This window comes from Nomascus leucogenys, chromosome 19 (genome assembly GCF_006542625.1).
Source record: "Nomascus leucogenys isolate Asia chromosome 19, Asia_NLE_v1, whole genome shotgun sequence".
NCBI classification, from domain to species: Eukaryota; Metazoa; Chordata; class Mammalia; order Primates; family Hylobatidae; genus Nomascus; species Nomascus leucogenys.
Genome location: NC_044399.1, coordinates 32806250 through 32872314, shown reverse-complemented (window position 1 = coordinate 32872314; position 66065 = coordinate 32806250). Strand labels below are relative to the sequence as shown.

Here is a 66065-nt window from a genome sequence, read left to right as displayed (position 1 = left end):
TCCACTCCCTGCTCACAGAAAGCTCTGCCTCCTGGGAGTGGGCCAATGGGAGGAGTTTCTGGATTTCCTTCTGGCAGTGGCCAAAGTTCCTGAGGTCTTGCATTATGAGGGGGGTTACCAATATATCTTAACCCCAGGCCTTTAAAAAAAAATACTATTTGGGGTGGGGGCCAAGGAGACTAGGGAGAGACGTCCTAGGGAATGTTATAATTTAATACGAAATAATTGAGGCTTATAAAAAGGCACAAAAATCCTGGCTAACACAGTGAAACCCCATCTCTACTAAAAATGCAAAAAATTAGCCGGGCATGGTGGCACACACCTGTAATCCCAGCTACTCAGGAGGCTGAGGCAGAAGAATGGCGTGAACCCGGGAGGTGGAGCTTGTAGTGAGCTGAGATCGTGCCACTGCACTCCAGCCTGGGCGACAGAGCGAGACTCCGTCTAAAATAAAGAAATAAATAAAAATAAAGAAAAGAATAAAATAATTCTCTTTTCCCCCTCAGAAGAAACCACTTGAATTTTTTTAATTTCAGGGATGCCCCCTGGGAATTCTTCAGTGTCCTCTCTGTGTATAACACTATGCTGAGCTTTTGGAAGTGCATACCAAAGAAAACAAAACTAGGCCGGGTGCGGTGGTTCACACCTGCAGTCCCAGCACTTTGGGAGGCTGAGGTGGGAGGATCGCTTGAGTCCAGGAGTTTGAGACCAGCCTCGGCAAAATGGCAAGACCCCGTCTCTACAAAAAAAGAAAGAAGGAAAACAAAACAGTGGGTAATGACTGCAAAGAGACGAAGGAGTGGGTGGAGGAGGGGTCTCTGGTGCTCGTCCTGTAGGTGGATTGATGTGAACGCAGTCCACCGCAAGCTGAGCAGTGCACGTGGGTGTAGGGGCTTTCCGGACCAACAGGGGGAGCAGTGTGGGGCAAGAGGAAGAATATGGACTTTGGTGTCAGCATGCCTAGTTTTGAATCCTGGTCTCTGACATTATTTATTTATTTATTTATTTTTAATTAATTAATTAATTTATTTATTTTGAGACGGAGTTTCACTCTTGTTGCCCAGGCTGGAGTGCAATGGCACAATCTCAGCTCACTGCAACCTCCACCTCTCAGGTTCAAGCGATTCTCCTGCCTCAGCCTCCCGAGTAGCTGGGATTACAGGCATGTGCCACCATGCCCAGCTAATTTTGTATTTTTAGTAGAGCTGGAGTTTCTCCATGTTGGTCAGGCTGGTCTTGAACTCCCGACCTCAGGTGATTCACCCGCCTCAGCCTCCCAAAGTGTTGGGATTACAGGCGTGAGCCACCACACCCGTCCTTTTACTTTTTATTTTATTAATTTATTTATTTTTGAGACAGAGTCTCGCTCTGTCGCCCAGGCTGGAGTGCAATAGCACCATCTCAGCTCACTGCAACCTCCACCTCCCGGGTTCAAGCAATCCTTTAGCCTCAGCCTCGCCAGTAGCTGGGATAACAGGCACCTGCCACCACGCCCGGCTAATTTTTTTTTTTTCCCATTTTTTTTTAATTAATTTTTTTTGCACACAAAAACAATAAACATTTTCTAAAAATACATACAAACAAAAAGATGCGTATCAAACATATTAGGAAGGTTACACATGGGAAGTCGGGGGATAGAAATGGGGGGTGGGAGTTAAAATAAATGAGAGAGGGACTTTATATGGATCAGTGATAATAACTCAATCCTCTATTTGACAAAGAAGAGGGAGAAGGAAGAGGAAGAAAAAGAAAGTGGGATAAAGGATCAGAAAGGGAGGAAAATAGAAAAAATTAGAGTATGACTCCAGGGTAGACCTGTTTTGTTGTCACTGAGTTGGTTGGTTGGTTTGTCTGTTGTATTTTTCATGTTTCGCCAAGTTGGCCAGACTGGTCTCGAACTCCTAGCCCGAAGTGATCAACCCGCCTCGCCCCCCAGAGTGCCGGGACCACAGGCGTGAGCCACCACGTCCAGCCCCCACATTGCTTCTGGCCTCCGTGGTAGACCTCCCAGACGGAGCGGCCGGGCAGAGGCGCTCCTCACTTCTTCCCAGACACGGGGCGGCCGGGCAGAGGCGCTCCTCACTTCCCAGACGGGGCGGCCAGGCAGAGACGCTCCTCACTTCTTCCCAGACGACAGGTGGCCGGGCAGAGGCGCCCCTCACTTCCCAGACGATGGTGGCCGGGCAGAGGCTCTCCTCATTTCCCAGATGGGGCGGCCGGGCAGAGGTGCTCCTCACTTCTTCCCGGACGGGGCGGCCGGGCAGAGGCGCTCCTCACTTTCCAGACGGGGCGGCCGGGCAGAGGCGCTCCTCACTTCCCAGACGATGGGTGGCTGGGCAGAGGCTCTCCTCACTTCCCAGACGATGGGTGGCCGGGCAGAGGCGCTCCTCACTTCTTCCCGGACGGGGCGCCGGGCAGAGGCGCTCCTCACTTCTTCCCAGATGGGGCGGCCGGGCAGAGGCGCTCCTCACTTCCCAGACGGGGGTGGCCGGGCAGAGGCGCTCCTCACTTCCCAGACGGTGGGTGGCCGGGCAGAGGCGCTCCTCACTTCCCAGACGGGGCGGCCAGGCAGAGGCGCTCCTCACTTCCCAGACGGTGGGTGGCCGGGCAGAGGCGCTCCTCACTTCCAAGACAATGGGTGGCCGGGCAGAGGCTCTCCTCACTTCCCAGACAGGGCGGCCGGGCAGAGGCGCTCCTCACTTCCCAGACAGTGGGTGGCCGGGCAGAGGCGCTCCTCATTTCCCAGACGGGACGGCCGGGCAGAGGCGCTCCTCACTTCCCAGACGGGGCGGCCGGGCAGAGGCTCTCCTCACTTCCCAGACGATGGGTGGCCGGGCAGAGGCGCTCCTCACTTCCCAGACGGTGGGTGGTCCGGTAGAGGCGCTCCTCACTTCCCAGAGGGGTGGCCGGGCAGAGGTGCTCCTCAGGGGGGGGGGGGGCTTCCCAGAGGTGGGTGGCCGGGCAGAGGCGCTCCTCACTTCCCAGACGGGGGGGGCGGGGGGGGGGGGGGCGAGGCCTCCTCACTTCCCAGACGGGGCGGCCGGGCAGAGGCGCTCCTCACTTCCCAGACGGTGGGTGGCCGGGCAGAGGCGCTCCTCCAGACGGGGGGGGGGGGCTCCTCACTTCCCAGACGGTGGGTGGCCGGGCAGAGGCGCTCCTCACTTCCCAGACGGTGGGTGGCCGGGCAGAGGCGCTCCTCACTTCCCAGACGGGGCGGCCGGGCAGAGGCGCTCCTCACTTCCCAGACGATGGGTGGCCGGGCAGACGCGCCCCTCACCTCTTCCCAGACGGGGCGGCCGGGCAGAGGCCTCCTCCCTCCCGACGGGCCCCCACCCTCACTTCCCAGAGGGGGCCGGGCAGAGGCGCTCCTCCCTCCCACCCCAGGCGCCCTCACTTCCCAGACGTGGGCCGGGCCCCCCCCCCCGGCCGGGCAGAGGCGCTCCTCACTCCCAGCGCCCAACCTCCTCCTTCCCAGACGTGGGTGGCCGGCGGGCCCCCCCCCCCGGGGGCCGGGCAGAGGCGCTCCTCACTTCTCCCGACGGGGCCGGGCAGAGGCCCCTCACTCCCGGGGGGCCGGGCAGAGGCGCTCCTCACTTCCCAGACGGGGCGGCCGGGCAGAGGCGCTCCTCACTTCCCAGACGGGGTGGGGCAGGGCGCTCCTCACTTCCCAGACGGGGCGGCGGGCAGAGGCCTCCTCCCTTCCCAGACGGGGCGGGCCCCCCCCCCCCCCCCCCCCCCCCCCCCCCCCCCCCCCCGCAGAGGCGCTCCTCACTCCCAGACGGGCCCGGCCCCCCCCCCCGGGCCGCAGGCCTCCTCACTTCCCAGACGGTGGTGGCCGGGCAGAGGCCCCCTCCCCTTCCCGATGGGCGGCCGGGCAGAGGCGCTCCTCACTTCTCCCGGACGGGGGCGGGCGGCCCCCTCCCGGGGCGGCCGCAGGCGCTCCTCACTTCCCAGACGGGGCGGCCGGGCAGAGGCGCTCCCCTTCCCCAGACGGGGGTGGGGCAGAGCGCTCCTCACTTCCCAGACGGGGGGCTGGGCAGAGGCACTCCTCCTTCCCAGACGATGGGTGCCGGCAGGCCTCCTCACTTCCCAGACGGGGGCCGGCAGAGGCGCTCCTCACTTCCCAGACGGGGTGGCCGGCAGAGGCGCTCCTCACTTCCCAGACGATGGGGGGGGAGGCGCCCACTTCCAGACGGGGGCCGGGCAGAGGCGCTCCTCACTCCCAGACGGTGGGGTGGCCGGGCAGAGGCGCTCCTCACTTCCAGACGGGGGGGCGGGCAGAGGCGCTCCTCACTTCCAGACGGGGTGGCCGGGCAGAGGCGCTCCTCACTTCCCAGACGGGGGGCCGGGCAGAGGCGCTCCTCACTTCCAGACGGGGGGGCCGGGCAGAGGCGCTCTCACTTCCCAGAGGGGTGGGGGCAGAGGCGCTCCTCACTTCCAGAGGTGGGTGGCCGGGCAGAGGCGCTCCTCACTTCCCAGACGGGGCGGCCGGGCAGAGGGCTCCTCACTTCCCAGACGGGGGGGCCGGGAGGCGCTCCTCACTTCCCAGACGGTGGGTGGCCGGGCAGAGGCGTCCTCACTTCCCAGACGGGGGGCGGGGGGCGCGGGGGGGGGGAGGCGCTCCTCACTTCCAGACGGGGGGCCGGGCAGAGGGCCCTCACCCAGACGGGGGGCGGGCAGAGGCGCTCCTCACTTCCCAGACGATGGGTGGCCGGGCAGAGGCGCCCTTCCTCTTCCCAGACGGGGCGGCCGGGCGGAGGCGCTCCTCACTTCTTCCCGACGGGGCGCCGGGCAGAGGCGCTCTCACTTCCCAGATGGGGCGGCCGGGCAGAGGCGCTCCTCACTTCTTCCCGGACAGAGCGGCCGGGCAGAGGTGCTCGTCACTTCCCAGACAATGGGTGGCCGGGCAGAGGCGCTCCTCACTTCCCAGACGGGGCGGCTGGGCAGAGGCGCTCCTCACTTCCCAGACGGGGCGGCCGGGCAGAGGCGCTCCTCACTTCCCAGACGATGGGTGGCCGGGCAGAGGCGCCCCTCACCTCTTCCCAGACGGGGCGGCCGGGCAGAGGCGCTCCTCACTTCCCCAGACGGGGCGGCGGGGCAGAGGCGCTCCTCACTTCCCAGACGATGGGTGGCCGGGCAGAGGCGCTCCTCACTTCCCAGACGGGGCGGCTGGGCAGAGGCACTCCTCACTTCCCAGACGATGGGTGGCTGGGCAGAGGCGCTCCTCACTTCCCAGACGATGGGTGCCTGGGCAGAGGCGCTCCTCACTTCCCAGATGGGGCGGCCGGGCAGAGGCGCTCCTCTCTTCCCAGACGATGGGTGGCCGGGCAGAGGCGCTCCTCACTTCCCAGACGGGGCGGCCGGGCAGAGGGGCTCCTCACTTCTTCCCGGACGGGGCGGCAGAGCAGAGGCGCTCCTCACTTCTTCCCGGACGGGGCGGCCGGGCAGAGGCGCTCTTCACTTCCCAGGCGGGTCGTCCGGGCAGAGGCGCTCCTCACTTCTTCCCAGACGGGGCGGCCAGGCAGAAGCGCTCCTCACCTCCCAGACGATGGGTGGCGGGGCAGAGGCGCTCCTCACCTCCCAGACGATGGGTGGCCGGGCAGAGGCACTCCTCACTTCCAAGATGGGGAGGCCGGGCAGAGCGGCGGCCGGGCAGAGACACTCCCCACCTCCCAGACGGGGCGGCGGCCGGGCAGGGGCTGCAATCCCAGCACCCTGGTAGGCCAAGGCAGGCGGCTGGGAGGCGGAGGCTGCCGCGAGCCCAGACCACGCCACCGCACTCCAGCCCGGGCAACACCGAGCACCGGGTGAGCGAGACTCCGTCTGCAGTCCCAGTACCTCGGGAGGCTGAGGCGGGCAGAGCACTCGGCGTCAGGAGCTGGCGACCAGCGTCGCCAACATGGCGAACGCGCGCCTGCAGCCAAAGGAGAAAAAGCAGGCAGCGGTGGCGCGCGCCGGCAGTCCCAGGGAGTCCGCGGCGCGGGCAGCAGCGAGCCGAGTAGATTGCAGCCTGGGCCACAGAGGGGAAGAAAAAAAGAAGAAAGAAAAGAAAGAAAAGAAAAGAAAAGAAAAGAAAAGAAAAAGAAAGAAAGAAAGAAAGAAAGAAAGAAAGAAAGAAAGAAAGAAAGAAAGAGAAAGAAAGAAGAAAGAAAGAAAGAAAGAAAGAGGAGAAGGAAGGAAGGAAGGAAGGAAGGAAGGAAGGAAGGAAAAAGAAAAGCAAGAAAGCAAGGAAGGAAGGAAGGAAGGAATTTTTTTTTTTTTTTTTGAGACGGAGTCTTGCTCTGTAGCCCAGGCTGGAGTGCAGTGGTACGATCTCGGCTCTGCCTCCCGGGTTCAAGCAATTCTCTGCCTCAGCCTCCCAAGTAGCCGGGATTACAGGCATGCGCCACCAAGCCTGGCTAACTTTTATATTTTTAGTAGAGACGGGGTTTCACCATCTTGGTCAGGCTGGTCTTGAACTCCTGACCTTGTGATCCACCTGCCTCGGTCTCCCAAAGTGCTGGGATTATAGGCATGGGCCACTGTGCCCGGCTGGTCTCTGATACGTCTAAGCTATGAACCATTAGGTAAGTTTCTGTCCATCTCTGAGCCCCATCTATGAAAGACTCGTAGGGAGGTTGAAATTGCACCACATGTACAATATCTGGCCCAATGTAGGAAATGTATAAATGTTAGCTTCATCCCCCAGGGAAGCCCACTGAGATCCACATGAGACCTTTGTCTGTGTCTCCCCATAATGTGACCTTTAGAAGTTGCCAATGGCCCACCCAATACCCAACCATGATTTTTCTGAGATAATCTGCCCGAGATGTGTGAGAGGAAACGTGAAGAAGGCAGTCAGGAGGATTCACTCTTGGGGGAGCTGGGTGGGATCCTATCTCCTCCTACATCCAGAGCATGCAGGCTCTATTTAGATACAAAGGGGTGGGATTGGGTTCCTGGGGAGAAATTGAGCCCCTTTGATTTTGCGGTTCTCTGGGTCTAAATCTGGCAGCTTCTTGGCTATCCACCCCCAGGCTTTGTGATTGGTTGGCTGTGGTTGGTGGGGGGCGGGCAGGAAGCTGCTGGTGGAGCTGCAGCATCCTTCAGTCTCAGGCCCCCGGGAGGGGGAGGGGAAAGAACCAGGGCTGAGCTGTGGAGGGAAGAGGAGCCATTTCTCTCCACCTACTGCAACCTCCGTGCTCACAGCTCACGTTTCACCAGAATCCAGGGGCCTGGTCGGCTTAGGAATCTACAATGCTGGATATTTTCATCCTGATGTTCTTTGCCATCATAGGCCTGGTCATTCTGTCCTACATTATCTATCTGCTCTAGTGGCCTGGAGCTGCGGCCGGAGCCTGCTGGAGAACAGCTCAGAAGGAAGGATGGAGCTGAATGGCCGAGTGCCCTGCTTGCTGACGCACCGGTGGATTTTTGCTTCTGCTGTTATCTCGGGTATTGATTCAAAAAAAAAAGAAAAGAAAAAAAGAAAGAGTTTGCTTTCCTATTTTCTTTCTCAGACCACTCTGAAAAGAATAAGAAATGCCAGCTTCTTTCTTTGGGACCTAATTTAAAATAAGACTTTAAAAATTACAAATAAAATCCACAATGTAAAGGATTTTTAGGCAGAATGGGTTGGGAATGATGGATGTGGAGGGGAGGGACTATTATTTCCTAACTTCTTCTTCAAGTTAGCTGCTCAAACTCAAGTTGTCTATTTTCTTCCGGTAATTAAAGGTAAAACACATCTTTGCATGTCAGCATACTTGCAACATAGTTGTTTACAACTATGCTTGTATAATTGCATTACTTAATTATTGACTCATTCTTATTTGAGGGTGAGACAGCAAATAAATTTTACTTGGGGTGGGGTTTTCGGGGAGATGTCCAACTGTGGGATTTGGTGGAGAGGAGGGAGGAACTCCTGGTACTTTGCAGCTGTCCCCATCTGAGACTTTTTATTTCTGGGTTTCTTACAGCTCCTGGTCTCTCCAGTCCAACAAGAGGCCTCTCATCCACAGAAGCAGTCCTGCTGCCCAGCAGACCTCTTTCAGAGCCTTCCAGACATGGCTGACCCCTGGCATGCAAGGGGCTTTTTAAGCTGAGAGGCACTTGGCTGGGACATCAGGAATTCATGGACATGGCTGGCAGATACTGCATATGTTTGAGCTGTAGAGGAGATTGAGAACAGAAAGTTGAAATGGAGACTTATTAAAGTTACCGTGGAGAACTGCTCAAAAATTCATTTTGAATTAAGGAAACTTAAATTCATTTTAAGTTTCCTTAGATCTAAATGCAACTGCACGTTACACTCAAATATGTTCCTTCCTTCTCACACACAGGACTCCCTTGTGAAACTCAAGGGGAAGTTCAAGTTGTCCATCTTCATCTATGAAGTAGTCACTTTATCACTGTCTTTACAGATTGCACAATCTGGGGTTTTGTGGTTTCTCTTGTCTCACTCTCCAGCCAGGAAGAACTTGTCATTTGAGTTTTTAAAATGTATAATTTCTTCCCCACCTCAAACCACTTGTATCCCAGTTTCTCATTTAAAGGGAGAAATGGTTATATAGTCCTCATCTTTGCACCTGATTGAATTATAAATGATAGAAACAAGATGGCTATACTTATTTAGGAAAAATCTCTTACCCCAAAATGAGTGTGTGTGCGTGTGTGTGTGTGTGTGTGTGTGTGTATGTATGTATGTGTGTGTTTTAATCAAAGATCTTTTCTGGAAAAAAAAAAAAACTTTCCACATAGTTCTCTGACCCATTAGAGTTGAAGAAACTATATATTTTGGGATTCGGAGTAGAATTGGCCTGCAAATCTGGGGTGTTTATTCCTTTTACAAATCTATCGTAATTGTTCTACATTTAATTTTCCCTTCTTGCTTAAAAGTAAACAAGGAAAGTTAGGAGTGGTGGCTCATGCCTGTAATCCCAGCACTTTGGGAGGCGGAGGCGGGCGGATCACCTGAGGTCAGGAGTTGGGAGACCAGCCTGGCTAACATGGTGAAACTCCATCTCTACTAAAAATACAAAAATTAGTCAGGCGCGTTAGTGCGCGCCTGTAGTCCCAGCTACCCGGTAGGCTGAGGCCAAAGAATCGCTTGAACCCGGGAGGCAGAGGTTGCAGTGAGCCGAGATCATGTCACTGCACTCCAGCCTGGGAGACATAGCGAGACTCCATCTCAAATAGATCTAAAATAAATAAATAAACAAGGAGGAAGATTAGTTTTTAGTAATAACATTGTGTCCAATTTCCATGTTTTAAAACAAAAATTGAGGCATTATATGTCACAATTGAAATGGAAAAGTTGTGTTTAAAAATTATGGACAAGGCTGGGCACAGTGGCTCACGCCTGTAATCCCAGCACTTTCGGAGGCCAAGGCAGGAGGATCACTTGAGGTCAGGAGTTTGAGTCCAGTCTGACCAACGTGGTGAAACCCTGTCTCTACTAAAAATACAAAAATTAGCTGGTGTGGTGGCAGGTGCCTGTAATCCCAGCTACTCAGGAGGCTGAGGCAGGAGAATCGCTTGAACCTGGGAGGCAGAGGTTGCCGTGAGCCGAGATCACACCTCTGCACTCCAGCCTAGGTGACACAGCAAGACCCCATCTCAAAAAAAAAATAATAAAAACATAAAAATTATGGACAAGAAAAAACACTATTCTGGAAGCTTTGTTTTGGTAACAAATTATGTGACCTTTCATAAGTCATTTAAACTTTAGGGCTAGGCCAGGTGCTATGGTGCACGCCTACAGTCCCAGCATTTAGGGAAGTAGAAGCAGGAGGATAGCTTAAGGCCGGGAATTCCAGACCAGCCCAGGCAATATAGCGAGACCCCCATCTCCATAAAAATAAAAAATAAAATAAAAATAAGTAAATACATAAACTTTAAGTCTTCTGTTTATTCTATCAAATGAAAGTGTTAGGCCAAGGTCGCATTATCTCTTTGGAAACTACATCATTGAGAACAGAGTTCCCATGGAACGAACTCTTAATAGTTCGCTGGTAGTCCCCCTTTTCTGAATATTCTCCCCAACATGACATTTTATAACGAAAATTTAACTGCAAAACTTTTTTTTTTCACCAACAGCCAGATTTTGATGAGAAAATGGCCATATTTATTTACTCCAAATATATATTATGTCTGTGATAATTTGCCTAAACTGTTTAAGGAATATTAACAAGTATGATACTGCATCGTGGTATGTAGCAAAAAGATAGGTAATCTGACATACATGGATGCAAGAAGCATGGCTGTGAACCTGGATATATTTAGAAATGATCTTCAGTGGAGTCCTTGACGTGACATTTTCCACTAAAATATTCTTCTAACTCTGGTATATCTTAGTGTTTCAAACTATAATTTCCCTCTTCAAGCCAAGACAGCAGCTCTACATCCTCACCTAGGTAATTCAGGCAAGCACCAGTATTTTGGAGGGGTCCAAATTAGAGTTAGTTATGATGGTATAGATCTTTAAGGTATAGTCTAACCAAGCTTGCTCTGGTCTTTTGTGACATCAAGGCTTCTCAGTCTGTATTCATATAAAGTTGAAACAACTAATCAATTCAGTGAAAAAAAAAATCAGCAGATTTCACTCATACACTGGTGATATATACCACTGGTATTGGGTACAGTGTAAGGAGAGAAGATTACCCATCTCTTCAGTTGCTTGTAAAATATGATTTAAGAAAATAATACATTTTGGAAAAAATGTATGACTTTGTGCTTGTATTTATGCAACAATATGCTAGCTTATAACAGAGTTTTACTGTGTTATTTTGATAGTTGTTTAAATTTTACATTTAAGCTATCTGTATTTTGGCATCCCAAAACATAATAAAACACTGAAAAAAGTTACTTCTGTAATATAAGGTTTTGTATAAATTTTATAAATCTGTGTCATAGGGTAATTTTGTCCAATAAAATGTCAATGAGATAAAAACCACTCTGAATAATTATAAATTACTTAGAAAAAATCGTGACAATGCTAAGAATCATTACACTAATACCTGCTTTCTTGATGAAAACAGGGGGTTTGTAGGGAAGAATGATGTATTTTATTTATTTTTTGTTTTTTGAGACAGAGTTTCGCTCTTGTCACGCAGGCTGGAGTGCAATGGCATGATCTTGGCTCACTGCAACCTCCGCCTCCTGGATTCAAGCGATTCTCCTGCCTCAGCCTTCCGAGTGGCTGGGACCACAGGCGTGCACCCCCCATGCCTGGCTAATTTTTGTATTTTTTAAAGTAGGGACGGGTTTTCATTATGTTGGCCAGGTTGGTTTGGAACTCCTGACCTCAAGCTATCTGCTTGCCTCAGCCTCCCAAAGTGCTGGGATTACAGGTGTGAGCCACTGTGCCTGGCCAAAATATAATTTTGATTTTAAATTACTCAAAAATAATGGGACTTTTCCTTAGTAAGGCATCAAAGCACAACTGAAGTGGAAAATTGTCTTTGTAAATTACATGCTTTGCCTTTATCAAACTATAAATATTTTCAAAGCCTAGAGTGGCCTCTTCTAAGTCAGTTTCGTGCCCATCTATTTTAAACAAAAATAAAACCAAAGTCATATATTAAGAGGGGAACAGAAAAAGCCATTGACACAACTTCCATTATAAAATCAAACACACTAAGGCAGATACATTAGAAATGTTTAAGAACATCTTTGTACTTAAAATTTAAACTGTGAGACTGCCAGGTGTGGTGGTGGCTCACGTCTGTAATCCTAGCACTTTGGAAGGCCGAAGCAGGTAGGTCACTTGAGGTCAGGAGTTGGAGACCAGACTGGCCAACATGGTGAAACCCCATCTCTACTGAAAATACAAAATTAGCCGGGCAAGGTGGCACATGCCTGTAATCCCAGCTACTCAGGAGGCTGAGGCAGGATTATTACTTGAACCCAGAAGGTGGAGGTCGTAGTGGGCCAAGATCGTGCCACTGCACTCCAGCCTGGGTGACAGAGAGAGATTCGGTCTCAACAAAACAAAACAAAACAAAACAAAACAAAACAAAACAAAAAACAAAACAAAACAAAACAAAATACAGGCTGGGAGCGGTGGCTCATGCCTGTAATCCCAGCACTTTGGGAGGCTGAGGTGGGCGGATCACGAGGTCAGGAGTTCGAGACCAGCCTGGCCAACATGGTGAAACCCCGTCTTTACTAAAAATACAAAAAAAAAAAAAAAAAAAAAAAAAGCTGGGCATGGTGGCACGTGCCTGTAACTCCCAGCTGCTCAGGAGGCTGAGGCAGGAGAATTGCTCAAACCCAGGAGGCGGAGTTTGCAGTAAGCCGAGATTGCACCATTGCACTCCAGCCAGGTGGCAGAGCAAGACTATGTCTCGAAAAAACAAAAAACAAACAAACAAAACAAAAAGCAAACAAAAAAACACCATAAGAGGCCGGGCACTGTGCTTCACGCCTATAATCTCAGCACTTCGGGTGGCCGAGGTGGGGCAGATCACCTGAAGTCAGGGGTTTGAGACCGGCCTTTCCAACAAAGTGAAACCCCAGCTCTACTAAAAATATAAAAATTAGCCAGGCATGGTGGTGTGTACCTGTGGTCCCAGCTACTCAGGAGGCTGAGGCAGGAAAATCGCTTAAACCTGGGAGGCAGAGGTTTCAGTACAAGATCGCACCACTGAACTCCAGCCTGGGTGACAGACTCTGTCTCAAAAAAACACTGTAAGATCTTATAGTCATGGGAAATTGCAGTTAATCCACAATATTTAATTACATATTTTATTTTTTGAAACTGATACTAAGCGGCTGGGCGCAGTGGCTCACGCTTGTAATCCCAGCACTTTGGGAGGCCGAGGCGGGCAGATCACGAGGTCAGGAGATCGAGACCACGGTGAAACCCCGTCTCTACTAAAAATACAAAAAAAAAATTAGCCAGGCGTGGTGGCGGGCGCCTGTAGTCCCAGCTACTCGGAGAGGCTGAGGCAGGAGAATGGCGTGAACCTGGGAGGCGGAGCTTGCAGTGAGCCGAGATTGCGCCACTGCACTCCAGCCTGGGCGACAGAGCGAGACTCCATCTCAAAAAAAAAAAAAAAAAAAGAAACTGATATTAAGCTATGATAATTGTAGCATTTCTAGTTTAGCAGCAATTGGAATATTCATTGCTTACGGATTTAATCACTGAATTAAATAGCAGAACAGTGCAGAATACTGTTCTATAGATTGTTTATGAATTATTGCTAGTAAATGAAATTATTTAATTTTATATGTTAATATTAATTTTTTTTTTTTGAGATGGAGTCTTGCTCTGTCGCCCAGGCTGGAGCGCAGTGGCGCGATCTCGGCTCACTGCAAGCTCCGCCTCCCGGGTTCACACCATTCTCCTGCCTCAGCCTCCTGAGTAGCTGGGACTACAGATGCCCATCACCGCACCTGGCTAAATTTTTTTGTATTTTTAGTAGAGATGGGGTTTCACTGTGGTCTTGATCTCCTGACCTCGTGACCCACCCGCCTCGGCCTCCCAAAGTGCTGGGATTACAGGCGTGAGCCACCGCACCCAGCCAATATTAATATTAAGTGTAAGTATACACATACATAAATATACAGCTAATTACAATATTTATATTAAGACATTTCATTTTTTTGATCATGATAGAGCTGTAACTAACAGCTTAAATGAAGATAAGTTCCCTCACAAAAAGCTCAATGACTTGCATAATGACAAACTCTGAACAAGATGGAATGTTTTCAATTTTAACATAGTTTTATTAATATAGTAAATAAACAAAATTTAGCAAATATCAAATATTTAGTATCAAAGAAATTTTACCATAAAAATAATACTTCTGAAATAGCAATGCATATTTTCGTTATACATACCTTTAAGAAAGTGATCTCGGAATGTCTACAAGTATTACTATTTTAATTTAAGTCTTTCAAAGGCCAAATCGTTGCGGTTTGTGGGATTCTTTTTTCAGTCTCTAGTTATTAGAGGAATTTTCTGGAGTTATATTTTTCTTTTTTTTTTTTCAATCTTGCCCTTAAATGGAATATATTTGTTTTCTTGATGAAAAGAATGCAATCTTAGTCCTTTGGAATTTTTTTTCTTTTTTAACCTGGAGAAGACTGTTCAATGCAGCTATCTTTCAGGTCACCTTTCCTAGCTTAGTAATGCCTCAAAAACCAAGGAGCATATGTCCGTATCCTGATTTCTTACAGGTTTCACAGTTACCTGCTAGTGGAAGTGCTACAGAAGTCACATTGTTAGTAAGATATCCAATAACCAAAGAGGCTTTTGTAATAGCCTTATTTTTACCCTTCACAATATTTATTGACATAAAAATCTGAAATCATACAATTGAGTACTATGTGCATAAAGAGGTTAACCTTTTAGTAATAATCACAAAGAGGTTAGTGTTTTTTATTCATTGACATAAGATGGTATTTCCAGCTGCACCTTCTGTTGGGTATCTCATAATTGGCATGAGAAGGAATCCTCCAAAAAAGTGTTAAAGTTTCATAGTTTCACAAGATACAGAGAGTTTATCACAAGTTGTACATTTTCAATTAGTTTCTAAGGAAGATAGCATCATTAGTTTCTTAGTACTATTATGGTGCATGGTGTGTGTAGACATAATAATAAAGATAATGTGTTATTGAACTTGCCTTCTACAGGGAGTAAAAAATCATTCTACAAATCAAAGTCAAAGGAGGCTAAGGAAATCATTACAAAAAGGAAAAAGGAGCTGGGCACCCAGGTCTGCTAATTTAAGCCAATCTTTTTTTTTTTGAGTCGGAGTCTTGCTCTGTCGCCCAGGCTGGAGTGCAATGGCGTGATCTCGGCTCACTGCAACCTCCGCCTCCCGGGTTCAAGCAATTCTCCTGCCTCAGCATCCCAGCTAGCTATTACAGGCGCCCGCCACCATGTCGGGCTAATTTTTGTATTTTTAGTAGAGACAGGGTTTCACCACGTTGGCTAGGCTGGTCTCTTGGCCAGGCTTGTCTCGAACTCCTGACCTTGTGATCTGCCGCCTCGGCCTCCCAAAGTGCTGGGATTACAGGCGTGAGTCACCGCACCCAGCAGCCAATCTTCTACTTTAAAAAACAGTACAGGCTAAATTATCTGACTTGTTAGTACTTTACATAGTTATGTTGTTATGACTGTTCCAGAGTTAGTGAGAAATTGACAGTCTCCTAATGTTTTTAAACTATTCATTTTCCAAATGCTCTTTTTTTGTGACAATGTGACTGTCTATACCATCACTTAAACATTGTTAATAATGGTAATAACAACATATGCTTTTAAAAGTTAATTTCCCCTTTAAAATTTGACATTACACTTTATTCCTCATGACAAAGGTATTCGGCAAAAAAGAATGGACCACTGAATTGAAAAAACTCCAAATTTGGTCATAAATATTATTTATATGTTTTAACAATTTTTTTTTCTTTTTTCTTTTTTTTTTTTTTGAGACGGAGTCTCGCTCTGTCGCCCAGGCTGGAGTGCAGTGGCGCAATCTCGGCTCACTGCAAGCTCCGCCTCCTGGGTTCACGCCATTCTCCTGCCTCAGCCTCCCGAGTAGCTGGGACTACAGGTGCCTGCCAACACGCCCGGCTAATTTTTTGTATTTTTAGTAGAGACGGGGTTTCACCGTGTTAGCCAGGATGGTCTCGATCTCCTGACCTCGTGATCTGCCCGCCTCGGCCTCCCAAAGTGCTGGAATTATAGGCTTGAGCCACCGTGCCCGGCCTGTTTTAACAATTGAATGGACAATTTGTCAGCTTGCTTTTTATTGGTGGCAGAATGACACAGTTTATTTCCTGCACCCAAAGAATGAATCAAACTTTTTATGTTCCAATTTTTTGGTAAGGATGATATAATAATCTCACAATTATTGAGAATAATGAAATAAATAATGCTTTTTTTAATTACAGCAGCAGTCATGTCAGTTCAAGTGTATAAAGAAGATTCAAAACCCAGACCAAATACGTTTTACATGCTTCTTTTGTAAACTTGCTAAAACTAATTGCTGTGGAGACTGGGATAATTCAAGGAATTCAAGGAAACTTTACAATGCCAAATTCCTTTCTCTAAGGAAATGAAATCTAGAATCCGTTTAGTAAAATATTAAAAATATTCACTATTGCTGGGCATGGTGACTTACACCTGTAATCCTAGCACTTTGGGAGGCTGAGGCAGGTGGATAACCTGAGGTCAGGAGTTTGAGACCAGCCTGGCCAACATGGCAAAACCCTGTCTCTACTAATGATACAAAAAAATTAGCCGGGTATGGTGGCACACATCTGTAGTCCCAGCTACTGGGAAGGCTGAGGCAGAAGAATCGCATGAAGCAGAGAGGCAGAAGTTGCAGTGAGCCAAGATCACACCACTGCACTCCAGCCTGGGCAACAGAGTGAGACTCCATCTCAAAAAAAAAAAAAAAAAAAATTTCACTATTTATATTTAAATATTTTACTTTTTTTTCCTTATTTTTTCTTTCCCTCACAGATAGTTGAAGAGGTATATTCTTAACTTGGAATAATCAAATAATCAATGTTTTGATAGATCTATGCTTTTTGCAAGCATGTATAGGAAAAAAGAGAGGGGAAAATGAAAAAACTAAGGTATTTTATACTCTGATATCTGCCAACTTTTAATCTTTATAATTCAATTCCATGTATAATTCAACTGAGGGTGAATTATTAAATTGAGAAGAAGAAAATGAAACCAGGATAAAAGCAAGAACTTTGTTTTTGCATAAATATGCTAATAAAAAATTGGAGAAAAAAATTCCTGCCACCAATGGAATTACAGTTGGAAAATCCATCTAAGAAAGACAGTTAAACTTCTCACCCTCCAGAAATGAAGGTGAGTGCCTTTACTACTGAAATACAATAAAATCCTGTTTTCACAATTTGTATTTTCTCCACAATTTTCACTCTTCCTCAGTCCTATTCATCTCTCACTGAGTCCCTCTTACCAAACATTAGAGAATTTCCCACAATTTACACCCTACTTCTGCAGATACTTTCCATATCTTCTAGTGTTTCTTTCCTTCATCAGCTCCAAAGTTGAGTTAAATCAAGAGCTTGGGTAAAGAAGGCCAGCCTCTGACAAGTCCAGGTGGAAGCAATGTGTCTTCAGAAGTAAAGTGCTCAAACCCAAGGAGAAAAAAATGGGATGGGAGATCCAGGAGGACTCCAGCATTATTTCAGCCCTGTCAAGTACTATTATTATCTACTTTAATAGTAAAAGTAAAAGCAGTAGTGACAGATGCTAGTCAGGCTGAAACAGTCCTGCAGATTCTCGGAATCTATATACTTGAGTGAAGAGAACCGAACCCCACTCTCTCATGGGCTGCTGTAAACCACCCATACTTTTAGTTTCCTTTGTCAAATCTCATTTTTTTGTTTTGTTTTGTTTTGTTTAGAAACAGGGTCTCGGCCAGGCGCGGTGGCTCACGCTTGTAATCCCAGCACTTTGGGAGACCGAGGCGGGTGGATCACGAGGTCAGGAAATCGAGACCACGGTGAAACCCCGTCTCTACTAAAAATACAAAAAAATTAGCCGGGCGTGGTGGCGGGCGCCTGTAGTCCCAGCTACTCAGAGAGGCTGAGGCAGGAGAATGGCGTGAACCCGGGAGGCGGAGCTCGCAGTGAGCCGAGATAGCGCCACTGCACTCCAGCCTGGGCGACAGAGCGAGACTCCGTCTCAAAAAAAAAAAAAAAAAAAAAAAAAAAAAGAAACAGGGTCTCACTCTGTCACCAGGCTGGAGTGCAATGGTGCAATCATAACTCACTGCAGCCTCCAACTCTTGGACTCAAGGGATCCTCCTGCCTCAGCCTCCAAAATTGTTGGGATTACAGGTGTGAGCCACTGTGCCCAGCCAAATCTCACTTTTTAAGATAGGGAGAAAAGCTTTAGGAAGAAGTAAAAACTATTTGTAAAGATTATTCTGGCTATTTTCTTGCATTTTATTTTTCTCTTATTTGCTACATTTTATTTGAATCCCCAGTAAAAGATGATTTGATTGTATTGAGACAACATATACCTTCCTGTATGTATAGACTTTTTGTATGATTATCTTAAAGAAGGAAATATATGTCTCTGTGTGTGTGTCTGTATATATATATAGACATATATATATAGACACATATGTATACTTTGTTTTTTATCCATTAGTTCATGTAAAACATGAACAAAATATAATGTTCTTTGTAAGCATATGCCAAGAAGGTAGTAAAAACTGTGATTTGTATTCTACACATTCCAAAACACCATATTGCAAATCTTCACAAAACATTCTGAGCTATGTCTATACAACTTAAACAAAGTGAACATACACACTATTTAGTGAATTTGGGTCTAACTATAAAATGGAATTTTCTCTTGCTTCAAAAATGCACACATACAGTTTGGCTGGTCCCAGATTCTTGAACAGCTAACATTCTATTTTGGTTTGGTGTTAGGTTGACTAAAACCTGGAGAGGCAGACCTTGTTTTCCAGAGAAATCTCAGTACATTCTTGAGTCTGCCTGTTATTTTTATATTGATAATGATGTAAGTAGTTGCTTCTAAAATTCTATCCAGCTTTTGAATTCTTAGGTTACTTAGATGATAAAAAGTCCCATGGATGCTATTTTTTGAGTGAAAAAGTAGCACTCTTCTAATCGTTTGTTCAGTGAGGTTCTCTAAAGGCAAGGCTTTCTGAGGATTTAGGTAGACAGAGGAGTATTCATGGTCAAATACAGGACCTCCTTATGGAAGTTAGCCTGAGCATGTACAAGATGGAACAAATTCAAAAAGCTTCTGTCATCTTCATCATGGTCTCCTATATGCCATACATAGTAGGGAAAAGAAAATGACAGTTAAAATGTTAAGTATATAATTTATTTTATTAATTAATTTAATTTTTGAGATGGAGTCTCCCTCTATTGGTCAGGCTGGAATGCAGTGGTGCCATCTCGGCTCACTGCAACCTCTGCCTCCTGGGTTCAAGCGATTCTCCTTCCTCAGCCTCCTGAGTAGCTGGGATTACAGGCATGCACCACATGGCTAATTTTTGTATTTTTAGTAGAGACGAGGTCTCTCCATGTTGGCCAGGCTAGTTTCAAACTCCTGACCTCAGGTGATCCGCCCGCCTTATACGTAAACATATATAATTTATTTGAAACATAAGATGTTCTAATTTTCCCTAGTAATATTTATTTATTTATTTATTTTTGAGACAGCGTCTCCCTGTGTCGCCCAGGCTGGAGTGCAGTGGCACAATCTTGGCTCACTGCAAGCTCTGCCTCCCGGGTTCAAGCGATTCTCCTGCCTCAGCCTCCCGAGTAGCTGGGACTACAGGCGCCTGCCATCACGCCCAGCTAATTTTTTTGTATTTTTAGTAGAGACGGGGTTTCACCGTGTTAGCCAGGATGGTCGCGACCTCCTGACCTTGTGATCCGCCCGCCTCGGCCTCCCAAAGTGCTGGGATTATAGGCATGAGCCACCACGCCCGGCCTTCCCTAGTAATATTTAAACAGAAGACTTTTTGTTAGTGACTTTACTAAGTCAAGTTAACTACTGAAATCATGGAATTATATAAGAACAGTAGATTAGAAGTCAGAAGAAAAGCATGCTCATCCATGCTTTATTGCTTCTAACTTTGAGACCTTAGTAAGTCAGGTAACTTCTCTAAGCCTTAGTTTTCTTATCTGTAAAATAGGGTTAATTATCATGTTGGTTACTTAATAAAGCTGTAAAATAATATTTACAAATATATTTTTATGCTAGTGACAGTTGGTAAGTGAGCAAGTTAAATTTTTTTGCTGTGCAAAATTGAAAGTGGTTCCTTTCAAAGCAGACTCTTCAACTTTATATTCTCCATTAAAACCAATACTAGATTTTTAAAGTGACAAAAGCCAGGAACTAAATATATTGCAAGGAAAAACAAACAAACAAGAAGTCTGCTCCCTCTATTTATTGTTAGCTTTTTTTTTTTTAAGTCAACATAGAAATAGCTTTTTTTTTTCTATTCTTGGACTGTTAGAGAAAAATATCTCTGTTTTAGGTGGAGACCAGAGCACATTTTTACGCACACCTATGCACCAAGTACATTCCTACTCACCAGACATAATTGATTGCAGCATTTCCATTATAACACATGCAAATGCATTTGCCACATCCTGCAGGAAGTTATTTCTTTCCACTGGAGTGCTAAAGACTTTGCAGACTTTTTGCATCATTTTAACTGTCCAATCCATGCAGTATAGTTCTTTCTCACACACCTGATTTAGACATATAAAGCATTGTAAACCTTCATGTGAAGAAAGCTATAGAATTTGAAAATGGTGAACAATGATGAACAATGATAGTTTGTGATTTTACATAATTTATGATACCTGACACCATACTGAGTCTATACATGGGAAATGCTCTTGTATCTAATACTATTTTGCTTTCAAATGGTACAATTTTAATAGGAAAAAAGTATGAAGTAAATACAAACCTAATTTAAGATTATCATAGAATATTATTTACTAATGAAATAACTAATATTGAAAACAGGCCAGGCACGGTGGCTCATGCCTGTAATCCCAGAATTTTGGGAGGCCAAGGTGGGCAGATCACCTGAGGTCAGGAGTTCAAGACCAGCCTGGCCAACATGGTGAAACCCTGTCTCTATTAAAACACAAAAATTAGCCAGACATGGTGGTGAGCACCTATAATCCCACCTACTCAGGAGGCTGAGGCAGGAGAATCACTTGAACTCAGGAGGCGGAGGATGCAGTGAGCAGAGACCATACCACTGCACTCCAGCCTGGGGGACAGAGCCAGACTCCGTCTCAAAAAAAAAAAAAAAAAAAATATATATATATATATATATATTGAAAACAGTTACTGAACATAGAAAAAAAAATTCTGCTCATTTACTCATTCAATAAACATTTATTGAACACCTGCTAGGGGCTGAAGATAGAATGACAAACCATAAAGACATGGCTCTATTTTCAAGAAGTCCAATGAGGGAGACAGACAAATGGGCAATTTCAATAAGCAAGAGAATTCTATGGTATTGTCGACTTTCCATCTTGAGAATTTTAGGGAATATTTGTTTCTTCATTATTGAAAAGATAAATATTTAAAGATTACATGTTCCTAGCTAAAACTGACTGAAAAGTACAAGGTTTCTTTACTAACATCCTTAATTGCCAATTTAACTCACATAGCCAAATAAATAATGCATATTATTAAAATAAACTGTATAGTAGTGTAACTAAATAATAGCACTGTGATAGGAAAGATCTATTGACTATTTATTATGTGTAAAGTACTGTACTAGGAACTATGAAAGAAATAAGTGACACAGTACTGGATTTCAAAGAGCTTGCAGTCTATTTTGGGAGATGACCTACCCCACACATACAGTGGCTTAAGGACACTAATAGTAAATGAAGATAGAGAAGACAAATCAGAGGCAATTCAGAGAACTTTCATGATCAGAATTGACATGTTAATCAGAGAAGGCTTTCTAGAGAAGGCTTCCCCACCCCTAGTGATTTTCTCTTCATTACATTTGCTATAGTGCTGCCAAAATGATCTGCCAAAAACACAAAGCCAATTATGTCTCTCCCCTTCATAAAACTTTTCAGTAGTTCCCTATTAGAAAATGGGTTCAAGCTCCACAGAATGGCCCACAAAACCCTTCCTTACCTAGCCTCTCCCTTCATGTCTTCTAACCTCACCTCCTGCTACTCTTCGGCAGATTCTACCCTTCAGAAATCATACTGAACTGCTTACAGTGTCCTGAATACAGTCACATGATCCCATTTTTCTTCTGCCTTGAATAATCTGCTGCCACCCTCTATCTGCCTGGTGAACTCCTATTTATTCATTTACTTATTTATTTTTTAGAGACAGGGTCTCCCTCTGCTATGCAGACTGAAGTGCAGTGGCGTGACCATAGCTCACTGCAGCTTCAAACTCCTGGGCTCAAGTGATCCTCCTGCCTCAGCCTTCTGAGTAACTAGGACAACAGGCACACACCACCACACCCAGCTAGTTTTATTTTATGTTTTGTAGAATTGAGGCTTTCCCTATATTTCCCAGGATGGTCTTGAACTCCTGGCCTCAAGTGATCCTCCGGGCTCAGCCTCCCAAAGAGCTGGGATTATAGACATGAACCAATGCACTCAGCCTTTTATTTAATTAATTTATTTTTTGAGATCAGATTTCATTCTATTGCTCAGGCTAGAGTGCAGTGGTGCTATCTTGGCTCACTACAGCCTTGACCACCTAGACTCAAGTGATCTTCCCACGTTAGCTCCTGAGTAGCTGAGCTCACAGGCATGCGTGCCACAACTCCTGGCTAATTTTTAAATTTTTATATTTTTTATTATTTATTTATTTTTTTTTTTTTGAGACAGCGTCTCACTGTGTCACCTAGGCTGGAGTGCGGTGGCATGATCTGCTCACTGCAACCTCCGCTTGCCGGGCTCAAGTGATTCTCCTGCCTCAGCCTCCCGAGTAGCTGGGATTACAGGCACCTGCCACCACACCTGGCTAATTTTTGTATTTTTAGTAGAGTCAGCATTTCACCACATTGGCCAGGCTAGTTTCGAACCCCTGACCTCAGGTGATCTGCCTGCCTCAGTCTCCTAAAGTGCTGGGATTAAAGGCAGGAGCCATCATGCCCGGCCAATTTTTAAACATTTTTATTGTAGAGACAGGGTCTTGCTGTGTTTTCCAGGCTGCTCTCAAACTCCTGGGCTCAAGAATCTCATAATTTATGGCCCATAGTAAGCACTCAATACAAATTTGTGTTAAATGAATATTAAATAAATATAATATTTTATATATATGTATGTATGTGTATATGTATGTGTGTGTGTGCATGTGTGTGTGTGAGAGGGGAGAGGGTCTCGTTCTGTTGCCCAGACTGGAGTACAGTGGCACAATTTTGGTTCACTGTAACCTTAAACTCCCAGGCTCAATCAATCCTCCCACCTCAGCCTCCTGAGTAGCTGGGACCAAAGATGTTGCCAACACACCCAGCTAATTTTTGTATTTTTTTTGTAGAGACAGGTTTTGCCATGTTGCCCAGGCTAGTCTTGAACTCCTGGGCTCAAGTGATCCTCCTGTCTCAGCCTCTCAAAGTGCTGGGTTTACAGGTGTGAGCCATCCTGTCCAGCCTAAATATATTTTTAAGACTTTTTATTTTGAAACATTTTGTCTACACAAAATTAGAGAGAATAATATAATAAACTCCCAGTACTCATTTCCCAGTTTCAATAATTATCAATCTTATTTCAACTCTATCTCCATTTACTCCCAAGTCCTCTCCTCAACCCACCCCCACAGTGATTATTTTGAAGTAAATCAAATAGGATGCTTTTTTTAACATGGAATTTTTTTAAAAAGAATATAACTTAGCAGAACTGTATAATGAAAATCCAGACTTGAAGTGGGGAGAGGTTAATAGAAGGGATGATTCCAAGTATTATAGTTTATGACATATTTTAATATTAGGCCAGGTGCAGTGGCTCACACCTGTAATCCCAGCACTTTGGGAGGCCAAGGCGGGCAGATCATGAGGTCAGGAGTTCGAGACCAGCCTAGCCAGCATAATGAAACCCCATCTCTACTAAAAATACAAAAATTAGCTGGGGCATAGTGGTGCATGCCTCTAGTCCCAGCTACTCAGGAGGCTGAGGCAGGAGAATTGCTTGAACACGGGAGGCGGAAGTTGCAGTGAGCCGAGATTGCACCACTGCACTCCAGCCTGGACAAAAGAGTGAGATTGTCTCAAGAAACAAAACAAAATAAAACATATGTTTTAATATTTTGAAAAAGAAACATTAAAAATATATACTTCAATACTCATTTTTACAAAATGTTTTGTTCACATTTCAGTTCCTTCAGGGCAGCTCCCTGGTAGGTCAATTGTAGTGTTAAAAAACTTGCTAGAGAAAAACTTATTTTTACTTACCAAAGCCAAAAAGACTATGAGCCTTGCCAGTTCAATGGTCTGTCCATTCACAGCTTTACTAGCCATGAAAGTGAAACAGATGTTGTTTCCACTTAGCATTAGGAGACGTGCATTATTCTCTAGAAGCCACTCACGGGGAACCACTTTTATTAGAGGAAGAACCATTATTTAATGAGAAATCACACAACAGCTATAGTAAATACCATTAAGTACATGCAATATTTTATCACTTTATTGGAAATACAATTAGTGCCAAGGGAAATGCTCAGAAAAAAATGCTCTAGTTTTCCAATTATGGTATTCAGTCAGAGACAGGTTATTTCCATGTCATGGAGGCTCTTACAAATGTACTAATAATATAAACAAAGCAATTCTCCTACACATAGGTCAGCAGGCAAAGTGTTCTAATCCTGTGCAAGGAAAGCATCCTTGTAAACTTTAGAATCTAAAGGATTATGCAGGAATAGGAATAATTGTTTCACCTCTCCTTTACTCACAGAAGAGGGCTTCTTACAGAACCTAGGAGGGTGTTTCTGAGAATTTACAACATGGGAGTAATTGAGCTAATTAAACGAAGAGGCTTTCAAATAATAATAATAATAAATGTTTATTATAAAATTGGCAAGCAAAGGAAAGTAAGTTGATTATATGCATTCTCTTCAAACATAATGCCAAACTCTTTAAATATTTTAGAGCATTCAGTGATTTCCAACAGGCACATCATTTGTTACCTGTAGAATTATCCTTACAATTTTATAACTGCATTTTAACAATAAATTCTATTATTCTATGTTAGTAAATATATTTTTTACCTGATAGTTCATTTACAAGACTGATAACATCATCTGCTGTCCACTCTTTAGTGTTAGCGTCATATAGTAACTTAATGGCATCAGCCAAACCTTTCAGACTGAATTCATCTGTCGGTTCTTCTATCATTTTCTGCCAAACCACCTGTCCTGAATTGAAACAAAAACGAGCCTATGACAGAATAGTTGGCTTTGTGATAAAGACTTGTTTAAAAAGGAAAGTGAATTGTATAATGGAATCCCATTACTTATACAAGATACTTTCATTTTAACTTTCAAAACAAGAAATCAATTCTGGTAATAGTATAGATTTGAACGTCTCTGGCTGGGCATAGTGGCTCATGCCTGTAATCCCAGCACTTTAGGAGGCCGAGGTAGGAGGATCACTTGAGGTAGGGAGTTTGAGACCAGCCTGGCCAATATGGTGAAACTCCATCTCTACTAAAAATATAAAAATTAGCCAGGCATGGTGGTGCACGCCTGTAGTCCCAGCTACTCAGGAGGCTGAGGCACGAGAATCGCTTGAACCTGGGAGGCGGAGGTTGCAGTGAGTGGAGATTGGGCCACTGAACTCCAGCCTGGGTGACACAGCGAGACTCTGTCTCAAAAAAAAAATATATGTGTGTGTGTGTGTGTGTGTGTGTACGCTTCTTGGCCAGGCACAGTGGCTCATGTATGTAATTCTAGCACTTGGGAAGGCCAAGGTGGGAGGATCACTTGAGCCCATGAGTTTGAGAGCAACCTGGGTACCAAAGTGGGACCCTGCAGGAGATCGAGACCATCCTGGATAACACGGTGAAACCCCATCTTTACCAAAAATACAAAAATTTGGCCAGGCGCGGTGGCTCACGTCTGTAATCCCAGCGCTTTGGGAGGCCGAGGTAGGCGGATCACAAGGTCAGGAGATTGAGACCATTCTGGCTAACATGGTGAAACCCCATCTCTACTAAAAATACAAAAAATTAGCCAGGCGTGGTGGTGGGTGCCTGTAGTCCCAGCTACTTGGGTGGCTGAGGCAGGAGAATGGTGTGAACCCGGGAATCAGAGCTCACAGTGAGCCAAGATTGCGCCACTGCACTCCAGCCTGGGTGACAGAGCAAGACTCCGTTTAAAAAAAAAAAAAAATACAAAAAATTAGCTGGATGTGGTAGCACGCACCTGCAGTCCCAGCTACTTGGGAGGCTGAGGCAGGAGAATCGCTTGAACCCGGGAGGTGGAGGTTGCATGATCGCACCACTGTGTGCATGCGTGCATGTATATGTGTGTGGGTATAATATATGCTTCCTAAATATATATATGCTTCCCAAAGTAAAAATAATGAACCAGTTATGTTACACCCCTGAAAAATGAGTGCTCACCATCTTGAGGAGATATTGGCCCAAAGATGATATACAGTAATCTTGCCTGATTCACCATTGGCCATGGTTTTAATATTCGTGTCAACCAAAAAGCAGAATCACTTCGATGTGTCCAATGATCAAGGAGGACATTCCTACAGAAGAGTCTGATTCTTAATTCCAGTTTTCGGGCACTTCCTATGAAGACAAAAGAATTGTAAATCATTCTTCGTAGAAAGGCTGCTGTGCATATTGAATAGTGATCAAAGCCACTTATTAATCATTATGGTTAGTGATAGTAAACTAGGTTTCTAAACAGGAAGTAACCAAGAGATTATCTATTCTTAAACTTCCCTAACTTCATAATTTGTCTATCTACTTACTTACTCTTACTTTCCTGATTTATAGTCAATATTTTGAATAATGGGTCAATCAATCAAAAGACATGCTTAAGCTTACCAGACTCTTGTACAATTTTGGATTTAAAAAGAAAGAAATGCAGAGAAAGGTCAAAGACATACATCATTAATATACTTTGTACTGAAAGTGTCACTTCATTTTCCTCTATGAAAATTTTATGGCCAGGTGCAGTGACTCATGTCTGTAATGCCAGCACTTTGTGAAGCCGAGGTGGGAGGATCACTCGAGGTCAGGAGTTCAAGACCAGCCTGGCCAACATGGCGAAACCCTGTCTCTACTAAAAATACAAAAAATTGGCTGGGTGCGGTGGCTCACGCCTGTAATCCCAGCACTTTGGGAGGCTGAGGCGGGCAGATCACGAGGTCAGGAGATCGAGACCATCCTGGCTAACACGGTGAAACCCCGTCTCTACTAAAAATACAAAAAATAAGCCAGGCGTGATGGTGGGCGCCTGTAGTCCCAGCTACTTGGGAGGCTGAGGCAGGAGAATGGCGTGAACCCAGGAGGTGGAGCTTGCAGTGAGCCAAGATCGCGCCACTGCACTCCAGCCTCGGTGACAGAGCAAGACTCCGTCTCAAAAAAAAAAAAAAAAAAAAATATATATATATATATATATATTTATATATAAATTAGCAGGCAGCGGTGGTGGCACATGCCTGTGATCCCAGCTACTCAGGAGGCTGAGACAGGAGAATCACTTGAACCTGGGAGACAGAGGTGGCAGCGAGCTGAGATCTCACCACTGCACTCCAGCCTGGGTGACAGAGCTAGACTTTGTCTCAACAACAACAAAAAAAGAAAATGTTATGTTGCTGTTGTTGATAGATATGGGGTCTTGCTCTGTCACCCAAGCTGGAGTGCAGTGGCGTGACTGATCATAGCTCACTACAACCTTGAACTCCTGAGCTCAAGCAATCCTCCCACCTCAGCCTCCCTAGTAGCTGGGACCACAGGCTAATTTTATTTTTTGTAGCGACAGAGGTTTCACTATATTGTTCAGGCTGGTTTTGAACTCCTGGCCTCAAGTGATCTTCCCACCTTAGCCTCCCAAAGTGTTGAGATTACAAAGCATGAGTTACCACACTCGGATATAAAAATTTTAAATTAACGGCCGGGCGCGGTGGCTCATGCCTATAATCCCAGCCCTTTGGGAGGCTGAGGCGGGTAGATCATGAGGTCAGCAGATCGAGACCATCCTGGCTAACACGGTGAAATCCCGTCTCTACTAAAAATACACAAAAATTAGCCGGGTGTGGTGGCGGGCGCCTGTAGTCCCAGCTTCTCAGGAGGCTGAGGCAGAAGAATGGGTGTGAACCCAGGCGGCAGAGCTTGCAGTGAGCTGAGATCATACCACTGCACTCTAGCCTGGGCGACAGAGCCAGAATCTGTCTCCAAAAAAAAAAAAAAAAAAATTTAGATTAACATAGGACTAAACATTTAGATTAACATAGGACTACTTTTTCAAAAGCTTTATTGAGATATAAATCACATACCATACAATTTACCCATTTAAAGTGTACAATTCAATGGTTTTTAGTATATTCACGATACATGCAGCCATCACCACAGCCAATTTTAGAACATTTTTGTCACTTCAAAAAGACATCCTGTTCTTTTTGCTATCATCCTGTTATCTCTCTGTCCTTTACCACCCCCAGCCCTAAGCAACCAATATTCTACTTTCCATCTCCATGGATTTCCCTATTCTGGATTTTTTTTTTTTTTTTTGAGACAAGAGTCTTGCTCGTCACCCAGGCTGGAGTGCAGTGGTGCGTCTCAGCTCACTGCAACCTCTGTCTCCCGGGTTCAAGCAATGCTCCTGTCTCAGCCTCCTGAGTATCTGGGATCACAGGTGCTCCTCACCATGCCTGGCTAATTTTTTTGTATTTTTAGTAGACATGGGGTTTTGCCATGTTGGCCAGGCTGGTGTCGAACTCTTGACCTCAGGTGATCCACCTGCCTCGGCCTCCCAAAGTGCTGGGATTACAGGTGTGAGCCACCACGCCCTTCCCCTATTCTGGATTTTTATAGGAATGAAATCATATAGTATGTGGCATTTTGTGACTGGCTTATTTCACCTAATACAGTGTTTTCAAGGTTCATCCATGTTGTAGCATGTATCAGCACTTCATTCTTTTTTTTTCCTTCAACTTTTAAGTTCAGAGGTACATGTGCAAGATGTGCAGGTTACACAGGTAAACGTGTACCATGATAGTTTGCTGCACAGATCATCCCATCACTTAGATATTTATTGGTTTATTTTTATTATACTTTAAGTTCTGGGATACATGGGCATAACGTGCAGGTTTGTTACATAGGTATACATGTGCCATGGTGGATTGCTGCACCTATCAACCCACCATCTACATTAGGTATTTCTCCTAATATTATCCCTTCCCTTGCCCCCATCACCTAGATATTAAGCCCAGCATCTATTAGCTATTCTTCCTGATGTTCTCCCTCCCCCAACTCCCACAGCACTTCATTCTTTTTAATGGCCAAATAATATTCTATGGTATGGATGTACTACTACATTTTGTTTATCTATTGACCCACTGATGGACATCTGAAATGTTTCCATCTTTTGGCTACTATGAATAATGCTGCTATTAACATTCATGTAGGCCAGGCATGGTGGCTCATGCCTATAATCCCAGCACTTTGGGAGGCTGAGACAGGCAGATCACTTGAGCCCAGAAGTTTGAGACCAGGCTGGACAACATGGTGAAACCCTATCTCTATAAAAAATACCAGAAAAATCAGCTGGGCATGGTGGTATGTGCCTGTAGTCCCAGCTACTCGGGAGGCTGAGGTTGGAGGATTGCTTGAGCCCAGGAAGTGGAGGTTGCAGTGAGCCAAGATCATACCTCTGCACTTCAGCCTGGGTGATAGAGCCAGACCCTGTCTCAAAACAAAACAAAACAAAACAACAACAAAACCATTCATGCACAAGTTTCTGTGTGGTCATATGCTTTCATTTCTCCTGGGGCTATATACCTAGAGGTGAAATTGATGGATCATATAACTCTATGTTTAATCATGTGAGAAACTGTCAGACTATTTTGCAAAGTGACTGCACCATTTTACATTCCCGCCAGCAATATATGAGGATTTTTGTCACATTCTAACTAACACTTATTATCTAAATCGAACTTTCTGATTCTAGCCATCCTAATGGAATATGAAATGGTATATTACTATTTCTTTGCTTTTCTGAGACAGTGTCTCACTCTGTTGCCCATGCTAGAATACTGTAGAGCAGTCATGGCTCACTGCAGCCTCAACCTTCAGGGGCTCAAGTGATCCACTTCAGCCTCCTGAGTAGCTGAGATTACAGGTGTGAGCCATCTTGCCCAGCCTATCACTGTTTTCTTATGACAGCTTTATTGAAATATAATTTATGTACCATACAATTCAACCATTTAAAGTGTGCAATTCAATGGTTTATAGTATATTATTAATTTTCTTATTTCTGGTAAAATATAGATCACATAAAATTTGCCATTCTAACCATTTTTAAGTATGCAATTCAGTGGCATCATTTATATTTACACTGTTGTTCAACCACCACACTGTCTATTTCCAAAAGTTTTTCATCATCTCAAACACAAACTCTGTAACCATTAAGCAATAACTCCCTACTCCCCCCTCCCCTCAGCTCCTGGTAACCTCAAATCTACTTTCTGTCTCTATGAATTTGCCCATTCTAGGTATCTCATGTAAGTAGAATCATGTAATATTTGTCCTTGTGTTCCTGGCTTCTCTCACTTAGCATAATGTTTTCAAGGTTCATCCATGTTGCAGCATATACCACATTTTGTTTATCCATTCACCTGGTCTTTATTGTTTGTTTTGTTTTTTTTTTTCTGAGACGGAGGGCCTCCTCTGTCATCCAGGCTGGAGTACAGTGACTGGATCATGCCCACCTAATTTTTTTTTTTTTTTTTTTGGAGATGGGGATCTTGCTATGTCGCCCAGGCTGGTCTCTAACTCCTAGGCTCAAGTAATCCTCCCACTTCAGCCTCCTAAAGTGCTGAGATTACAAGCATGAGCCACTGCCCTCTGCCTGCAATGACCATTCATATGCATGTCTCCTTGTGCATATTGTGGGAGTTTCTCAGAGGGAAACAGCTCGATATAAGGTTCTATAATTTAAAAATATGAAATATTTCTGGTATATAGAGAGGTTTACAGGATGCTATAATGAGCTCCTTTGTATCTACCAGCTGGCTTAAGGAATAAAATGTCATCAATACAGTTGAAGCCCTCTTTCTCCAATCTCATACTGCTTTTTGCCTCACTGTCTTATGTGATATTTATCATTCCCTTACATTTCTTTGTCCTTTTACTATATATGTATGCCACAATTTATTTTATTTTATTTTTTTTTGAAAAGGGGTCTCTGTTGCCTAGGCTGGAGTGCAGTTACTTGATCTTGGCTCACTACAGCCTCAATCTAGCGGGCTCAAGCTATCCTCCCACCTCAGCCTCCTGAGTAGCTGGGACTATAGGTACATGCCATCATGGCTGGCTAATTTTTTGTAGAGACGAGGTCTGCTACATTGCCCAGGCTGGTCTTGAACTCCTGACCTCAAGTGATCTTTCTGCCTTGGCTTCCCAAAATGTTGGGATTGCAGTTGTGAGCCACAGCACCTGGCCCACTATTTATTTATTTATCGAGACAGAGACACACTCTGTTGCTCAGGTTGAGTGCAGTGGTGCAATCACAGCTCACTGCAGCCTCGACCTCCCAGGGTCAAGTGATCCTTTCACCTCAGCCTCCTGAGTAGCTGGGACCACAGGCATACACCACCATGCCCGGATAATTTTTTAATTTTTGTAGAGACAAGGTCTCGCTATGTTGCCTAGGCTGCTCTTGAACTTCTGGACTCAAGTGATCCTCTCACCTTGGCTTCCCAAAGTGCTGGGATTTTAGGCATGAGCCACCACACCTGGCCCAAATTACTTTTAATTACATTTTTAAAACTCTGTTTATTTTTTCTATTTTAATCTCTGTATATTATATGCAAATTACAGTTTTTTACCTGGTTTGCTGCAGACAGCCATTTGCATCTTGCGGCAGAGATTAGTCAGTTCACATAAGAAATTATAAACGCGATGGCACTCAAGTTCATCCCAACCTGCTGTTAAGGCCTGAGGAAAATAAAGAAAACATTGTGGATATTCAAACTATCAAGTCAAAACATAAGTCACACCAGGCATGGTGGCTCATGCCTGTAATCCCAACACTTTGGGAGGCCAAGGTGGGCAGATCACTTGGAGTCAGGAGTTTGAGACCAGCCTGGACAACATAGTAAAACCTTGTCTCTACTAAAAGTACAAAAATTAGCCAGATGTGGTGGCGGGTGCCTGTAATCCCAGCTACTCGAGAGGCTGAGTCAGAATTGCTTGAACCTGGGAGGTAAAGGTTGCGGTGAGACGAGATCATGCCATTGCACTCCAGCCTGGGTGACAAGAGCAAAGCTCTGTCACAAAAAACAAACAAACAAAACAGGCCGGGCGCGGTGGCTCACACCTGTAATCTCAGTACTTTGGGAGGCCAAGGCGTGCAGATCACGAGGTCAGGAGATTGAGACCATCCTGGCTAACACGGTGAAACCCCGTCCCTACTAAAAATACAAAAAATTAGCTGGGCGCACCTGTAGTCCCAGCTACTTGAGAGGCTGACAGGAGAATCACTTGATCCCTGAGTGGAGGTTGCGGTGAGCCGAGATTGCACCACTGCACTCCAACCTGGGCAACAGAGAGAGACTCCGTCTCAAAAACAAAACAAAACAAAACAAAACAAAAACAACATAAGTCACTACTGCCTTATGAGTGTAACTTTTTAGCACATGATCAAGGTGATGGGCAATTTTTACCCATTATGGAACAATCAAATTAATAACAAATTTACATAAACGAAACTTGGAAACCTCCAAAATCCAGTTCCTTTTTGGTTGGAAAGGAAGTATCTTTTCAGAGAACCTTTTTTTTTTTTTTTGAGATGGAATCTCACTATGTTGCCCAGGCTGGAGTGTGACGGAGATAACTTTTTTATTTGCTTGTTTGAGAAGGTTTAAATGGTACTGAATCCTGAACTTTGACAATGTGAGGCAAATAACTAAAACCCTGAACACAGTTTAGATATCTCACTTACAACCATGCTGTGGCTTTAAGACTAGAGTAGAACCCCTTTGACCCCCCCCAGTTGTCATTTATGATATTGCTTATAAATGAGAATGATACAATTTCAATGTGACAATTCTGAGCATTTATTTATAACTTTTTTTTTTTTTTTTTTTTTTTTTGAGACGGAGTCTCGCTGTGTCACCCAGGCTGGAGTGCAGTGGTGCCATCTCGGCTCACTGCAAGCTCCGCCTCCCGGGTTCACGCCATTCTCCTGCCTCAGCCTCTCTGAGTAGCTGGGACTGCAGGCGCCCGCCACCACGCCCGGCTAATTTTTTTTGTATTTTTAGTAGAGACGGGGTTTCACCGTGGTCTCAATCTCCTGACCTCGCGATCCGCCCGCCTCGGCCTCCCAAAGTGCTGGGATTACAAGCGTGAGCCACCGCGCCCGGCTTTTTTTTTTTTGTAGAGATGGGGTTTTGTCATGTTGACCAGACCGGTCTTGAACTCCTGACCTCAGGTGATCGGCCTGCCTCAGCCTCCCAAAGTGCTGGAATTACAGGTGTGAGCAACTGTGCCTGGCTATTTATGACTTTTGAATGTGAACAACAAAAAACTTTCATTGGCTGGGCACAGCAGCTCATGCCTGTAATCCCAGCACTTTGGGAGGCCGAGGCAAGTGGATCATTTGAGGTCAGGAGTTTGAAACCAGCCTGGCCAACATGGTGAAACCCTGTCTCTATTAAAAACCTCCCCCTCCCCCCACACACAAACACACATACACAATAGCTAGGTGTGGTGGCAGGCCCCTGTAATCCCAGTTACTTGGGAGGCTGAGGCAGGAGAATCACTTGAACCCGGGAGGCCAAGGTTGCAGTGAGGTGAAATTGTGTCACTGCACTCCAGCCTGGGTGACAGAGCGAGACTCCGTCTCAAAAAAGAAAAAAAAAAATTAATCTGGCCAGTCGTGGTGGCTAACGTCTGTAATCTCAGCACTTTGGGAGGCTGAGTCGGGCAGATCACCTGAGGTCAGGAGTTTGAGACCAGCCTGACCAACATGGCAAAACCTCATCTCTACTAAAAATACAAAAATTAGCTGGCTGTGGTAGCGCATCCTGTAATCCCACCTACTTGGGAGGCTGAGGCAGGAGAATTGCTTGAACCTGGGAGGTGGAGGCTGCAGTGAGCCAAGATCGTGCCACTGCACTCCAGACTGGGTGACAGAGCGAGACTCTGCCTCAAAAATAAATAAATTAATTAATTAATAAAAACTAACATTATTCCCTGTGGAAGGACATACAAGAAACTGATAACTGATTATTTCTGGTGAAGGAAACTCAGTGGACAAGGAGAGAGACTAACTTTTTTTTTTTTTTTTTTTTGAGACGGATTCTCGCTCTGTCACCCAGGCTGGAGTGCAGTGGCGCAATCTCGGCTCACTGCAAGCTCCGCCTCCTGGGTTCACGCCATTCTCCTGCCTCAGCCGCCTGAGTAGCTGGGACTACAGGCGCCTGCCACCACGCCCGGCTAATTTTTTGTATTTTTTAGTAGAGACGGGTTTCACCACGTTAGCCAGGATGGCCTTGATCTCCTGACCTCGTGATCCACCCGCCTCGGCCTCCCAAAGTGCTGGGATTACAAGCGTGAGCCACCGCGCCCGGCCTAACTAACTTTTTACTTTATACATTTTGTACCCTTGGAATTGTACAAGAATACATACATAGGTATTACATGTCCCAAAGAAAGAAAGAAATAAGTAAAAAACAAAATTAAATAAGAAAAATCTGTCTTGGAAGAAGACTAGTAGGAGGGCTCAGACCCTGGGACTCAACTGGACTTAACTCTGGATGAGTAGGAGTTGGTGGCTGGTAGGCTGAACACAGCAAGATTCTTACGGGTGCAGTGCCTGCCTCACAAGGTTGTTGTAAATTTAAATTAGTTAATACATGTTGTCAGGTGTGGTTGCTCACGCCTGTAATCTCAGCACTTGGGGAGGCCAAGGTGGGTGGATTGCTTGAGGTTAGGAGTTCGAGAGCAGCCTGACCAACATGGTGAAACCCTGTCTCTACTAAAAATACAAACAAATAATTAGCCAGGCATGGTGGTGGGCACCTGTAATCCCAGCTACTCAGGAGGCTGAGGCAGGAGAATCTCGTGAACCTGGGAGGCGGAGGTTGCAGTGAGCCGAGATCATGCCATTGCACTCCAGCCTGGGTGACAGAGTAAGACTCCGTCTCAAAAATCAATCAATCAATCAATAAATAAAAATAAATTAGTCAATACATGTAAACTGCTGAGAACAGTGTTTGGCACATAGTAAGCTGAATAAATGCTAGTTATTGTCTTCTTTGTTTACAATAAAAGATTAGTCAAAATGTTCTTGAAATAATACAACTGATTACTAATATCACACCTTAAATAACTAGCCCAAGACTAAACTCATTATATAGATAGATATAGATACACGCACGCACACACACCACCCCATAATATTTCTAATCTTTACAACTAGTAGAAACTTTGAGGACACCAATTCTTCAGGAGGAGTAACCTTCATTCAGCATATAGAATGGTTTGGGGGATAAATAAATGTCAAACATTTTTTACCACTGAGAAACTCAAAACAAAAATCTGAGATAGCAAACACTATTAGATTAATACATTCTCAAATCTTTATTTTGCTCTTTTTAAGATTATTATAACTTTATTAACCTATGAAAAGAGAGATTGGATATTCTATTTGTTATCAGTTCCAAAGGTATCCCTTTTCTTCTCTCATTAAAAAAAATGTACCTGTAAAAACATGCCATAACATGTTAATCCTAAACACTGCATAGGAGCTGCACAGCCATTGAATTTAAAGCAGGAAACCTGTAAAGAGAACAATGTTAATACCTCCTTGTCAGTGAAACTATAGTTTGACAATGGTGGAACAATGGTTTGACATTCAAATTTAATGGAAATAAGCAATAATTTTTTCAGCACCTATTCTGATCAACATTGGTTACATAGGTGGGATTATAAAAGTAGTATAAAAGTCTCGGCCGCGCGCCGGTAGCTCATGCCTGTAATCCCAGCACTTTAGGAGGCTGAGGCGGGCGGATCACAAGGTCAGGAGATCAAGACCATCCTGGCTAACATGGCGAAACCCCGTCTCTACTAAAAATACACAAAAATTAGCCAGGTGTGGTGGTGGGCACCTGTAGTCCCAGCTACTCAGGAGGCTGAGGCAGGAGAATGGCATGAACCTGGGAGGCAGAGCTGGCAGTGAGTGGAGACTGTGCCATGGCACTCCAGCCTGGGTGACAGAGCGAGACTCCATCTAAAAAAAAAAAAAGTCTCTACTCTCAAGGAGTTCACAATTTATTTAATAATAATAATTTTTTATTTTTATTTTTTATGATGGAGTCTTGCTCTGTCACCCAGGCTGGAGTGCAGTGGCATGATTTTGGCTCACTGAAACCTCTGCCTCCTGGGTTCAAGCGATTCTCATGTCTTAGCCTCCCAAGTGGCTGGAATTACAGACACCACCAGGCCTGGCTAATTTTTGTACTTTTAGTAGAGAGGGGGTTTCACCATGTTTTATAACGGCTTGTATAAAACCTTTTGCCAGTTTAGTAGAGACGGGGTTTCACCATGTTTTATAACTGCTTGTATAAAACCTTTTGCCGGTTTAGTAGAGACGGGGTTTTACGCCTGTAATCCAAGCACTTTGGGAGGCCGAGGTGGGCGGATCACGAGGTCAGGAGTTCGAGATCAGCCTGACCAACATGGTGAAACCCCATCTCTACTAAAAATACAAAAATTTGCTGGGCGTGGTGGCACACACCTGTAATCCTAGCTACTTGGGAGGCTGAGGCAGGAGAATTGCTTGAATCTGGGAGGCGGAGGTTACAGCGAGCTGAGATCGTGCCACTGCACTCCAGCCTGGGCAGCAGAGCGAGACTCCATCTCCAAAAAAAAAAAAAAAAAATTAGCTGGGTGTGATGGCACACGCCTGTAATCCCAGCTACTCGGGAGGCTGAGGCAGGAGAATGGCGTGAACCCGGGAGGCGGAACTTGCAGTGAGCCGAGATCGCGCCACTGCACTCCAGCCTGGGGGACAGAGCGAGACTCCATCTCAAAAAAAAAAAAGTTATATTTATGAATGTCATGCTTTAGGAAGAGTAATCTTGATTCAGCATACAGAACGGTTTGGGGAGTAATGAATTGGATGACAGAAAGGTCATCTGGGAAGCTGCTATAATAATATAGACCAGAACTCAATGCAAATGCTGACATGAAAAAGTTGGCCGGACAAGGTGGCTTATGCCTGTAATCCCAGCACTTTGGGAGGCCAAGGTGGGCAGATCACCTGAGGTCAGGAGTTCGAGACCAGACTGTTCAACAGAGCAAAACCTCGTCTCTACTAAAAGTAGAAAACTTAGCCAGGTGTGGTGGTGGGTGCCTGTAATCCCAGCTACTAAGGAGGCTGAGGTAGGAGAATAGCTTGAACCCAAGAGATGGAGGTTGCAGTGAGCCAAGATCATGCCGCTGCACTCCAGCCTGGGTGACAAGAGCGAGCCTCAGTCTCAAAAAAAAAAAAAAAAAAAAAGACAAAGTCAGTGTATCAGAAACAGCAGATACCACTGAGTGTAGAACTGAACCATCAAGAGTTGGACATATGCGGCCGGGTGCGGTGGCTCACGCTTGTAATCCCAGCACTTTGGGAGGCCGAGGCGGGCGGATCACGAGGTCAGGAGATCGAGACCACGGTGAAACCCTGTCTCTACTAAAAAATACAAAAAAAAATTAGCCGGGCGTGGTGGCGGGCGCCTGTAGTCCCAGCTACTCGGAGAGGCTGAGGCAGGAGAATGGCGTGAACCTGGGAGGCGGAGCTTGCAGTGAGCCGAGATTGCGCCACTGCACTCCAGCCTGGGCGACAGAGCGAGACTCCGTCTCAAAAAAAAAAAAAAAAAGAGTTGGACATATGCTTGGATTTGTATATAAAATTGAGTCTTATAAACAGACTATGCCCAAACATATTGATACACATTTCCAAGTCTACTATCATGTTTGTGATTTTATATATTAAAAATACTTTCCTATGTTTCTATACATTTAAACAATAAAATTTCAAAATTCAGAAATTATTTCACTTTAATACAGTATCTAAATCACTACTTTAAAACTTCCTTAGGATTTGTATGTGGTGTAAAATGTACTTTATACTCTGAGAAACCTAATAAACTTGAATGATGTGCTTAGTTATATATGAAAATTGTTTTATAACAAGTGAAAGATTACTACATTTTGACATTATATAATCTCTAAGTACTTGGTAAAGTATTAGATTACAATAAATCAATTTTTTAGTGCTAATTCATGAAATTCTACTAATATAGAGTAAAATGAGCATAAGATAATAATAAAGTATCTTTACTGGAAATCAAGATTGTAAACTAATTTAGAAGTATGATCTTACTTCTGTGAGTATCTTGTGAATGTACTTTAGCCTTTCTTTGGTGGGTAGCAGCAATGTGCATCTTTTAAACAGTAGACCTAAGAAAGTAAAGAGACATAAGAAAAAATGACAACAGTACAATTAAGAATATCAATAGAGCACAGAATAATGTTTCCTGAAAGTCAAGTATGGTGTATCACAGTGGACTATGAGTTGATATGGTTTCTAAGAGAAAGTTTGGGAGGAAGGGTGCAAAACACTTTCCATTTATGGTATTTACCAAGTGACTGATGCTCATCTAAGAGGCCTTGGCATAAAATCTTGCAAAAAATTGTTAAATTGCTACTATAGGACACATGGAAAAATACACAGAGTATAAAAGATACAATAAGACAAAGACACACTAGAGAAATTTTATTTTGTCTTTATTCCATAGAAAACAGATTTCAATATCTCTTGAAATTAACCTCATGTCCACAAAGGAAAATGTTTTAAGAGTTGTTAATCTAAAACATGGAAAGAATGAGAAAACAGATCTTTCTTTTTTTTTTTTTTTTTGAGACAAGGTCTTACTCTGTCACCCAGGCTGAAGTGCAGTGGCCCGCCATCATGGCTCACTGCAGTCTCGATCTTGTGGGCTCCAGTGATCCTCCCACTTCAGCCTCCCAAGTAGCTAGGACCACAGGCGTGTGCCACCAAGCCCAGCTAATTTTATTTTTCCTGATACAGAGTCTCGTTCTGTCACCAGGATGAAGTGCAGTGGCGTGATCTCTGCTCACTGCAACCCCCACCTCCCAGGTTCAAGTGATTCTCCTGCCTCAGCCTCCCGAGTAGCTGGGACTACAAGTGCACACCGCCACGCCCAGCTAATTCATGTATTTTTAGTGATGAGGTTTCACTATGTTGGCCAGGATGGTCTCGATATCTTGACCTCATGATCCACCTGCCTCGGCCTCCCAAAGTTCTGGGATTACAGGTGTGAGCCACCATGCCCGGCCCAAGCCCGGCTAATTTTTAAAAAACATTTTTTTTGTAGAGACAGGGTCTTGCTTTGTTGCCCAGGCTGGTCTCAAATTCCTGGGCTCAAGTAATCCTTCCACCTTGACCTCCCAAAGCACTGGGATTAAATTGCGTTGAGCCGAGAAAACAGGTTGTGTATCCCTCTCTCCAAATAGAAAAATTTAAGTCATAAGTACTTAAAATTTCAGAAGCTAGATTTTTTTTTTTCCCCACAGAAAGTATCCAGTTAGGATGAAATATCCATCTCTTCCAAGATATCCTTTTATGGGACTTGCATGTTAAGAATGTATAGGATTTTGTGTACAGATACTTTAAAAAGAAAAAAAAAAACTCCTCAATTTCTCAGTGAGATGTGTAATTTGAGCTACAGTGACAGGAAGTGTATGATTTGTTTCCTCTAACTTTAAACGCTCTATTTTCCTAAAATGGCCATACATTGTTAACATTCCTATGGGGGCAAATGTCCTAAAACTAAAAATAAGGTATATGGTAGGAAAATACATACCTGAACCTCATGACTTTTTTCAGCTTTCATCTTCTTTGTATTTACTTTTTTACATAAGATTATAATTACTTTATATAATCCTGAAGAATCTATAGGAGTCTAACTTATTTTTAGAAGTTGCTATGTTTGAGTAACACATGAACAGAATTGAGTTTTAAACAAAAACCCTCTTTATTTTTGTATATAAAAAGACATTTTTCATACTTGACAACTAAGGGAAAAGAAAAAAAGACATTTTTCAGTGTTTGGTTTTTACACTGAGTTCTTTCCCTTCATACTTTGGTATCCAGTTTCACAGCATACCATAACTAAGGAATTCCAGGCATTAATTCTTAGAATTCTACTCCTGGGCACAATCGATCCTCCTGCCTCAGCCTCCTGAGTATCTGGGACTACAGGCATGTGTGACTGCATCCAGCCTTATTTTGGTATGCTGATTGCCTAATATAAAACTCCTATTTTTAAGGATTACAACTTACCATAAAACCCAATACTGGCTGTTTTTAAAAAAAAAAAACAAAACCACAGGTGCTCTGCTATACCCTTTAGAGACTAACTTTATTTTTAAAGTTCTTCCCTAAATAGAGTCAGATGTAATGTTCTTTCCACATTGGCCATCTGCTCTGTTTTATATGAAGAAACAAATTAAAATTTATAATTGGCCGAGTACGGTGGCTCACGCCTGTAATCCCAGCACTTTGGGAGACTGAGGAGGGCAGATCACTTGAGGACAGGAGTTCGAGACCAGCCTGGACAACATAGTGAAACCCTGTATCTACTAATACAAAAATTAGCTAGGCATGGTGGTGCACGCCTGTAATCCCAGTTACTGGACATGCTGAGGCACGAGAATCGCTTGAACCCAGGAGGCAGAGGTTGCAGTGAGCCGAGGTTGTGCCATTGCACTCCAGTCTGGGTGACAGAGTGAGACTCTGCCTCAAAAAAAAAAAAGAAAATTATTCTTCAAAGCATAATGTGTGCGTGTGTGTGTGTGTGTCTGTGTGTATATGAATATGAGACAGGGTCTCACTCTGTTGCCAAGGCCGGAGTGCATTTTCACAATCAACTCACTTCAGCCTCGACCTTTGGGGCTCAAGTAAGCCTCCCACCTCAGCCTCCTGAGTAGCAGGGACAACAGGTTTTGTCCTCTAATTTGTTTCCTCTAACTTTAAACGTTCTATTTTCCTAAAATGGCAATACACTGTTAACATTCCTATGAGGGCAAATGTCTTCAAACTAAAAATAAGATATATGTTAGGAAAATATATACCTGAACCTCATGACTTTTTTCAGCTTTCAGCTGGGCCGCCATGCCCAGATAATTTTTTAATTTTTTGTATAAATGGGGATCTCCCTATGTTGCCCAGGCTGGTCTTGAACTCCTGGACTCAAGCGATCCTCCCACCTCAGCTTTCCAAAGTGCTGGGATTACAGGCATGAGACACTGCGCCCGGCCCAAAGCACAGCATTCTGAAAATCTTATTTTAATGTCTGAAAATAAGTCTGGATGCAGTCACACATGCCTCTGTTTCAGATACTCGGGAGGCTGAGGCAGGAGGATCGATTGTGCCCAGGAGTACGGGTCAGCCTGGGCAACACTGCAAGATCCCATCTCAAAATAAAAACAGTGAAAACAATAATAGGTCAGGTAAGAATGACAACATGAGAAAATGGTAAGTATATCAAACATTTACTTAAAGAATTAGTCACAAACCAAGTTTGCATCAAAATTAAATAGAAAGTTGAAATCCTTACATGAATAAAACCATTTTAAAAAGCTATTAAGATCAATACATATTTGTACTTTTTACTGCATTATACATATAATTGTCTTAGTGTTTTTGTTAGTTTAAGCAATTGAGGCTTGATCAGCGAGAAAAATTTCTTTCAGATCAAAACCAAAGTATAAGCTCTACTGTATTACCCAGGTACCACTTCCTCTACAACTAATGATGACTTAAAAATAATTCTTTCTCTTTTTTTTTTTTGAGACGGAGTTTCGCTTTGTCACCTAGGCTGGAGTGCAGTGGCATGACCTCGGCTCACTGCAACCTCCATCTCCTGGGTTCAAGCAATTCTCCTGCCTCAGCCTCCTAAGTAGCTGAGAATAACAGGCATGTGCCACCATGCCCGGCTAATTTTTGTATCTTTAGTAGAGACAGGGTTTCACCATGTTGGCCAGAGTAGTCTTGAGCTCCTGACCTCAGGTGATCTGCCTGCCTCGGCCTCTCAAAGTGCTGAGATTACAGGTGTGAGCCACCGCGGCCGGCCGAAAAATTATATTTATAATGAGAAGTAGGAAAAAGTGGTTTCCATATTCTGTTATAGGCTTTACTAAGCCTAATCATAAATACTGAAACCAACAACACTGTAATCAGATCAGATACTCTTCTTTCATTTGGTCTTATTAAATACACAGGTAATCATCAAATACATTTTGATGTACTTACATATCCACATATTCTTATTATCTTAAATCTAAGCATCCTTGGGCTACTAAAAGGCAGTATTCACTTAACTTACTGTTATGCCTTTATTTAAATCACACCATCTTAATATTTGGTTTTATTGCCATGCTTTGATGAATTATAAAGTGGTTTCATAATTAAATCAATGTTATTAAGTCAAGTCAAAATTAGAATTTTACTTCAGCACTTTCAGGGACAACGAAATCAATGAATGGAGTAAAAGGCATAAATGATTATACAGAATTTGCTTTGATAACGTCAGTTTAATTATAGCTTAGTGACTTAATAGTAAATGTACTTAAAAAACCATAGTTTCTGCTGAGAGGATAAATAATCTTCCATAATAATGCGTTTAAATTTCTATTTTTAAGGACTAGATTATGGTTGAAAGGGAAAAGAGATAAAGAGATAAAACTCACTCAATCCACAGGAAGTGACACAGAAAACACATCAATTTCCTAAACTGATAAGCCACTAGAAGTTAAGCATAGGTGACATTGTATCTATATGAAATCTCAAGAATTGACACTTTACATCAAAATGCATTTTCTCACCTTTAAAGATAACTGGTTAAGGGAGCGTTCTCACACTAAAGAGTAAAAACATCATAGAAACAGGCATATTTTGGAATATATTCCATTTCCTACTGGCCTTACAGAATTGTATGCTAAGTTTCTCTTTTTTTAAATTTTATTTTATTTTATTTTATTATTATACTTTAGGTTTTAGGGTACATGTGCACAATGTGCAGGTTTGTTACATATGTATCCATGTGCCATGTTGGTTTGCTGCACCCATTAACTCGTCATTTAGCATTAGGTATATCTCCTAATGCTGTCCCTCCCCTCTTAATTAAGCACAGTTCTTTACTTGTTGCAATTCTCATTACATAAGTTACCTAGAGATTTGTAGTGCTCCAGTATGGCAGAGTCTTGTCTCCTGTCAGGCAGCTCAAGGTTATGAAAGTCCTGTAGTAAAAGTCTTTTGCTTCCTGATGAGGTTGAGATATAATTAATAATGTGTTGGCTGACTGTTTTGGACACCATGCTTAGCATGCTGATATCCTTCACTACCAAAAGAAATATATATGTGTATGTATCAATGGCTTAAATGCAAGAACATCACTATTAACACAGTCTATTAACTTATAGGTTAACTCAATCATCATCACTATCACCATCATCATCCCATTGGGAAAAAAGTGAAAAATCTTAAAATTGTTTAAAATCCGGTTCTCAATGAATTAGAGACATGTTTGGATTTACCAATCAAGGTACTATGTCATAATTACAGGCATGTTTTCAAGAGTTTAAGTACTGCTGTGTTCAAAGGAAGATTAAAAAAAATTAACTTAGGGCTAGGTGCAGTGACTCACACCTGTAATCCCAGCACTTTGGGAGGCCGAGGCAGGCGGATCACCTGAGGTCAGGAGTCCGAGACCAGACTGACCAACATGGAGAAACTCCATTTCTACCAAAAATACAAAATTAGCCAGGCATGGTGGCACATGCCAGCTACTCGGGAGGCTGAGGCAGGAGAATAGCTTGAACCCGGGAAGTGGAGGTTGTGGTGAGCTGAGATTATGCCATTGCACTCCAGCTTGGGCAACAAGAGCAAAACTCCATCTCAAAAAAAAAAAAATAATAATAATAATTTAAGTATTGTGCTTTCTCATTGTACTCCTGACAATAATGAAACTTTAGAAAATAAACACTTAAACTTAACATGAATGTCATTAACATTTTAGCATGGCCCAAGATGACAAACTAGTTCTTGGGAGAAATTAAAATACTCTAGTGTCTTGTGTAGGCTATTCATAAGTTCCCAAACCTCACCTGACAAATATTTTAAAATTATCTGGAATATTTCCAATGGTAAGGCTTTAAAATTTCCAAATGTTGATATGGGTTGAAAGCCTGAGCCAAGGGTCTTGGAATAACAGCTGTTGTGACGATTACTACGTGTAAGTTTCTGGTTGGGAATCAAAGTGAAATTGGTATTTATTCTGGATGCCATTCTTCTTCTTGTCTCATAAATTTATCCTGGTCAGAAAAACAAAGTACAAGAGACAAGAAAGAAAGGAAATTAAAGCAAGAAAGAGCTTTTTTTTTTTTTTTTTTTTTAAACGAAGAGGCTGATAGTATGATATGCAATAGCTGTTTCTCCATATTTACAAAAGATTTTTGTTTTTTTTTGAGACGGAGTCTTGCTCTGTTGCCCAGGCGGGAGTGCAATGGCGTAATCTCGGCTCACTGCAACCTCCACCTCCTGAGTTCAGTGGTTCTTCTGCCTCAGCCTCCTGAGTAGCTGGGATTACTGTCATGCGCCACCATGCCCAGCTAATTTTGTATTTTTAGTAGAGACGGGGTTTTGCCATGTTGGCCAGGAAGGTCTCGAACTCCTGACCTCAGGTGATCTGCCCTCCTCAGCCTCCCAAAGTGCTGGGATTACAGGCATGAACCACTGAGCCTGGCCCCACTTACTTTATTACAGCTAAAATTTAAATAGTTTTAAAGTCTCTATTTTCATCTCTTTTTTTATTGTTTTGAACAAAAAAAGTCAGTACTCAGTTTTAAAGAAATAGAAAAACATTACTATGAAATTTTAAAGCTACATTAATATATTTTGACTTTTTAAAAGAATATAGGCTGGGTGTGGTGGCTCACGTCTGTAATCCCAACACAAAAAAGTATGTGGCATTACTATTACCAATTATGTGCTGTATAATACTCAAATAAGTAGTGAATTAAAGTCTTTCTTCTTTTCTTTGTTGGGTTTTTTTTTTTTCTTGTCAAGGTCTTGCTCTGTTGCCCAGGCTGGAGTGCAGTGGCATGATGATAGCTCATTGCTCCTGGACTCAAACAATCCTCCTGTCAGCCTCCTGAGTAGCTGGGACTACAGGCACAGAGCCACCATGCCCAGCTAAAGTAAAAAAAAAATTTTGTGGAGGCAGTGTCTGCCTGTGTTGCCCAACCTGGTCTTGAACTCCTGAGCTCAAGTGATCCTCCCACCTCAGCCTCCCAAAATGCTGGGATTATAGGCATGAGCCACTGTGTGTTAATAAGACTAGAATAAATACATGAATAGTAATAATTCTTCCCTCAATTCCACCTTCTGTTAATAATAGCCACTGGCCGAGCGAAGTGACTCATGCCTGTAATCTCAGCACTTTGGGAGGCGGAGGTGGGTGGAACACCTGGGGACAAGAGTTTGAGACCAGCCTGGCCAACATGGTGAAACCCCGTCTCTACTAAAAATACAAAAACTAGGCCGGGCCCAGTGGCTCATGCCTGTAATCCCAGCACTTTCGGAAGCCAAGGCGGGTGGATCACCTGAGGTCAGGAGTTCAAGACCAGCCCGGCCAACATGGTGAAACACCGTCTCTACAAAAAATACAAAAATTAGCCAGGGATGGCAGTGTGCACCTGTAATCCCAGCTACTTGGGAGACTGAGGCAGGAGAATTACTGGAACCTGAGAGGCGGAGGTTGCTGTGAGCCCAGCTAATCTGAAGGCTGAGGCACGAGAATCGCTTGAACCCGGGAGGCGGAGGTTGCAATGAGCTGAGATCATGCCATTGCACTCTAGCCTGGGGCAACACAGTGAGACTTGGTCTCGAAAAACAAACAAACAAAAAATAACAATAATAATAATAGTCACTGATGAATCTCAGAAAGGGCTTACGCAACTTGATTTCAAAGACAAGTATTCTTAAACTCATTAAAATCACTGATTATTTACTTACACTAAATAATTTTTTTTTTAGACAGATTATCGCTCTACTGCCCGGGCTGGAGTGCAGTGGCGTGACGCGATCTCAGCTCACTGCAACCTCCGCCTCCCGGGTTCAAGTGATTCTCATGCCTCAGCCTCCCAAGTAGCTGGGATTACAGGCGTGTGCCACCACGAGTAGCTGGGATTACAGGTGTGTGCTACCATACCCGGCTAATTTCTGTATTTTTAGTAGAGACGGGGTTTCACCATGTTGGTCAGGCTGGTCTGGAACTGCTGACCTCAGGTGAGCCACCAGCCTCGGCCTCCCAAAGTGCTGGGATTACAGGCGAAAGCCACCGCGCCTGCCCATTACACTAAATAATTATTTAAACATGTGTACCACACAGCGACTTTGTGTCACTCTATTGCTCTAATTCAGAAAACAATGTCTTTTGTGTATATATACATATATATACACATATACGCATAATGACAACTCCAATCGGAGGCTCCTTGTTTTTGAACTAACAACTAAGACATTTTCATCAAAGATATATAATTGTATCTGGCCAAAATGCATTTTCTCCTTTCCTACAAATTGCTAAAATAACATTGTTACTTATACATCTTGAAAGGTTATATATCAACTTACATCAATTTAAAATTGGTTACAGTAATAAGTAAATAATCAGTGATTTTACACATTTGAAAACATAACAAAGAAATTTAGTGCTTAGTAAAAAGCACACTCTGAACCTCCTTTGAAACCATACCACAGCGCTTGGGGTCAGTATTTAGTGAACACTTAAATTAGGAGATATTTTTAAATTATCATTAAAATGACACAAATAGGCCGAGCATGGTGGCTCACGCCTTAATCCCAGCACTTTGGGAGCCTGAGGCCGGTGGATCACGAGGTCAGGAAATCGAGACCATCCTGGCTAACACGGTGAAACCCCGTCCCTACTAAAAAAAAAAAAAAAAAAAAAAATTAGCCGGGCATGGTGGCACATGCCTGTAGTCCTAGCTACTCCGGAGACTGAGGCAGGAGAATCGATTGAACCCGGGAGGCGGAGGTTGCAGTGAGCTGACATCGCGCCACTGCACTCCAGCCTGGGTGACAGAGCAAGACTCTGCCTCAAAAAAAAAAAAAAAAAAAAATACACAAATAACAACTTTACACAATACAGCTAAACAAGAAGAAAAAAGTTCATTTACAAACACTTTGGGTTATATAATTTCAGACTTTTACATACATATATTTCTTTTTAACAAAAAAGAGGGATCACTATATATAGTACTTTGTAATCTGCTTTTTTCAATGAATTCTCTTTCCATGCTAATAAATATCCTTCTACAAGTAATCATACTTTAATGGCTGTGTGTCATTCCACCAAGTAAAATAATCTTAATTTGTTTAATCCATAAGGTTGTTTGTAACTAACTTTTCACAGTAGGCGTTTTGTTTGTTTGAGACGGAGTTTCGCACAGTCTCCTGGGCTGGAGTGCAGCGGTGCGATCTCAGCTCACTGCAACCTCCGCCTCCCCGGTTCAAGCGATTCTCCTGCCTCAGCCTCCCGAGTAGCTGCGACTACAGGCGCCCGCCCCCACGCCCAGCTAATTTTTGTATTTTTAGTAGAGACCAGACCGGGTTTCACCGTGTTAGCCAGGCTGGTCTCGATCTCCTGACCTCGTGATCTGCCTGCCTCGGCCTCCCAAAGTGCTGGGATTACAGCCGTGAGCCACCGCGCCGGGCAAACACAGTAGGTGTTTTAAAGCATTTTTATTACAATAACATTTATCTGGCCTTGGCTTCTTCCTGTTTCTCTGAGGAATGTGGAAAGTGGGGCTTGGGCCCGTGGGCTCTTCAAAGACTGTCACCAGGCGGGGACTTCACTGTATCAACTATGAACTATATACATGTTTAAAATAAATATAAATAAAAATTTAAAAATGATAAGCCCAAATTCTTTTAAAACTCAAGTCTCCACTTAAAGTTCCTTATTTTCCTCACTCAGCTGGACGTTTCGCAGGGAAAAAGCAAGCTTTTGTGAAAATTCTAAAGGTATAATCCTAAATTATTTCTGGTTTCCGCTCACCCCTCTAGCGAATAAGAATCACAGCCCCAAATAATAATAATAAAATGATGTTTCATGCCCCCTGTTCTATCCCACTAATTTTGACCGCGCGTGAAAGGTTTTGAGGGTTCAGTTGGATGAACTTCCCCGCCCCCCACACCTTTAAGATAAAAACTACATTCACGGCGATTTCTGTTTTAACATAAAACTCTTGTAAGGGCCCCACCCCATCTGTCGGGCAGCGGCCCCCAAGCATCTCCAAAGCCGCAAACTAGGGAAGCCTAAAGGACAAACTGGTCAACAGGAGAATCAAACGACACGGGGTACATGTTTCCCTCCCTTCAGTCCATGAAAGATGAAATTATCGCAATAAAATACTGGGGGAAAAAAAACTCTTTTACCACAGATTTTGACAGTTTTCCGGCTACAGAGTCACAGGAAAGTGGGAGTTAGTCGTTTTGCCCCACCATCCTCAAATTTCTCAGTGTTTAGAAAAGAAAATATCTCCTCAAGAGCTTCCCGCCAGGAAGCGAGAGGATCACACTCCCGTAGGCTCCGGAGCTGCAGCCCTACCCACCAGGCTCCCCGCGGCCTCTAGAATATTGTAGAATCTTCCCAAGAACCCCCGCGGGAAGGAGGCCCGCCCCCTCATGAATAGCAAGCAGCCTCAGCTCTCGTAGTGCCCGCCTCCCTCATGAATATTGTAAATCTTCCCAGGAGCCCCAGCGGGAAGGAGGCCCCCCCCCCCCCGCGCCCCCGCCCCCTTATGAGTAGCGAGAGAGCCAGCGCCCATGGTGCCCTCCTTCTCATGAATAGCTAACGAGGGCGAGGTTCCCGGAGCCCAAACTCAGGCCTCAGCCACCCTTCGCTCCAAGCTGAAGACAAGAAGCGGCTGGAGCCGTTACGGTGTGGGGGAGGGGAGGGTGTAGCCCAAGATCCTGAATGCGGCGAGCCACGTCTCTGTTCCGCTGCCTTTCCCTTCACCTAGTTTTGAGACAATTTTTGAGTGCTTCCCACCCCCCACTAACCCCAGTAGGGCAAGTTACAAGGGGTTTCATCAAATCTTTTGGTGGAAAAAAACCTCCAGACATTCCTTTTTAAATCTGTCTAGCCGGTGCGGTGGCTCACGCCTGTAATCCCAACACTTTGGGAGGCCGAAGCGGGAGGGTCCCTTGAGTCCAGGAGTTTGAGACCAGCCTGGGCAACATAGGGAGATCCCCCACCCCCAACCCTGCTCCCGGTCTCTAAATAAACACATAAATAATAAATCTGTCTGGAATCAAAGGAAGATGTGTGTCTCCATCCTCTCAAGATGGAATCAAGACAAATCTTTCTAGCTAGGCCCTCCTGGCTAGAAGATTAAATTTTTATTCATTTATTTCTTCATTCATTCTGTAACTATTTATTGAAGCCTGCTTTGGGCCGGGTACAGGAGTAGGCCCTAAAGTTGGAACAGAGAACAAGACAGATACGTTTCCTGCTTTAATGGAGTTTATTAGCCTAATGGGGAAGATAGAATGAACAGACAGAGCATCTACAGATGTTGAGAGCAGTGCCAGTGAGAGCAGCGTGACAGAGGAAATAAGACAGAATGATGGGGGTGTGTGTGTGTTGGCGGAGAGCTACTTTAGGTAGACTGATCCTCAAGGTCCCTTTGATGCGATGATTTGAGAACTAATGGAGGAGAAGGAGCCAGTCAGGAGAAGGGCTGAGGGAAGAGGGAATGAGGGAAAGATTCTCCTACTTTTGCAGATCAATTCTACGTTATACCCAACACAAAATATATAAGGAACTACATAAAGACTGAGTGGAAATTTAGGATTAGTTGGCATGCTGTTATTTTATAGTCACCAATATTCATCCGTTTTGGCTTTGTATCTTTTTTTTTCCTGACCTCAGGTGACCTGTCTACCTTAGCACTGCAAAGTGCTGGGATTACAGGTGTCAGCCACCACTCCCGGCCTTTTTTTTTTTTTTTTTTTTTTTTGATATAGAGTCTTGCTCAGTTGCCCAGGCTGGAGTACAGTGGCACGATCTCGGCTCACTGCAGCCTCTCCCTCCCGGGTTGAAGCGATTCTCCTGTCTCAGCCACCTAGTAGCTGGGACCACAGGTGGGCACCACCATTGTATTTTTAGTAGACATGGGGTTTCGCAATGTTGCCCAGGCTGGTCTTAAACTCCGAGGCTCAAGCGATCTGCCTGCCTCCCAAAGTGTTGGGATTAAAGGTGTGAGCCACTGGGCCCAGCCCTGGCTTTGTATCCTTTTGCAGCCAATTCTTTTTTTTTTTTTTTTTTTTGAGATGTAGTCTGCCTCTGTTTCCCAGGCTGGAGTGCAGTGCTGTGATCTTGGCTCACTGCAACCTCCACCTCCCAGATTCAAGTGATTCTCCTGCCTCAGCCTCCCAAGTAGCTGGGATTACAGGCACCCACCCCCATGCCCAGTTAATTTTTTTGTATTTTTTCGTAGAGATGGGGTTTCACCATGTTGGCCAAGCTGGTCTTGAACTCCTGACCTCAGGTGATCCACCCACCTCAGCCTGCCAAAGTGCTGGGATTACAGGCGTGAGCTACCACGCCCAGCTGCAGACAATTCTTTTTTTTTCCCCTGTCTCCAACATTGATTAGAGGTCCTTGACCAAGTATCATCCCCTTGGCAGTGGGCGAGATGCACATAATGGAAACAAGGATCCTTAGTGGTGAGAATTTAGATTTTACTCAAGTGTCATGGGAAGTGTCATGGGAAGTCCTTGAAGAGTTTTAAGCAGAGAGTGCTATGATCTGATTTACGTCATTAAAAGATTGCTCTAGTTTTTATGTGGAGAATAAATGAGGCTAGGAGTGGAGGGTAAGATCTGTTAGGATGTTGCAGGACTAGAATGGTGGCTCTGAGGGATGGGTTTAAGATATATTTTGGTGGTAGAAGTAACTGAATTTACCTAATGGATTGGATATGAGTGGAAGGAAGGGAAAGGAAGGAGATAGGAATAATTCCCAGGTTTCCGACTTCAGTAAATGGGTAGAAGTTAATCCCATTTACTGAGATACGCAAGTGAGGAGTTTTTCTAGTGGAGTTTTGTCTTTTCTTTTCTTTCTTTCTTTTTTTTTTTTTTTTTGATGGAGTTTCGCTCATATTGCCCAGGCTGGAGTGCAATGGCGCGATCTTGGCTCACTGCAACTTCTGCCTCCCAGGTTCAAGTGATTCTCCTGCCTCAGCCTCTCCAGTAGCTGGGATTACAGGCATGCACTACCATGCCTGGCTAATTTTGTATTTTTAGTAGAGACGGGGTTTCTCCATGTTGGTCAGGCTGGTCTCGAACTCCCGACCTCAGGTGATCTGCCCGCCTCTGCCTCCCGAAGTGCTAGGATGACAGGCATGAGCCACCGTGCCCAGCCTTATGTTTGTTTTTCTTTTCAGAACAAGGTCTCACTCTGTTGCCCAGGCTGGAGTACAATGGTGGGATCATAGGTTATGGTAACCTCAAACTCCTGGCCTCTAGCAATCCTCTTACCTCAGTGAAGTGCTGAGATTACAGGCGTGAGCTACCTCGCCTGGCCAACTAGTGGAGAATTAAGAGAATTCTAGTGGATAATTAATTTTACAAGTGGTACATTTGAGATTTCTCTGAGGCATCCAAGTGAAGATGTCATGTTAAGGAGGCAGTTGAATTTAAAAATCAGAGTGCTTTTGGAGGAAAATGTCTGGGCTGGAGATATACATTTAAGGATTAGAGGAATATAATTGTAAGCATTAGAGGAATATCAACAGTCAGACATTGGGAAAAGGAGGGCAAGATCTCAAATGAGATTGAAAAGGATTATCTAGCAAAGTAAACTGGAGAAAACCAGGAGAGTCTGGGGTCACAGAATCCTGAAGCATGGGTGCTTCAAGAATGTGGAGTAGCCCTCTGTGACAAGTGCCACCCAGTTGAGCAAGGTGTCTGTTACATGAGCATTGAAGGTGTCTGCTGGATTTGGCAATCCAATTTAGGTACAAGCACTGCAGGTCCACCTTGTCATTTCCTATTTCAATAACCCATAGTAACTTTGCCTTGCCAACCACCTCAAACTCAAATCTCTCTGCTATTTCATCAGTGTCCTCTATGATCTATTGATCACCTGTTCATTCATCCATTTGTTACATTCAATCCACGCCTATTTTCTGCCAGGCCCAGTGGTAGCTCAGGATAAATACAGTTTTGGCCGTCCAATGGCTCATGCTCAGAGCACCCAACTTGAATAAAATGTAATCCCTTCCTTCCCAAACCTGCTACTCCAGCAGGGGTGGAGGAGGTACCTCCTCCTTAGCAGATTTATCCTACCTCTTTGTGCTAAAACTCCCATTAAAAATTATTTCCCTCCTTTTTAAATCTCCCTCCGGGTTCCACTTTAAGATTCACACCCTGCATCAATAAGTATGTCTTCTCACCTAATGATGCTGTAAACCCCTTGAGATGCCTTATATCTCTTTTGTATTCTTCATATAGAAAAGAATGCCAGGTACAGAGATGGATCTACCGTGAGGCTATGGAAACTTAAACATCAGGGTCCCCTGCTTACTCGGGCCCTTCTAAGTCTTTTTTTTTTCTTTTGAGACAGAGTCTCGCTCTGTCACCCAGGCTGGAGTGCAGTGGCACGATCTTGGCTCACTGCAACCTCCGTCTCCTAGGTTCAAGCGATTCTCCTGCCTCAGCCTCCCAAGTAGCTGGGACTGCGGGCGCCTGCCACCACGCCCAGCTGATTTTTGTATTTTTAGTAGAGACGGGGTTTCACCATATTGACCAGGCTGGTCTCGAACTCCCGACCTCAGGTGATCTGCCCGCCTCGGCCTCCCAAAGTGCTGGGATTACAGGCGTGAGCCACTGCGCCCGGCTTTTTCTTTTTCTTTTTTTTTTTAAGTCTCGCTCTGTCTCCCAAGCTTGAGTGAGTACAGTGGTGCAATCTCGGCTCACTGCAACTTCCACCTCCTGGGCTCAGACGATTTTCCCTCCTCAGCTTCCCAAGTACCTGGGATTACAGGCATGCACCACTATGCCCAGCTAAGTTTTGTATTTTTATTTTTTATTTTTATTTTTGAGAGGGAGTCTCACTCTGTCGCCCAGGCTGGAGTGCAGTGGCACAATCTCAGCTGACTGCAACCTCTGCCTCCCAGATTCAAGCAATTCTCCTGCCTCAGCCTCCCAAGTAGCTGGGATTACAGGCACCCACAACCACGCCTGGCTAATTTTTGTATTTTTAGTAGAGATGGGGTTTCACCACGCTGGCCAGGCTGGTCTTGAACTCCTGACCTCAGGTGATTCGCCTGCCTCGGCCTCCCAAAGTGCTGGGATTACAGGCATGAGCCACCATGACCAGCCTAAGTTTTGTATTTTTAGTAGAAACGAGGTTTCACCATGTTGGCCAGGCTGGTCTTGAACTCTTGACCTCAGGTTATCTGCCCGCCTCGGCCTCCCAAAGTGCTGGGATTACAGGCATGAGCCACCACGCCTGGCCTCTGAGCCACTGTGCCCAGCCCTGTAATTTTGTATTCATAAACAGCAGATGAAGATTGAAGAAATATTTGCTGATGGGCTCAGAATTAGCTAACTTCACATATTTGTTGATTTATTAAGCTTGTTTTATTAACAGGGATTTATGTGAGGGCTTTACTTACTGATCATATCATTCCCTTGCCCCAAAGCTTTCAATGCCTCTGATTAAATATAAGCTTGTTCTTCAATGCCTGCCTCGATGTGGCTGCATTTTTAGGTCTCCAGCCTATCTCCTTAAACTGAAGCCCCCATTATCACCCATTCCATCTCTCCACCATCTGTGAGCTAACAGGCTGCGTTCGTTTCCTAGGGCTGTTTTACAGTACCACAGGCTGGGCACCTTCAACAACAGAATGTTACTATCTCACAGTACTGGAAGCCATGAGTCCAAGATCAAAGTGTCAGCAGGGTGGGTCCCTTCTGAGGCTGTGCAGGAAGGCTTTGTTCCAGGCCTGTTTCTTGGCATGTGGGTGGCCGTTTTCTCCCTGTGAATCTTGGTTAAGGGTGATTCTGGTGAGGGCTCAGAAGAGGAGAGCTAGACAGAATGTCGGTAGCATATGGAGGGGGTCGGGCATGGTGTCTCATGCCTGGAATCTTAGCACTTTGGGAGGCCGAGATGGGAGGACTGCTTGAGGATGAGAGTTCAAGACCAACCTGGCCAATATAGGGAGACCCAGTCTCTTAAAAAAAATAAAAATATAGAAGGGAAAAGTCATTCAGATGAAGTCTCAGAAGGCAATGAAGAACATGCTATTGGAAACTGGAGGAAAGGTGACGCTTGTCGTAAAGTGACAAAGAACTTGGCCGCATTGTGCTCCTAGTGTTTTCTGGAAGGCAGAACTTGCCAGTGATGAACCTGAAATTTGGCAGAAGAAATATCTAAGCAAAGTATTGAAGGAGCAGCTTCATTCTCTTGAATGTTTCTAGGAAAATGAAAGAAAAGAGGAATCATTTAGAGACAGAACTTATAATCAAAAGGGAAGCAGAACTTAAAAATTTGGGAAATTTTTAGCCCTCTCAGCCTGTCCATATGAAACAGATAAGAAAGTGTGTTTGGGAGAGAACACGAGGGTGTGGGTCAGGAGGCCTGCACGGATCAGGGCTGTGCTCCTCACCAGGACAATGGAAGAGCGACCCTGAAGGCATTGTGTAGGTCACTCAGGCTGCACTCTCATCACAGGCCCATGGTGCCAAGGCACTGACGGCAGTACGGTTTCCAAGGAAGGCCCTGGGGCACCCTGAGGACCTTGGGGCTTGCTGCCCAGCACTCCCTGAAGTCACTGGTCCCCACATTCTGGTGTGGCACTCCTTGACTGCTCCAAGTGTTGCTTAATGGGCTGCTGCCCAGGGGGGACGTGATGTCACCGCTCCAGAGGACACAGGCAGAAAACCCTTCGGCAGCATCCACGTGGTGCTAATTCTGCAGATGTACAGATTTTGCTTTTCCCTTATAGAAATGGTGGAGTCAATGAAGAAATTAGCAGGGATGGATGTGGAGCTGACAGCTGAAGAAAGAAACCTCCTGTTACATATAAGAATGTGATTGGAGCTACAAGAGCCTCCTGGAGAATAATCAGCAGCCTTGAACAGAAAGAAGGAAACAAGGGCAGAGAAGACAAGCTAAAAATGATTCGGAAATACTGGCAAATGGTGAGACTGTTATACAACAGTCCCCCCTTATCCGCAGTTTGAGTTACCAGTGGTACAGTACAATAAGATATTTTGAGAGAAAGAGACTACGTTCATATAACTTCTGTTAGAGTATGTTATAATTGTTGTGTTATGAATCTTTTACTCTGCCTAGTTTATAAATTAATCTTTACCATGAATATATATGTATAGAACAAAACATAGTATATGTAAGGTTTGGTATTATCCATGGTTTCAGCGTATCCACTGGGGCGTCTCAGAATGGATCCCTCTCAGATAAAAGGGAACTACTGTATTTTCGAGAAAAATGATGAGTGTTTTGGGTTAAATTTGTCCCATTCTTCTTTTTATTGAAGTCAGGTTTTTTTAATCCAATGTCATAGTTTTTAATCTTTGGGTTTTATACAACAGAAATTATCTGGGGGAAGGGGGTTGTTGTTAACTGAATATGTCCTAATTTTTGCCTTCTATCTTCATGGTTTTAGAAAATGTCTCTGAAAAGGGAGGCTTGTTTCTTTTGAGTGTCTGGCTTAGTTCTCAGGGTTGTATCTGTCAGTAATTTGGCCATAGTCATTGGCATTTGAGGTCACAGCCTAGTGCCCACTTGATTGTATATGTAGTACACATTTTATATCTTGGTAGACTTTTATCTTTTGCTCTCGTGGATTAGGCTACAGAATATTTCAGGGCAGAGGCAAATAACTTTTTCTCCTGGAAGCTGCAGCAGTGGGCAAAAAAAGTGAGACCCTGTCCCTAAAAATAAAGTTGTAAGCTGGGATCGATGTTACCATTACCATGAAATATGTTGAGTCAAAGCATTTCGATGACCAATAGACAAGTTTTGTGTCCCAGAGGAATGAGGAAGTGAGAAAGTTGAAAGTGCTGAAGAAAGAAGTCCATGAGCTACACTGTGGGACTTGGGCTAGCTAGGAAAGGGAAGCAGGAAGCAAAGACAGCAACTGATACATTGGGAGAAGATGTGAAAAGTTCGAGTCTGGATGTCTTAGATGAGGTCCAGGCATAAAAAAAGAAAGAGAAAGAAAAGAAAGAGAAAGAAAGAGAGAGAAAGAAAGAAAGGGAGAAAGAGTGTAGATGTCTTGATGAGTCCCTAAGTAGAAACAAGAAGAGAAAAGGAACGAAAAGAGGAAGCCATGGCCAAGAGTGGAGCATTACGGTGTAAGACTTCTAGTATGGAGCAGCACAGTTAGCTGTATGGATAACTGCAAGTGTTGGAGTAGAAAGCAAAGAACTCTGTTGAATGGAACGTGGCCACACCATACCTTGGTGTGATCTCAGGTATTGGATAGCTTGGCTGTAGATATCAGTGAATGTGGGATAAGGACCTAGAGATCTATTGATGACAGAAACTGAGAAATGGAATATAGAATATTGGCTTGTGAGGAGGAAGGATTTGGAGTAACAGGAGAGCAGTCATTGAGTATGTGAGGAGCTAGGAGAACATGGAAGCCTTTTGTCTCCTACAGCAGTCTCTATTTGAAAAGTCATCAGGAAGATAGTTTATTCAGAAAATTGTTTTGCTTAGCTAAGATAAGAATGCTATTATGGAAGAAAGAGTGAGAGAATGTTTTACAGTGGAAAGGAGGTTCCAGGGGCATGAGAGGAACCTAGAAAGGTTCAACGGTAGTGCCATGAGTTCATAGAAAATAGGAAGCAAGCGGCCGGGCATGGTGGCTCATGCCTGTAATCCTAGCACTTTGGGAGGCTGAGGCGGGCGGATCACAAGGTCAGGAGATCAAGGCCATCTTGGCTAACACGGCGAAACCCCGTCTCTACTAAAAATACAAAAAAATAATTAGCCAGGCATGGTGGTGGCTGCCTGTAGTCCCAGCTACTCAGGAGGCTGAGGCAGGAGAATGGTGTGAACCTGGGAGTCAGAGGTTGCAGTGAGCTGAGATTGCACCGTTGCACTCCAGCCTGAGGGACAAAGCAAGACTCCATCTCAAAAAAAGAAAACAAATAGGGAGCAAGCTGGGTATGTGTGTTTAGAGGTGCTGTACATTTTCAACATTATAAATGAATAGAGATAAGTGGCAATAGTTACTTTGGTCCACAGATTTTTGGTATCTTAACTAGTTTTGGATCTCTTCCACTAAAGGGATTGCCTGTTGAACGTTGTTAGGAATTTAAGTACTGAAGGCAAACTGCCTGGATTTGAATTTTGTTCTGTCCCTTGCACCCTGCCTGGCTTCAAATCCTAGCTCTGCTTATTAAGTTCTTTTAAGGGGATGATCTTTGAGCAAATGTCTTAGCTTCTGTTTTCCCAAGTAAATGGACACAATAGTTGCTACCTTGTGAAAGATTCATGTAATTAACCAGCATTTACCAAGTAGCATCAGTGTTTAGTTTCAGTCATTGGTGATTCTGCAGCTGGACTGTGAGTGGGTGTTGGGGTGGGGGGTGGTGTGTGTGTGTGTAGCACTTAATTGCGTGGAGAAAGGAAAAGATACTTTTGATAACTGACAGGCAGCTTTTCTCTGCTTTTGTGTCAAAAGGGAAGAAGGGAGTTTGGAGAGGGAAACGAATTCTCTGTAACACTCAGCTCTCTTCCACAAAAACAGAGGTACATAGAATGTGTAATAATTTACAGAATTTCTAGACTTCAACGATCTGATTTTTTAAAATTTACTTTTATTTTTTCAGGTTGAGACTGAGCTAAAGTTAATCTGTGGCGACGTTCTGGATGTACTGGACAAACATCTCATTCCAGCAGCTACCACTGGCAAGTACAAGGTTTTCTATTATGAAATGTAGGTTCTATACTAACAATTAACAAGTGTACTTCAATAAATTTAAACATTCTCAGGAATAATTGGCTTTGTTTCTTTTTTTCTTAGACATTTCATATTATTTTCCTTATTAAATATAACCAAAAATCCCACAGAAATTAACTGAGGAGCCTCTAAATATCAACAAAATTATCACTTGATAGACTAGAATTAAACAAGCAAATGATTCTAAGAAATGGCACAAGTGTATTAATCATAAAATAAAATTTCTACATGAAACATTCAGCCATTCTAGACCATTTCTGTCTGTGCACACTCATCTTTTCCTGTGTTTTGCAAAGCCCAGCTAGAGCAAGCAAGTTCTTCCCAATGGGTTTTTCCCATCTCTGGTTGCTTGGCTGGCTGGGCTTCCCCTACAAACCCCCTTCCTTTCCCCTAGGCAGGGCCCGGTGTCCCCATCCTGCGGAGTTGAGCTCATGAGGGCATCTGACCAGGAGTAGCTATTCCTGGTGCTATTGTCATTGTCCTGTTTGATGTGTGAACATGACTGCTGGCTCTACAGAGATTTGGCAGGTAGCAAGGAGGTTTCTTTTCAAATCTTCCTTTGGAAGTCAGACTTGGTGAGGATCTTATGCCCACTTTTTCCTAGCTCTGTGGTGTCAGGCAAAGTCTCAGTTTCTGCAAATTGGGGTTAAGAATTCATACCTCACAGCAGTCTTTTGATAAATAAATAAGATCTTAAGTGTCAATTATTCCACTAGAAAGTGCACAATTACTTTGGTCTTCATCCTGGAGGTCCACTGACAAGCCTCATGCAAACCTGTGGCCCTGTTGATAAAGTGTTTTTTTGTTTGTTTGTTTTTTGAGACGGAGTCTCGCTCTGTCACCCAGGCTGGAGTGCAGTGGCGCAATCTCGGCTCACTGCAAGCTCCGCCTCCCGGGTTCATGCCATTCTCCTGCCTCAGCCTCTCCGAGTAGCTGGGACTACAGGCGCCCGCCACCACGCCCGGCTAATATTTTTGTATTTTTAGTAGAGACGGGGTTTCACCGTGGTCTCGATCTCCTGACCTCGTGATCCGCCCGCCTCGGCCTCCCAAAGTGCTGGGATTACAAGCGTGAGCCACCGCGCCCGGCCTTCTTAATTTTTTTTTAAGAGATAAAGTCTCACTCTGTCACCCAGGCTGGAGTGCAGTGGTGCAATCATGGCTCACTGCTTCCTGGAACTCATGGGCTCCAGCAATCCTCCTGCCTCAGCCTCCTGACTAGGTGGGACTATAGGCACACGCCACCGTGCCTGGCTAATTTCTCTGACTTTTCTCTAGAGACAGGGTCCACCCATGTTTCCCAGGCTGGTCTCAGACTTCTAGACTCAAGTGAACCTGAACCTCCCGCCTCGACCTCTCAAATTGCTGGGATTACAGGTGTGAGCCACCACACCCGGCCTTAATTTCTTATGTGCCATGCTACTACAAAACATCATTATTAGGGGCAGCAGGATGGAAGGTGTAGGAGGACGCTGTAGTGCCTTTACAATATTTCTTTTTTTTTTTTTTTTTGAGACAGAGTCTCGCTCTGTCGCCCAGGCTGGAGTGCAGTGGCGCAATCTCGGCTCACTGCAAGCTCCACCTCCCGGGTTCACGCCATTCTCCTGCCTCAGCCTCTCTGAGTAGCTGGGACTACAGGCGCCCACCACCACGCCCGGCTAATTTTTTGTATTTTTAGTAGAGACGGGGTTTCACCGTGGTCTCGATCTCTTGACCTCGTGATCCGCCCGCCTCAGCCTCCCAAAGTGCTGGGATTACAAGCGTGAGCCACCGCGCCCGGCACACCCGGCTAATTTTTTGTATTTTTAGTAGAGACGGGGTTTCACCGTGGTCTCGATCTCCTGACCTCGTGATCCGCCCGCCTCGGCCTCCCAAAGTGCTGGGATTACAAGCGTGAGCCACCGCGCCCGGCACACCCGGCTAATTTTTTGTATTTTTATTGAGCTTCACCGTGGTCTCGATCTCTTGACTCGTGATCGCCGCCTCAGCCTCCAAGTGCTGGATTACAGCGTAGCCACCGCGCCCGCACACCCGGCTAATTTTTGTATTTTTAGTAGAGACGGGGTTTCACCGTGGTCTCGATCTCCTGACCTCGTGATCCACCCGCCTCGGCCTCCCAAAGTGCTGGGATTACAAGCATGAGCCACCACGCCCGGCCTGCCTTTACAATATTTCTGTATATCTAAAATCATTTCAACAGGAAACATTTATTTCAAAACGTGAAGGTGGTTCTCCTTCCATGAATTTAAAGTACAAAGGCAGGCTCATGGTGTCGTCAAAACCTTCACGTTTTGAAATAAATGTTTCCTGTTGAAATGATTTTAATATACAGAAATATTGTAAAGGCACTACAGCGTCGTCCTGCACCTTCCATCCAACTTCCCCTCATAATGACGGTTTATTTTTATTTTATTTTATTTATTTTTTTATTTATTTATTTTTGCACACAAAACAAACATTTTCTAAAAGTACATACTAACAAAAAGATGCATATCAAACATATTAGGAAGGTTGCACATGGGAAGACGGGGAATAGAAATGGGGGGTGGGAATTAAAGAAAATAAATGAGAGAGGGACTTTGTATGGATCAATGATAATAACTCAATCCTCTATTTGACAAAGAAGAAGGAGAAGGAAGAGGAAGAAAAAGAAAGTGGGATAAAGGATCAGAAAGGGAGGAAAATAGAAAAAATTAGAGTATGACTCCAGGGTAGACCTGTTTTGTTGTCGCTTGGTTCGTTGGTTGGTTTGACAGTTGTTTTTTCATATGTTTCGCCATGTTGGCCAGGCTGGTCTCGAGCTCCTAGCCTCAAGTGATCAACCCGCCTGAGCCTCCCAGAGTACTGGGACCACAGGCGTGAGCCACCACTCCAGCCCCCACATTGCTTCTGGCTCTGTGGTAGACCTCCCAGACGGGCAGCCGGGCAGAGGCGCTCCCCACATCCCAGACGGGGCGGCCAGGCAGAGGTGCTCCTCACTTCCCAGACGGGGCGGCCGGGCAGAGGCTCCTCACTTCCTAGACGGGGCGGCCGGGCAGAGGGCGCGGGCAGAGGCGCTCCTCACTTCCCAGACGGGGCGGCCGGGCAGAGGCGCTCCTCACTTCCCAGACGGGGCGGCCGGGCCGAGGCGCTCCTCACTTCCCAGACGGGGCGGCCGGGCAGAGGCGCTCCTCACTTCCCAGACGGGGCGGCCGGGCAGAGGCGCTCCTCACTTCCCAGACGGGGCGGCCGGGCAGAGGCGCTCCTCACTTCTTCACAGACGGGGCGGCCGGGCAGAGACGCTCCTCACTTCCCAGATGGGGTGGCGGCCGGGCAGAGGCGCTCACTTCCCAGACGGGGCGGCCGGGCAGAGGTGCTCCTCACTTCCCAGACGGGGCGGCCGGGCAGAGGCGCTCCTCACTTCCCAGACGGGGCGGCCGGGCAGAGATGCTCCTCACTTCCAGACGGGGGCGGGCAGGCGCCCCCCCGCGGCAGAGGCGCTCCTCACTCCCAGACGGGGCCGGCAGAGGCGCTCCTCACTCCAGAGGGGCGGCCGGCAGAGGCTCCTCACTTCCCAGACGGGGGGCCGGGCAGAGGCGCTCCTCACTTCTTCCCAGAGGGGCGGCTGGGCAGAGAGCTCCTCCTTCCAGACGGGGGCGGCGGGCAGAGGCGCTCCTCACTCCAGAGGGGGGCCGGGCAGAGGCGCCCTCACATCCCAGAAGGGGCGGCCGGGCAGAGGCGCTCCTCACTTCCCAGACGGGGCGGCCGGGCAGAGGCGCCCCTCACATCCCAGAAGGGGGGCCGGGCAGAGGCGCCCCTCACTTCCCAGATGGGGCGGCTGCGCAGAGGCGCTCCTCACTTCCAGACGGAGCGGCCGGCAGAGGCGCTCCTCACTTCTTCACAGACGGGGCGGCCGGGCATAGACGCTCCTCACTTCCTAGATGGGGTGGCGGCCGGGCAGAGGGGCTCTTCACTTCCAAGACGGGGCGGCCGGGCAGAGGTGCTCCTCACTTCCCAGACGGGGCGGCCGGGCAGAGGCGCTCCTCACTTCTTCCCAGATGGGGCGGCCGGGCAGAGATGCTCCTCACTTCCTAGACGGGGTGGCGGCGGGCAGAGGCGCTCCTCACTTCCCAGACGGGGCGGCCGGGCAGAGGCGCTCCTCACATCCCAGACGATGGGTGGCCGGGCAGAGGCGCTCCTCACTTCTTCCCAGGGAGTTTACTGCAGCGGGGGCCACAGAGGGAGGGAGGGAGGGAGGGAAGGAGGGAAGGAGGGACGGAAGGAAGGAAGGGAGGAGGGAGGGAGGGAGGGAGGGAGGGGAAGGAAGCCCTAATGATGTTTTGTAGTAGCATGGCACATAAGAAATTAGGCCGGGTGTGGTGGCTCAACCTGTAATCCCAGCAATTTGAGAGGTCGAGGCGGGAGGTTCAGGTTCACTTGAGTCTAGAAGTCTGAGACCAGCCTGGGAAACATGGGTGGACCCTGTCTCTAGAGAAAAGTCAAAGAAATTAGCCAGGCACGGTGGCGTGTGCCTATAGTCCCACCTAGTCAGGAGGCTGAGGCAGGAGGATTGCTGGAGCCCATGAGTTCCAGGAAGCAGTGAGCCATGATTGCACCACCGCACTCCAGCCTGGGTGACAGAGTGAGACTTTATCTCTTAAAAAAATTGAGAAATGTAACATGAGTACAATCCTATTAACTAAATATAAGGCCCTGAGGTGGGAGTGCACTGCTCCTCGTCCCTGCTGCGAAGGAGGTGTCCTGGTCGGAATCAGTGCTGGGTGCACTGCAGGGCCCGGAAGTCCATGCCCACTTGTTCAGTTTGGCGAAAGCCAATCTCACTCCGTCGGCAGAGTGTTCAGCCTGCCAGCAGGTGGCCAGCTGGTCCTCCTGGGATATGGCACGGACCCTGCAGCTCTGTTGGAAATCATAATGGAGAAACCAAGGGTCCCCTACATCCAGGTCCGTCGGGAGACAGGGCATGGAGTTCCACCGCAGCAGTCTCCAGGAACCCTGAGGTCCTCCCTGAGCCAGGGCCGGGCTGAGCACACACTGAGTGCCCACAGGGTAGGTGTCTTCCCAGACAGCCCCACCAGGACGGGGTGTGGAAGAACGAGGTGCCCTTGGCAGGGAAGCTGACCAAATGGGCTGCTGGAACTGGGCTGGTGGGCCTGGAGGGGCCTGCCTGTCCCCTTGCAGAGGGTCTTGCCACCACGTGAAGCTGGCACAGGCCTGGGTGCCGAGGACCCTTGCTCGGCTTTGGCTGAAAGGAAAACAGACGTGGTCAGCGTCTCCAGGGAGCCCATGCAGGCCTTTCCGGGCTGGGCCCCACCTGCCTGCATCTCTGTAGTCCTCGGGGTCTCTCTGTGGCCCCCGTGGCCTGACACTGAGGACAAGCCTGTAGTCTGCTGATCCCAGAGGGGGGGGTGTGTGCTGCCTGGCGTGGGGAAGCTGTCGTGGCATGGCGGGTGGCTCCTGGACTGCCCCAGGGTTGGGACTGGCTGTGGGTTTCCTGCCACACACATTCGTCCCAGGGCTGTTGGGCCTGAGATACAGCCCCCAGTCAGAACTCAGATGGGAGGGTCCTTGGATGTCACCAGCCCCTTGCCACCTCACATGGGGACCCGTCTCTGCAGTGGGTTTTTGGGCCCGGACGTGGGTCACCCTCTGCCCTCCTGGGCTGCCCAGTCCATGCCAGGACTGACTGTTCCCACATCGGGCTGAATTCTTGGCTCTGGCTCTGGGCCCGGGGTCCCGCCTGTGCCCTCTCCTGAATGCTCTGGGGGTCAGGGACCCCCATTCCCTTGTCTCCCTGGCTTAAGGCTTGTTGTCCTGGCAACCTTGGTGGAGCGTGCAGGAGTGAGGGGCCTCTGCTGCTCTCTGAGGCTGTGGGTGCTTGCAGGGAGAGGCAGGGTCTCCCACAAATGGGTCTGGCTCCTCTAGTAACTTTGAGGGCCCTGTGAGGGGGAGAGCGTGGAAAGTGGGGGGGCTTGAGGGAGGGTCTTGCTCACATCCCCCTCCTGCGTGCACAACACGTCCAGTACACAGGCACTGAGCGCCTGCCCTGAGGACCGGTGGGCCTCCTGACTTTCTTAGAGTCCAGGAGGAAGAGGAGGAAGAAAAGGTGAAGAGGAAGGCCCAGGTAGTAGGATTGTGGGTCCCAGCACTCCCCCACTATTGACTGCCCCAGAGGGTGACATGGGAGGGGACACGGCACTGGAGCCCACCTGGGGGTGGCAGGTCCGCTTGCTTCCTCCTCGTTTGTTCACAGAGGCCCTGAGGTGCTTGAGCACCGTGTCATCATCCCTGGCCCAGTGATGGCAGAACTGGCTCGCGATGCATGCGCACAGCCGGAACTGGTCTCCTTGAGGCCTCTAGGGACAGGGTGCACATCAGGCAGAAGAGTTCCCTGGCAGGGGGCCAGCCCATACCCCGTGGCCACTTCAGCCTCTCACTGGGTGGTGCTGGATCCCTTTTGTGGCCACCCCAGGGGTCCAGATGTGCACAGGAGGCTGTGACTGGGGGGCGACCTGGGCAGGGAAGTGCCCGCCACACTCCTGACTTTCATCTGGGTCATGTGGGGGATGGGCTCGCTGTCACAGTGCCCTTCCGGCCCACCTGGCCAGACCTCCTCTGAGCCAGACAGGGGACCGTGAGGACAGTGTGAGGAAGCTGCCCTTGGGCCAGTCAGGGTCTGACCCCGGGGCTCCCCAGGCCCCATTAGGCACACGTAGACTTACTCTTCTGCACCTCAAATGCAATGGTGGTCATGTGCATCAGTGCTTCTTTTCCTTGTAGCAGGTAACGTCCCACAGGCGCAGGGTCAGCCCGAGAGAGATCTGTGGAGACAGCAGGCGTGGGAGAACCTGGCCCTTCCAGGTTGGGGCTGCTGGCTCGAGCTGTGCCCATTGGGGTTTCAGTCCCCAGAGTCAGTGGCCTTCCCATGAGCGTCGCCTGGGCCTCCAGGATGCTGGTCAGGCAAGGTCTTGCAGCTCCTCATGGGGGCACTCATATGAGTGGAGATGTGGCTCCTGGAGAGAGGGGCTTGCCCAGCGCTTGAGGCTTCCCTGAGCCCTCTCAAGTCGGGTCCTGGCCCAGTCTGCCCATGAGGCTGGGCCTGAGCCCAGCCACTGCCCTGGGATGACCCTCTTGGGCAGAGGGTTTTGCTTGCGTGTCCTTCGGGGACCGCCTGAGCCTCCTGTGCGCTGGGGGTGAGCCAGACTGCCGGACTGAGGAAGCAGGGCACTGCAGGGCAACGAGGGTCCCTGAGCCAGGGTCTCCCTATGCCGCTTACCTTCATTAACGTCCGGAGAAGCCAGCCTAACGAGAGATGCTGCCCGCATAGACCAGCGTCTATGTCCTGGTCCTGATGGGAGCAACAGAGGTGCTCAGGCCACTGGGCTGCCCTAAAAACCTCCTCTTCCAGGGCCTCTGAAGAACCTATGCCTAGTGCAGAACACTGGGCAGTGTCCAGGGCTCCCCGCGACACCGTCCCCTTCCCACACTCTCGGTGGACACACTGCCCTTTGCCCTGCTCTGCGGGAGCTGGGGCCCATCCCTGTGCCTCTGTCTCCTCCAGGGCAGGAAAGGAAACCAACTCCAGCCCATGGAGAACCGGCATCCCAGGTCAGGCCCTGGCTGGGACTCAGCCAGTCACCAGCCCCACGAGGGCTCCAGCCCCCTGCTCCTCCAGCCCATGGGATGCAGGGCCTCTGGGGAAGAGCCGAGGGACCATAAACTCACCAGATGCCACATGGTCTTGGGTTGTGACGTGGGGTACACATGCTCCTGATGGTCTTGGAGCCCTGGACTGTCCCGCCATTTGGGCTGTGGAATCCTGAGACCCCCAGCCTCATGAAATCAGAGCCTTCCCCCAAGATGTGAGCCATCAGCTGCAAGAGCTGGGCAGCTTGAGAGGCCCCAACCGAAGGCCTCCCACCCTCCCATCTGGTGACCCCACCTTTCGGCCTTTACCCTGGGGAGGTGGGCGGGAACATCCCCTGGAGCTGGCTGGAGGTTCCCCTGGAGGCTCCTGGGCCAGGGTGCAGAAGGGGCAAGCCTGACTTTGAGGCCACAACAGGGAGCCAGAACAGTGTGGGTACTGGGCTTCCTGGTCATCTCCTGGAAGTGGGGTCGGGCCAGGGGACACGGGATGGCGAGATGCTGCCACCTGGGCTTGGTCGGCCCATTCGTGCGCCCAAGGCAGGGAGCCCCGGCAGCTGGAGGGCAGGAGGCTCTCAGGGAGGGGAGAGTCAGCTGCACAGAATCAGAGCCGAG

The 66065-nt window shown here is 46.0% G+C and overlaps 1 protein-coding gene, 1 long non-coding RNA gene and 1 pseudogene across 2 annotated transcripts; 1 reads left to right on the top strand and 2 right to left on the bottom strand.

Moving 5' to 3' along the window:
* Positions 1-6707: 6707 nt before the first annotated feature.
* On the top strand, positions 6708-10933 carry LOC100598756. The gene is made up of 2 exons (XR_001113586.2): positions 6708-7434; positions 7959-10933. It is a non-coding gene; the product is annotated as an uncharacterized LOC100598756 (long non-coding RNA).
* A 6970-nt stretch (positions 10934-17903) lies between these two features.
* On the bottom strand, positions 17904-48415 carry FBXO47 (F-box protein 47). The gene is made up of 11 exons (XM_030799484.1): positions 48242-48415; positions 43885-44091; positions 42948-43118; positions 38078-38154; positions 35407-35484; positions 31530-31638; positions 26086-26262; positions 24731-24877; positions 23919-24061; positions 20058-20217; positions 17904-18776 (listed from the first exon to the last, which is right to left on the bottom strand). Exons 2-11 carry the CDS (start codon positions 44063-44065, stop codon positions 18661-18663), a joined length of 1359 nt encoding a protein of 452 aa, XP_030655344.1. The 5' UTR covers positions 44066-44091; positions 48242-48415; the 3' UTR covers positions 17904-18660.
* Positions 48416-62559: 14144 nt separating this feature from the next.
* LOC115831483 overlaps positions 62560-66065 on the bottom strand; it is a 5556-nt pseudogene continuing 2050 nt past the window's right edge.

Bases quoted from the DNA above. Each gene is read 5' to 3' on its own strand.
- FBXO47 (XM_030799484.1), bottom strand. From the start codon at position 44,065: ATGGCATCCAGAATAAATACCAATTTCACTTTGATTCCCAACCAGAAA. The intron at 38,155-42,947 runs GTAACTTATGTA...TTACTTTCTTAG, and splicing joins GGAGCACTACAAATCTCTAG to GTCTACTGTTTAAAAGATGC. The intron at 35,485-38,077 runs GTAAGATCATAC...TTCTCTTTACAG, and splicing joins TTCACAAGATACTCACAGAA to GTTTCCTGCTTTAAATTCAA.